This window comes from Diadema antillarum, unplaced genomic scaffold, assembly GCF_040938485.1.
Source record: "Diadema antillarum isolate AM-2024a unplaced genomic scaffold, OU_Dant_1.0 seq00000396_RagTag, whole genome shotgun sequence".
Classification (NCBI taxonomy): domain Eukaryota; kingdom Metazoa; phylum Echinodermata; class Echinoidea; order Diadematoida; family Diadematidae; genus Diadema; species Diadema antillarum.
In genome coordinates, this window is record NW_027271388.1 from 10,047 (window position 1) to 82,135 (window position 72,089).

The 72,089-nt window shown below is 38.7% G+C and overlaps 2 protein-coding genes across 2 annotated transcripts; one reads left to right on the forward strand and one right to left on the reverse strand.

The window, feature by feature from the left end:
* Positions 1 to 1,825: 1,825 nt before the first annotated feature.
* LOC139732004 (uncharacterized) lies at positions 1,826 to 6,969 on the reverse strand. The gene is made up of 3 exons (XM_071642877.1): positions 6,858 to 6,969; positions 3,802 to 4,503; positions 1,826 to 2,445 (listed from the first exon to the last, which is right to left on the reverse strand). The coding sequence occupies exons 2-3, from the start codon at positions 4,463 to 4,465 to the stop codon at positions 2,387 to 2,389; spliced, it is 723 nt and encodes a 240-aa protein (XP_071498978.1). The 5' UTR covers positions 4,466 to 4,503; positions 6,858 to 6,969; the 3' UTR covers positions 1,826 to 2,386.
* Positions 6,970 to 20,655: 13,686 nt separating this feature from the next.
* Positions 20,656 to 58,792, forward strand: LOC139732005 (ADP-ribosylation factor-like protein 5B). The gene is made up of 7 exons (XM_071642878.1): positions 20,656 to 20,704; positions 45,730 to 45,790; positions 47,127 to 47,274; positions 51,137 to 51,220; positions 52,979 to 53,130; positions 56,454 to 56,560; positions 58,041 to 58,792. The coding sequence occupies exons 1-6, from the start codon at positions 20,659 to 20,661 to the stop codon at positions 56,497 to 56,499; spliced, it is 537 nt and encodes a 178-aa protein (XP_071498979.1). The 5' UTR covers positions 20,656 to 20,658; the 3' UTR covers positions 56,500 to 56,560; positions 58,041 to 58,792.
* The last annotated feature ends 13,297 nt before the right edge of the window (positions 58,793 to 72,089 follow it).

The following is a 72,089-nucleotide window of genomic DNA, read 5'->3' on the forward strand; positions in this document are numbered from 1 at the left end:
GCCATAATGCATGGTTCTCCTAATAGGTCTATAGTACAATGTCTTGACAATGTGTGATGACAGTTTCACACAACTGGCAAAATATTAAAAGGACAGGTTTGACACAAATGTGCTGAATGTTCACTTTCCTAGAACTAGGTTCAATTGGATGAATGATTAAAATGTCAGAGTGCAGGTATTTGGGGAACTGATGATTTTTACTTGACTTTTGACCCTTTTATAAGTTTATGCATTGAGTAATTTTCAAGGTATTGAGGAAAAGTATAATTTCAGTATCAAATGGGAAAATAGCATTATCTAAACCTGGCCTTTGACCTTTGACCTCACAGTTCCAAAGAGAATCACTGTTAGGTTGAACATGCATAAATATGTAAGTTTCATGATGATACCTGGAGTTACTTTCGAGATATGGAGGAAAAAGTGCAATTTAGCACTTTCACTTGACCTTTGACCTTTGACCTTTTGGCAAGAAACTTCCCCAAAAATATATATTGGGTAATACATGCCATACATCAAGTTTAAAAAAAAAACAAACCTTCAGGCATATTGCATTCTAAGGAAAGTAGTGATATTTTGAGGAGTTGACCTTGACCTTTGACCCCCTGACCTTTGACCCACGACCCCAACTTCCCTAGATAATCACTGCCCATCAGTACAAGCATATATACTAAGTTCCATGAAGATACCTTGAACCATTTGCGAGATATGGAGAAAAACATGAAATTTCAATTTTTTTTTCACAAAATAACCTGTGAGCTTTGACCTTTGACCCTGTGACCCTAAAATCCACACAAAGTATTATCCCCCAAGGATATACCCTCATACCAAGTTCGATGTAAAACCACCACACGGTTCTTGAGATATCGACAAAAACAAAACGGGACGGACGGACGTACGGACGGACGTACGGACGTACGGACGTACGGACGGACGGACGGACGGACGGACGACCCGAAAACATAATGCCTCCGGCCACTTCGTTGCGGAGGCATAAAAAAAAAAATCCTTCCAGGAGAAAAGCCATGTTAAAGACCCTGTCTATAGCAGTCGCCTTCTTTGTCTCCTTTGGGTGTCCACTATAGACAGGTTTGACTGTACTCCCTTACCAGTTGGGCTGCACTTGAGACAAACAGGTCTCTAAAGAAAATATTACTTGTCTGAAAGAGCACGGCAAAGACATTGCAAGTAATTGTTTCAAATCTACTCATCTGTGGTTGAACTATGCCTTACCTAAATATTAGACAAACAAAGCCCAAGATCACTTCGAAGTTCACATACCTTACTGTCTCCCCTGGCACCTACTAATATTTATTTTTTCATACATACACAGATTTGAGATCATTTGTATTTTTTTTTTATAATGCAAGTTTTAAAGACATTGCATTCTGTGAGTCATTTGTGTGGCTAAGGAAAGGTTTTGTATGCTCATAGAATGGGCATCAAGCTTAGCAGTACTGAAAAAAAAAAATCTTACAGAGACCAAACCTGCAGTATCTAAATATCTGACATATGATTCTGGATGGTACAAGCCCAAGTCTCAATGAACCTCACACAATCATTGTTGGCCCTTTCGACAGCTCCTCTTTCATGTTGCATCAAAACAAAATGGCCCTAAAAAAAGTGGCCTTGCCCTGAAAAATTTGTGACGTAACCCTCAAAAACTACTGTAAAAGCTGTTATTTTTCGAATAAGAAGATCACAGACATTTTCACGAGATGTCATTTTCGTGATTACATGCCAAGGCTTTTGTAAGTGTAATAATACCCTAGTGTGTGGCAATATTTTTGCATGTTCTTATATTCACAACCCAAAAGGGATTCTCGAAATTCGCAGAAGTAACAGCTTATACAGTATAAAGGGAAATGATGGTGTGTGCCTCTCTCTGCTCTTTGTTGCCATGGAGACATCATCCACACACGGTCAGTGCCTCGTCTCCACTGAGAGCAGTCGATGCCAGCTGCTGATCCTACATATACACCAAGGCTTCTCGGCTCTGTGGACAGTCAGTGGCAGTGTGCAGATTGCCAACTATAGGTCTTTCATTGGTCTTTCATGTCGGCCTCACCGTGGTTACAGACCTGGTATAGCGTGAGGATACCATGGAGTGGTAAGGCTGGCTATGCTGGGACACATTTGAGAAATTGCGTAGCTACAGCTCTATCTCTGGTCGCTATGGAAGTACACATTCAACCGAAGAATCTCAAGTTCTCAACTGGAGTCCACTATTATCAATAAGCATATGCTTCTATGCACAAATTCACTGATGCTTTACTGACAGGTACTATTTGTGGTTTTCGAATATTACCCAGTGAGCAGCGAATGATGATCGATTCAATCGGACAACCCATGTCTCCCCACGCTACCTGGTGGTCTTTAAAAGCACATTCTATTCCAGTGGACCATCTGAAAGATCAGGCTTGCAGTCGTCCTCGCTGGGCATTGGATCTGGTGTAAAGAATCGATGATACACAAAACACAGACAGACATCTATTAAAACAGAATCTTGAGGGGCAAGTCTAATAATGCATTGCTAAAGTGTCAACATGGTTTCAAGTGCTAACCAATGATACTCTGCAATTCTGCAATATTTGATGCCAATGGCCTCACACATTCTGTTCTCCAAAGAGTGTGCCACACACTTTAAGAGATGGTATATTCTTATTTAAGCGCTCATATAACAAGACAATTTTTAAAAAATGTTTGCCTACAATTTTATTCATTTCATTAGCATAACAGTAAAGCCTATCAGTATAGCAGACAAAATTTAAATTGAATGGCACATGACATGCATGGCAGAATATTTTGCTGTGACTTTTTTTTTCTAGAATTTTGCAAGTTGACTGATATTAGCAAAATCAACAATTCATAAAAATATTGCCTCCTGTAACAAAAATATTGTGTACTTCATCTAAATGGTGGGAAATCAATAACTTTTGCCCTGAAAAAGGATAATCATTATTTTTTTCATTCCATCTTTGAAGTGCTTGATTGTGGACTGTGCACACAACTTCTAGCAAAATTCTTGGTATAAGTCTCAATCTGCTATAAATGTGACATCCACAGAATATACATGGCATATCAGATTCCATATATCACTTGCTAGAATAGGGGCTCTCTTGTTCAGACGTTTAACCTGTTCAGTATGGGAACCTGGTGACCTGCATATTACGGTAAGTCTATGGGCATTTCAGAATTCAATATGGAACAGGTTAATTGACAGAGTGAAGATGCCAAGGTTAAGAAGTAGGCCAATGACAGTGGTAGTTTAAATATCATTAAGTCTCCTGCCCATTGCCAATAGATAGTGCCAGGTATATATCAGAGATCAAAAGTCATAGGAAATTGAATATATCCATTGGTCTTGAAGTACTGAACTTACCTCAGGCTGTTTTACCGATGGATGTCATTTTACTTCTGAGACTAGCCAGACTCACTCACCGTTTTAACCTTAAAACCTTTAAATCTTTTTGCCTTTGGTATCTTTACCTTACCCAAGACACATTAACCTCTTTGATAGAAATTTTACATAAGATATTTTTACCTCTGACATTTTACCAGTGGTGTTTTTAAGCTTTGATATTAGTGTCTCTGATCATTACCTCTGATATCTCTATTAATAAAACTGTCATGTCTGACTTTAATACCTCTGATGTTTTACCTCTGCCTTTTTTACTTCAGACACTGTTACCTCAGACATTTATATCCCTCATATTGTTACCCGACATATTTTCACCTCTGACGTATTCACGACTGGTATTTTCACACCAAATCTATTTGAAGACTGTCCTTCTATGCACCTACCATCATGAGGCACTGTAATGCCCACTTCTTGGAGCCTCTCTTCTAGCATCTCACACCGCTGCTTCAAGTAATTCATCTTTCTGACCGTGTGCTGCAGGTGAGCTTTGAACTGGGACGTAATGTGGTCGTTTCGCCCGCTCTCGCCCAAACGCAGCCTACGATTCACCTCCTCTGACTGCTGGACCTTCCGCCGCAAGTCTTTGTTCTCGAGGAGCAGCTGCTCCCGTTCCTGCTCCAGGAAGGCGATTTCGTCGAGCGTAGCCTGATGGAAGTTGGCCGCCTCGTGGAGGAAGCGTTCGTAGCCATCCATAGCCACATCGGTGGCAGACCTCTGCCCCTTGGGTGGAAACAGACTCCCCGTGGCTCCGCTACTGGTGAGTTCCGGTGAGGAGCTGCACCTCTCGTCATCCATCGCATCCTCTTTGCTCCCCAACACCACTGTTGATGCCATCCCCGGATGGAACATCAATGAATCGAGTTCAAGGGTCGTGGCTGGATGCTCTTTGACCGCCGCTTCTGTCCTAACATCGTTTCCATGGAAACCTTCTAGTCTACTGTGAGATTCTCTGTCAACCTCGATGTCAACCTCTACACCAGAATCTTTCTTTCCAGATTCTTCTTCTCCAGTGTGAACACAGAACTTGTTATCATTCACATCAGCCATGACGACTTGTTATCATCCTCTGTCGACTGAACGGCCGCCTGTGGAGTATTGAATTTTGACAAGAATTACAGTTTAGTCATAAGGAATGAAAATTCCATCAAGGAAATTAAAACAAAATCTGCCTTCATAGATGATTATCTAGAATGCAAGCAGCAATAACAAGTATACTCCATTAGACTACTACAGGATGCTGAGAATTCAAAATCAGCAAAGAATGAAATCATTTAGAAGTGAAAGTTATGTACAACAATGATAGGGTGGATATGTTCACACAACTCTTAAATTTCACAAATGTGACACATAACACTCAATGTCTTGGTGTCCTAGCAGCTTGTAAGATTCAGTCTGGTGGAACACACCTGTCTGTTGTTGTTGTTGTTGTTTTCTTCTTCTGCTTTCTGATCTTTACAGAAGGAAAACCAGGGGCAGGGTGCTACATACTTTTTTTTTACCATTTGCTGGTCAGGCAAGCAGATTTTAAAATTGTTGCATAGTATAACACTTGACTTGCCCGAAAATTTACTTGCCTGCAAAGAAGGGTCCAAAAATATTTTTTAAGAAAATGATATATAGAAAATCACTTGTAACAAGTCACAAGCTTGATAAAACACACTTGTTTGATTGAACAGCACATGTGAGGGGCAAAAAACACACTGTCTTGAATTTTTTTTAGCTGCAACTTCCCATCCAAAATTGCCTGACAAGCAAAAAACACAGAAAAAATGGAAAAAAAAAGTCTTAACATTTTTTTTTTGCTGCCATTTCCCTCCCAAAATCGCCTAACAAGCAACAACAACAACAACAACAACAACAACAAAAGTCTCATGGTTGTGCTGGTCCTGTATGTTACTTGTGAAGATGCCCTATCAAAGGAAAAGTGTCATTTGAGGAGATTATGCAAAACACATTTCCAAGATCATGAAAAACACAATTTATCAAAATTGGTGTAAAAAGATTGTTTATTGATATTTGAAATTATGAATCTGTAGGTCCTATGCACAAAGATGTCACTGACAGATTTGAAAATATATTTAAATGAATGCAAAAAGCTAAGTAGTTGTAGTAGTAGCAGTAATACTTTTTGGCACATACTTTTCAGTGTGTGTTTATACGCTCATAAAACTATGAATAGTTCCCTTTACCCGACTAATGGTTAATATTTGTTTTAGTCCACACAAATATTTCAGTATCCTTAATCAAACTACCCACTCTGTTTCTTTATATCCTTTCCAGTGGCGGATCCAGAGAGGACTGCACCAGGCAAACGCCCCCCCCCCCCCATTTTTTGTTGAAACAAAAGAAATAAAAAGAAAACATGGGGAGGGGTGTGTGCGCCCCCTTTTCATTTTGTAAACGCGCCCCCTCTTTACGGAATTCCTAGTTCCGCCCCTATTTTTCCCTGGTATAATCACATATTCTGATGAGTTATTTAATACAAAGGCAGAAAAAGAATAATGCACCTACAAAGTATATAGACCCTATTAAAAATCAATTACCCTTATTAACCATGTCTGGTGATAAGGATGGTGATGGTAATAGAAATGATTGTGATATACAGCTATAATAAATGACATTCATAACAATATTGGAAATAAGAAAGAGAATTAAGTAAACAATGACAAATGCATATCATGACAATAATGTTTTTAAGGAAAGTACAATATATATATATAAAATTCAGATTCATCGCAGGATAAAAACCTTTTTTTTTTCTGTTTGTCAGCTGATGAAACTCAGAAGTGGCACCAGAATCTGAAGTGCCCCCCACACACACACACACACACACACTTTGGAAAACGTGGCGCCTGCCATGTGGGAAGCAGGGAGGGAGGCCTCTTTCCACATCCCTGGTGGGAAGTCGGTCTGACCAGCGAGGCGAAAAGCTACAGTACGGTTTTCTCTTCTCGGATTTAACTTGTCATTTCGCCTCGCTACCTAGACAGAAAGATCCGTCTGTCCGGAGGACTCTTTAAATATTTTGCCATTAACGCTGTCCTCCGTAGACATGTATACGGAGGGGATCCGTGAAGCCAGACGCAGTCTCCGCGGAACATTCCCCGACGGACAGATACAGACCGATCTTTCGGTCAACTCGCTACCGCACCTGTAACAGCCCACCTGTAGCTCACACCCCGTACGAGAACAACCTGCCGACTGACTCACCTATTTGGCCAAGTCAACAAGCAATACACAAATGGTAATTGCTTAATTAAAGCGACATCGATATGGGGTACAAGGACGACGATGAATACAATGATAACTGGACGATTAGAAGGCAAATGCAGATCGGGACAGCAGAGTAAAGAGATCGTGGTGGGGAAGACTGGGTCTGGGAGACTGATAAATGTAGCCAAACTAAAATGTATACACAAGAAATGGGTAGGCCACATACCTTTTTTTAGAGGAATGTTACCTCGTCCCGTCTCACTCTTTGTCGAATATGGTCCACTTACGAGCTTTTAAATACAATGAAACATGGACATGTAGCCGTTGCTGAAAACATCACTCACTGACTGTCTGTGACCTGTCTCGATCGATTCAGCTCTTCTCAAGTAGGCATGCAGCCAGTGACTTCTTCAAGTGCGAGTGAACGGTGCGAGGGTCCTAAAGAGTTTCGCTTCTCACGCGGCTCCGAGCTGCCGACCCGGAGCTGCAAGAACATGAATGTTTCGTGATCTTGGTAGCATGTTAAAGCTTTTTCATACAGAGTGGCGTGTATTGCGGTACCTCACACGAACTGGTGTTTTCCCCCAATGAATTTGACAGTGCGTGGTTGCCGCGCCACAGCTACACACGAAGTGAAACTATACGCGACTGTAGTCGTCACACTCATCAGAGTGTTGGGGTGGGTGAACTTGTTGCTTTGTTTCCAACGAGGGGATTTCCCCTTACACGATTCGGCAAGGCGCGCCGCCTCAATCGCATGTTATTCGAGCTTGTTACGTCATGGTGTGTACTGTATCTTGAATGACGCACCAACATGCTACGGATAAAAATACCTCAGTGGATCTTTCCATCATTCGTTGCACTGTTGCTGAGCTCTTTCAGATGGCCCGAGGAACTATAAATATAGGGCCTACTAGTAATTTGTGATAGAGTACTAGTACATGTTTAAACATCAAAATTCTCGGATCAAACGTTCAGGACACGACACACTCGTATAAAGTTGGTGAAGATTTTGCTTTATAACCTACACCTAAACTTTGTTCATGAGGATACAACAGAAGACACCATAACTTAAATCAAGTGATGCAGTTATTGCGTCATATCTATAATGACCTACAAACTTTTTCGTACTTGTACTTTAAGCATGGAGCTGCTAAGCACGAATTGTGATCCTGTCCTTCCTGTAACGATTACGCAACATGTACACTAAATCAAATACATTGTATAGGGCCTACCCGCAAAGCCAGAGAAATGTTATTAAAGGCCGTGTCACACCAGCCTTGCGTGCGACTTGCAAAGAACAATTTTGACTACCCGGAGGTCCCCGTAGATATCCGCACATGACAGTACCTAGCATGTATCTCAAAAGTAGTCGCCCGGAGGTGCGCACGCATATTTTTTTACCTGCAACCGTGTTTAGGCCCTGTCACACCTTTCCGGGCAAGCTACTCGGGCTTGTTACGTGTAGGGATTTTCTAGCATACCGGACATTCCTGAGGGCGGAAAAGGATTTGTGCGAGTCAGCGCATGTGTCTTACTTGCTGGACGCGTTATACTTGCGAGTATACTGTGTGACCTTTGTACCAGTCGCGTGGGGGCTGACAACTTAGTGAAGGAATTCCTCTAATGGAATGGCTGAAATCTCACAGAATTTCATTATCTTGGCTGCATACGGGACAGCGAAGTACCTGCGTGTGAATTGCCTGGGAAGTACTGCCGCTAAGGGTCTCCTACTGGCGTTCTGCGTGGACCTCTACGGGCATTCCCGCGACTCACCCGGAAAAAGTTTTGGTCATGCTCAAAACTTGGCTGCGTTTAAATCGGACGTGCGTGAGCACCTCCGGGCAACTACGGCGCTAAATACTGTCAGGTGCGGACCAACTGCGGAGAGCTCCTTGGAGTAAATTTGTTTCCCCGCAAGTCAAGCCGCAGATGTTCCCCCGTACGGTATGACAAGGCATGAATGAAAATCGTAAACATTCTTGTTCGCCCGCTGAAAATCTTCTACGTGCTGGAAACTATCTCCTCGCCACAAGCCCGCGTTATGGTGTGACACGGCCTTAAACGGAAGTCATGTTGTGAACCAGTGCATGGTCAGCCAGGCGAAGTGAAACCACGGCATGGAGCCACATACAGTATAGCCCCATGGTGAAACACTGAAACTTCATATACAATGATAAAACACTAACAGGGTCCACCTGTACGACGTGGATATGCATGCACATTATATGACAATTCAAGAAGCTTTCAGTTTGATACATGCATGGTCATTATAAACCTCGAGTTAAAACCAGTTTTGGTTATGACCTAACTTCAAGTTTCTAACATTTTGTTTGTGTGTGTGTGTGTGAGATAATGGAAAACCTACTATGAAAGATAAAGGAGCATGTAATTTTAAGAGGAATTCAGCATTTATTTGATGAAAATTGGTTTTGAAATGGCTGAGATATCCCAAACAGTGATCATAATAAAAGGTGGGACCCACCTTTTATTACGATCGCTTTGTTTTACTTTGTTTTTTGGATGTCTCAGCAATTCCAAAACAGATTTTCATCAAATAAACTTCTAAGTTTCTCTTAGAATGGTATCCCCTGTACTTTTTCATAGGTGGTTTCTTGGTATTTCGCTAAAAGTTAAAAGCCCAATCCCCATGTCCAATTATGTACCATCCTTTTAAGCTATAAACCAGTGGCGGATCCAGAGGGGGGCGCAACAAGCGCACACCCTCCCCCCCCCCCTTTATTTTTTTAAACAAAAGAAATAAAAAGAAAAAAATGAAATGAGACCCGGAAGTGGCACCAGAAATATTAGTTGCGCCCTCCCCGCTCCCCCCCCCCTTAACAGAATTCCTAGATCCGCCCCTGATAGACTGCAGATAAACAGAAATTGGATTCGCACCCATGAAGTGAGTCTTTTATATATAACTTGCATCATGATGGGACTGATATTCTAGTCGGGCCTCAGAGGAAACCAAAACCCAAAGAGAAATGTGGATTGAGTGAAAGCAGCGACATTTATAGTACAGCACATTCATCAGTGAAAGTTTGAGGAAAATCGGACAATCGATGCTAAAGCTATGAATTGTAAAAGTTTTGGTGTTGGAACCACTGGATATAAGGAGACTACTTGAGTTTATGACATATGACGTAAAAGAGAATGGAAAATGCCATTAAACACAAAACAACAGCAACAACAACATCATGTGTGGACAACAATAAATATAAAGAAAATTCATCATGCATGCTTTCACTTTTGTAGCGTAATGAAAGAGTACTGCACTAACCGCTTTCAGAAAGCAGGGGGAATGATTATAATTATACTATACCCTTAACATACATATCTCAGCATCAAGTTGATGGAATGTGTAATTTTCATGAAAATGATTTTTTGTAGACTTCGCTCAATATCTTTTTTTATATTGTTGTCCGCGCATGGTATCATGAACTCTAGTAGTCTCCTTATCCAGTCATTACAAGACCAAAACTTTAAAAATTTCTAATAATAAGTTTTGCATGATTGTCCTATTTTCCTCAAACTTTCACTGATGTGTTCTACTAATGTTACTGCTTTCACTCAATCCACATTGCTCGTTGGGTTTTGGTTTCCTTTAATTGCATTAAAGGGAAATGATATGATAAGAAAGTGATGATTGGGAGAATCAATAAATCAATATTCAACGAATGAAAAAGATCATGCATATTCCATGGCTCGACACTAACTTTTTTGTTTGGTGGCCCAATGGGGCCACCAAACTCCTAAATTTCATATTTTTGGTGGCCCGAGAGAAAAATTTGGTGTTCCGAAAAAAAAAACCCAATAAAAAACATTAAAAGTCCTTTTTTTTTAATGTGTCAAATATTTCAGATCTATGATAGTAAGAATTAGAAGTTGGACATATCTACTCATAAATAAACTTCAACACTCACTCTCAGGCATTCAATCAGTCCTTTTCATCTATCCTTTGAACAAATTTAATTGCTAATCTTCGGCTCAAAAAGTTACGAATTTATTCACACATGCTTTTCAAAAAATTTTGGTGGCCCGAGGCGGGCCACCAAATTTACCCTTTTTTGAAATTTGGTGGCCCGACTTTCATTTTTGGTGACCCCGGGCCACCGGGCCACCGTTAGTGTCGAGCCCTGCATATTCAAACGGTGAAACCTCGTGCCAATTATCAAGTTGCTATAGAGAATGACGTACAATGAGACAGAAGAACATCCTAACTGAAATCCCAAGTCATTGTTCAAGTTGACATAACTAAGGTCAAAGTTCACAGTGACTTTTTATAAACAAAGCCAAATGAGTCAAACTAAAAGAATTGTCGGTTATTTCTTAAAAGTATATAGAACTTCAAAATCAATGTTTTCACTAATCGGTGATTAGTGGCAATTACAAACAGATTGCAACATGTGGAAATTCAATACGGATTAAGGTACACGAGTTCAAAGTAGACTTTCAGATCGAATGATTTTTGCATTTGAACACCTCTCTGCATGAAATTGGTTATACTGCGTACAGAATTTCAGAATTTTAGAGTACTAGTACTCTCTGAAAAATGGAGTGAAAATATTCACTCTTAAAGGAGTGAAAATATTCACTCTTAAAGGAGTGAATACAAAAAGAGTGAATTTTGAGTGAAAATGTTCATTTTCACTCATTTTGGAGTGACATCAGGGATCTCTCGAAGATTTTGGAGTGATCCCTGATGAGGTCACTCTAAAATGAGTGAAAATGAACATTTTCACTCAAAATTCACTCCAATTTCACTCTAAATTCACTTTTTTGTATTCACTCCTTTAAGAGTGAATATTTTCACTCGGATTTTTTTTTAGAGAGTAGAGTAGCTGTTATAAGAGACAAGAATGTTCTCAAAATGCATAAATTACAATGAACAAAGGACTATGACATAGTTCCACATAATAATGCATGCCTCGGTGCTCAAGGAAGCAGAACAAAATAAGAAAGTATAGTGGTGTTGAATAATATTACACTGGTACGTTATTGGAATATGTTAGCCTGCTACACATAGCATGTTACTATCGATTTATGCACCACGATGTGAAATATATATATCGTCTGGAATGTCCCTTTAAAATGCTTTCAGGAAACGGTAATATCACAACTGAAAATTTGATGAGAAGATTAGTGTTCTCTTACGTCTCTGAAGTGGTCCCACGACATTTGCTCCTGTGCAGTTTATTGCTCCTCCAATAGAATATTTTCACGCTATAAGCCGAACATATTAACCCTCAAACACACCCCTAACCCTAATCTGTGTAATCCTCACATAAAGCCATAACTAAAACCCCATCACATCCCTAACTTTATAATCCTATAAGTCCTTGGAGAAAATACGACCGGAGCAATAATTGTCGCAAGAGCAAATGTCTTGTCACCCCCTGATGAACTATACCCCCTTGTGAGTATATAGGCCTACTACATAATCATGAATATATATAGACACAATACAAACCTGTATTTTAGTTAGAATTATGCAACTTATACACAATGTTCCCTTCAATCGATATTTAATTTGCAGATTTAACAGGGGCGGATCCAGGAATTCCGAAAAGAGGGGGCGTGTTTGCAAAATTAAAGGGGGCGCACGCACCCCTACCCCATTTTTTCTTTTTATTTCTTTTGTTTCAACAAAAAATAGAGGGGGGGGGGGGCGTGCGCCGGTTGCGGTCCTCCCTGGATCCGCCCCTGGATTAGGCCTATCAATTATATATGGTGGACATCATGAACTAAAAATTGTAAACTATCTGCATGTCAGCTTTACTGTGTAACTTCATTGTTATATAATTGGCCTGCTATTAATCAATAATATTCATTAAAAAGGGTCCGGTCTCACTGAGCTGCGAATGTTTGCATCAAGCGTAGCGAATTATAGGGAATCGTCAGGGTTCGTCAAAAGTTGTAATCGAATTCAACAACAATTCCAATCAAATTCACAAACAGTTTGGGTTATCGTAAACAGTTTTTCTTGTCGCAAAGAAAAACTGTTTACGACAATGAAAACTGTTTGCGAATTTGATTGCAATTATTGTTTACGAATTTGACTACAACTGTTATGTTAACGAACATTGAAATTCCCCAGAATTCGCTACTCTCGCAAACATTTGCAGCTCAGTGAGATACCCCCACAATGACGTCCACCACGGAGGAGACTTCCGCTGTCCAATTGCCAAGAGAAATACAAGATGAGAAGAGGGATCACTTGCAAACAAGGATGTATATGGTTGATATGGGACATGCATATAGTGTATTTGTACTAATTTGATGAAAAAGAAATACTGCGAAGCACGATTTGTTTCACTTTGATAATCTCCTGAAGTCAACTGGATTGAGACGCAAAGAAAACAAAAGACACCGTAAACAGCTTGAATTTAATTTCCCCCCTCTTTTGCAAGATGCTGTCTAACCTTTATAACTTCACACACTATCTAATCACGATGAAAATGATTTTTTTTTTTACATAGCGAATTTCCAATAGACACGGCATGATCGATGTGTTTTACATAATGAAAATGACATGATTGAAAAAAAAAACCCTCAAAACATAAGATAAGACCTTCCATCAGATTCTTTTTAGCAATAAAATTGATATTGAAGTTGCTGAGAGGAGTTCATTGGCAATGCAGCTAAAACCAATAAATTGTTCTGTGTTATTGTATTATAGGACAATGACATGATCACTTTTATACTTAACTCATAATATTCATTGTATGTGTGTGTGGTTTTTTTTCCCATCGTGACGCATACAAGAGCGTTAGTCACACACACACACACACACACACACACACACACACACACACACACACATGAAATAAAACAAAAACATTAACTGGGAAGGATGCCGCCGCAACGTTGCATGGGGAAAACCCTCCTCGTTGCGTGTGTTTCTCCGGGTTGGGGGAGGGGGGAGGTTACGAAACTAAATCAGACATAATGACAAGAAACAAAAAGGAAAAATACGACTTCATGAGAACGCGGATTTAGAGACGGAAAAGTGCACTGCACATCATTTCTCACATGGCCCCCAAACAAGGAAAGGTTATATGGCACCTATTATTTATGAAAACACTTTCGTGTGGGGGTTAGTTTTTGTTTGTTGTTTGGTTGTTGTTGTTTTGTTTATTTTTTGCTCTTCTAATCAATGAACGAGTCTTTCCGTGTGTTGAATTCAAGTGGGGTTTTTTTTTTTTGCTATCTATTTTTGTAGTTTTCTTTCATAACACATTTTTTTTTCACATACATGCATAAACCAGACATAACTATTTTAGGATGTATACTGGATAAAGATTTTCTCTGCCACAGGTCATATTACACACACAGACAGAAACACAGACACAGACACCGACAAACAGACACACAGACACGCACACACGTGTATTTAAGTTATATTCATATTACAATATGCACTCTTGATCCAGCTTAAAGGGGAACTTCAGTCCAAATATGAGTTGGTCTTAATAAGAAAGAGTAAAATCTTACGAGTTCAACGATAAATAATGGATTGGAACAATCATCTCCCAGCATTTCCACCGATTCCCACTGATCAGTTACTAGCCTTTCCCTTTAAGATTTTTAACTGTTTGCAGAAATTAACAAAGCTTCAAAATTTCATAACCTCTTTATTTTTCATTCGATTTCAGCCAATTTTTACCGTTGCACTCGTAAGATTTTACTCTTTTTATGGCCGACTAACTTATATTTGGACTGGATTTCCCTTTGAGGGAGAGAGTGTGTGGAAATGTGTATGAAGCGTCGTCGACAGTAAAGAATGAAAATACATGAAAGGAACATACTACGTAAGGAGACACAAATTAGTCTCCTTTACAGTAATAATAACCATATACGTACATCCCAAAGATGCCATCCAAAATAATAATAATTTATGTTGTCTGTCTTGCATTCAAGTAGGCCTACTCTCTAAAAAAAAATCGAGTGAAAATATTCACTCTTAAAAGAGTGAATATAAAAAGGAGTGGATTTCGAGTGAAATTGGAGTGAATTTTGAGTGAAAATGTTCATTTTCACTCGTTTTAGAGTGACGTCAGGGATCACTCCAAAATCTTCGAGTGATCCCTGAGGTCACTCCAAAATGAGTGAAAATGAACATTTTCACTCAAAATTCACTCCAATTTCACTCTCAATTCACTCTTTTTTGTATTCACTCCTTCAAGAGTGAAAATTTTCACTCGATTTTTTTTTTAGAGAGTAAGGAGACACAAATAACTTTTATTAGTCTCCTTTACAGTAATAATAACCATACGTACATCCCAAAGGTGCCATCCAAAGATATAGTTGTCTGTCTTGCATTCAAGTAGGCCTATACAGGAGAAGGGCAACAATATTGTTGAATAGTATATTAGACAAAGCCCTTTCAATGATTGTGAATAGTATAAGAAACCAGAAAAGCGATATATAAATCTACACTAAGACTGTTAGGACTACAACTTACATCAAGAAACGATCTTTGAATCAATAATATTATACAATACAATTTTTTCATGTATGTAATATTGTAAGTATATAATCAGTGCTATAATGAATACAATATGAACACGAATACCTTTCGGCGAAATCGAATACTCTAATTTTAGTCATCAGGACTGGCAGGTGTCCTCCCGTGCTAAACTTGAATGCACTATGATGGCGAAATGACGTTTTTTTTTTTCACTTTTGGTTGCTATGTAAATTCCAATGCCCATTATTGTGTCTTAATGGCTGCTCTATGGCGATGTTGGATAAGTATTTTATATTTTTGGTCGAACTATGGCGAAATTGAATGATCTATTGATGTTCTTGCATGACTGAACTATATAACTGCAAAATGGGACGGGAAAAGCTAATATTATTTTATTTTGTAAGTTGTGAGGATGATATGAAACTGATGACGACTCAATCTTAAAGACTCAACGTGGAACGAGGTGGAAGTCACTCGAATAGAACAGTGAAGATTATAAAATTCAAATAAAGAAGTTTATTTGGGAATTTTACCTGTCTTTCCCTAAAATGTTCTGTATATCCGAATCATACAGAAAAAATATGAAGAGTTTGTTCGCGAAAACCGATAAGTCCATATCTGCCAAATGGAGATATTTGCGATTAAAGGTCAGAAAAATAAAGAGAATAATAAGAAAATTGTTGCTTCTTTTGACCATAACTTCAAAATGTACCTTTATATGTAGTGACCAATATATCATTTAAAAGGTATTATTTGTACTTATGACAGAGACCGTAGTTCAAATCTTCAAAATGGACTTATCGGTTTTTGCAAACAAACTCTTCATATGTCTTTTCAGTGCTAGATTGTATGGCACGGCAGGTTTATACGATCAGCATTCAAGCCAGTACAGTAGAGTAAAAAGTTTACAGATCAAAGTATTAAATTCTGTATCAAATAAAGTGGTTGATCGATTTGGTCATCATGTGACGGTAGTTTAAAGTTGAATATAATTTACAGTTCAAAGTAGCATTGTGAGTTAACCCTTGAAACAGCTCTTTCCGAAATGCCTAACTGCATATCATGGAAATCGTTTTTGTATGTTTGTCATTATTAGGCCTAGGCCTACGACGTATTGTACAAGTCGTTTACAATTTAGCGTCGAGTATGAACCAAAGAGATTTTCCCCAGTGGTGGGGAGGTCCTTCTCTTTGCATTGAACAGATTAACGATAATTAATTTGTCGCCCTCTACGATGTTGTGTACAAAAGGGCATACGAGTATCGTTATGTCTACAACGGGATACGTAGGTCCATGTACCACGCACTATTTGACACATATGCAACGTTCTATAATGGTAAGCCAGGCCGCTGTGCATAGTGGCACACTGGGAGTACAATAACACAGTAGACCCACAGAAACGTGTGTAAAGAAGCAAGCCAGCGGTGCATAGTCGACAAGAAGAGGCACTAAATCAGCAATACTTTTGCCTACTTTTTAAATCCAATACATCTCACGTCACTTTGGTGAATTATGTTGGTGAAAGTATCGTACGATAGTCAGTGACGAGCCAGACTTCTGTGGCTACAGGCCAGTAAATCGCTGCTAATCTCTGGTGAAACTGAGTGCCTATCTCGCGGTTCTAAATTCGGCCACATCTCGAGTGGCAACGGCAAGTGAGTCATTCAGCCAGTATTTTCGGTACTGTGGCCGTATTGTAATGTGGGGATCGAGTCTTTGTGTTGTTACTGTAATGTTGGGATATACACAATTAACAACGTAACATCCAGCGTTAGGTATCAATAACATTAAGCATTACTGCAAATGCTGCATTACTGAAAAAAAGGGCAGCAGGTAGAGTGTAGACAGTTACTATTAACTTTGATAAAAATTGGTAGACACCTTACAATGAATGCGACCAGCCCCAACAGTAACACTTCCACTATCCTGCTATCCCAAAATACACTTGCTGGTAGTGGTATCACATGATAAACTGTGTACAAGGAGCGCCCCAGCCCAGGGTTAGTAGACACCCTAGATCTATCTAAATTTAGACTTTAATACGTTACTGGTATTTATAATTAAACAGAAAAATCTGTCTGTCCGGCCTATACCGGAGGAGTTTTTTTAATTTTATCATTCTTGACATTTAACGGCTCTCCTACTATCGTACTAGTGAAATAGGACTCGTAAAGCCAGACGTAGTCTGCACGGAACATGTCGGTCCATGATGACCAGATACACACCGATCTTTCGGTCAACTGGTAAATTTTGTCAGATATTGAAGATCATTTATACTCGTATCCTCTGCTCTGGTCTGAAGTCTTTGCTTGGTCGGGCCTTTAGCTTTGTTTGGTCTTGTGATGAAAAAACTGAGTTGATGATTCATCGTGTCCTTTCAAATGTCAGAGAAAGTGTGTTGTAATGTTATTGTTTTATCGGTAGAGTAGAACTGTACTACAGTACTAATCACAGGTTGTAAAAAAAACAACACACACACACACATACATTTCTTGGCAAACAAAAAAGTACCAAATCCAATTTTTGATGCGGGCAATTGGAACTATATAGAATGATTGTTATTGATCTGGTAGTGTAGATCCTACTGCAAAAACTGTAGCGCACTAGTGTGATACTGGGGAAGCATGTATTATTAAACTCACACTTTAGGTTATTAGATCTAACTTGTTTTTATTCAAGTAAATTTAAGTGGATCCTCTGAAAAGCTAGTCGTACATTTGTACTCTGGTCTGTGATAGAAAAATAGAACCCTACATTGTAGGTAGGTGATCTGCAGATCTATGTAGAATTGTAGCTGTATTAAAAATCATGGTATAATTTGAGCTTTGACCCTTTGTAAAATTATGTTTGCTAAGCGTGATATTGGCCAAATTAAAAACATTCAAAATTCTATTCATATGCTTTATGGCATAATATTTCTCTGATGCAAGGCTGTTTCACAGTATAAATATTTCATCATAATCTTTCATCAACCATCAAATACAATGTACAATTGTATAATCAGCACCAGTTTACTATCAACAGATTGATTTTCATTGCAGCAGCAAAATTATGATACAGCGTGCTGTAGCTAGAGTAGCTGGCCCCTCCGTAGATTTAGGATTTTAGCCAGGAATAAACTTTTTCTCATCCTGAACTCCTTGCTGTGTGTTTGAACATTGATGGTCGTTAGACTTTGGCTATTGAGTACGATAGCAACACTGCTAAGTACAATTGTATGCTGATGCTATTTCATTCACAACGAGAAACAGTCAAGTACCAACTGCGAACAGTTTTGTTTTTAAGGAGACATTTGATCTTTGAACTGAAGTTCAAATTCTCTTACAGTTAAATGCATTGCAAGCTTCATTCATGATTGTGAAGAATGGCAGCCATAAGGACAGACTTTGCAGTGCACCAAAATCAAGGTGCTTGAAATGTCCAAGTATGAAATTTATTTACATGTAGTATTTTTTAGATACAAAGCATTAAGTACTTTGCCTTCCTTTATCTCTACCTGTATCTGTTCTTTCTCTCTATTGTTTTACCAGGTATTTCTTTTTTCTTTCTTGGAAAGACTTCCTTATATCACCCCCCCCCCAGTAATTTTTTCCATACAATACTGCACTACCCTACACTCTTGTTACTAGCCCAACCAGACACTGTGTGATTGTCGTGACACCTTTGTACAAGTACAGTGACAGGGCTGTGTATACAAATTGTAGTAATATTTACCAAAGGTATCCATCTTTGCATGAGTAGGAGATGGCACAACAAACACAAAAAGTAGTGTGTACATGTGAGACCATTTCATAACATGTTCTCATCAGCTTTACTGAGGGTCCCAATTTCAGTTAGTTGGAATTGTCAACTCTTGTTTACTGCAACATTAAATACAATGCTTGTAAGAAAAGAGTGTACAACTTCTGGTATATCCAGAATATCCATCATATCCCACTTTGTGCTGTGAATCAGCAAAGTGATATTCTTTCCTACTCGAGCTATTTAATTCCCCTTCCCAATCAGGGACAACTATAAACCAAAATTATTGGTCTATCATGAAGCAAGTTACGTGTAGTCAGAAAATGAACACCAGCAATGAGATAAATGTGGTATTAGAAATGTATTGATTTTCAGATTTTTACACTTGAACAACTATAAATTAGTTAAACTGAGGACAGAGTTTCAGAATTTATAGTGATTGGGATGAGGAATGAGAATGTTTTCAAAATCTATAACGAATTGCAATGAACAAGGATGATGACATCGCAGCCTCACCATAAGAATGTGTGAGTTGGGGCTCAAGGAAGCAGAACAAAAGAAGAAGGCATGCATAGATTTTTCACAGGTGAACTTGTTGAGCAAGCGGTATTGTAATGGAATTACAATTCTACATTTCTGAAGAGGCTCTGATGTCATCAACACTGTTCAGTGTAATTTGTTTAAGATTTTCAATTTATTGGTTTCTCTGCTCAAGGACCACAATAAATTCCACGAATCTATACATGGAGCTGTCGATTTATGTACTACAAAATGTGAAATTATGAAAATCGTCCGGAATGCCCCTTCAAGTGCGACCCCTGAATACAGGCATGTTATGCTTCTGTTTTAAGTTCTCGATGTTCTCGATCATTCATTAATGTTATTAAAATACTACTTGGGGCTCAACACCAATTTTTTTTCCTTTTTTTTTTTTCAATCTGATTGCCCCTTTGGGCCACTTCAATCTTCAGATTTGAAATTTGGAGGCCCATGTGACAAAAAGAAATGTATTGGCCCAAATTTAGGAAGTATGAAATGCCACTTTGAATTTAGCTGCCCAATCAGGCCACCAAAAGATCATCTTTTGGGAAACTTGGTGTCCTTATACAGATTTTGAGGGCCCCCGAGTCACTGGGCTGCCACCTATATGTCAAGCCCTGATACCTACCTGGCTCATTTCTTGTTTGTTTGTTTGTAATTTACGTTTAGTACAGACAGAGGTTATGAAATACAATGTACATTACGTACACCATAGCTGAATACGGGGTTTACTGTCACTCGTTCAGTAATCAGTTTAAAATGTCATAGAGCTTTGGTTACTCTGGTGTCCAGAACATTCATTCTTCACACATGTGATGAACAATACCGAGGAGGTATCACACACCTCTTTGACAATACCAGTTCTGTCAATAGTGCAATGCCATGCCATCCCAAACATGTTCTCTTATTTGCTCATCCAACTATCTAAGCTCTAGCCGAGGGATGACCTTTTGCATTTTATCAGTCAGTTGATCATGATAGATATTGACATAAAGTGTTGTATTACGGATTGGCCCGCCAAAGATAGATGCAAGAGAGTGTACGTATACAACACGCAGTTGAATACAGCATTATGAGGTAAATCCCTAGATAGTAAACTGTAAAGACATGTACTGTATGTACAAAAATATGGATATATATCATCAGTGCCTTTCAGTTATCAGTGATCTAATTTACCTATACTGTAAATGTAATATTTATAGTGTAACAACACAAGTCATGCATATCATTATTCTCACCTTGTTCTTGTTCTTTGTGTTTCTTCGCAGATGCAATGGGTTATGTCTTCTCCAAAATCTGGAGCCTTTTCAACAATGAAGGTAAAGCGATACTGTGAAAGCGGCTATATTCGCAAGAGTAATTTTTCACGCTGGGCTGGGTAGGATGAATTTTGCTTGTTTTCAATCTACAGAATGAGGACATTTTATGATAATGATACATATTACAAGCAAAAATATTTGCATGCTTTTATTTTTATGAGTAGCTTCTTGTTGCGCGAAATGTGAGAAAAAAAAATTGCTAGCCACCAGGATACATACCGTAAGAAAGCCCTTAGTAGCGGCTATTAGCAAATATGTGCATCCAAGTGTTCGCTTGTTGGTAATGGTCGACTCCAGTCAAGATTTCTTGGCTGTACGACCCCGTTTACAGTGCGGGGCTGGGCTGAGCCGCGGCCGAGCCCAGCCTCAATTGCGAGGCCGGGCCCCGCAATCTTGTCTGTTTACACTGCCGGGCTCGGCCGCGCTTTTGATTCAAACCTTTCAATATTTTGTCGTAGTGGCGCTCTGCTTGTAAACAAACATAATTTGGTATTGTCTGATTTTCAGACCCTTTGCCAAATGAATTCCGTGGTGATGAAGTCGTTGTTCGGACAAAGGCCTTTGCTGAAGGAAAAAAATCCTTTGTAGGACAAAACCACCTTAAACTACACTAGTTTTCGACATTGAGGGGGTTAATATCCTGAACAGCGAAATAGTACAGGCAGAGGGTTTGGAAGCCAGACTAAAATTGGCCGCGCATTTGGCCCAGTTTACGATTACACTGAGAAAAGGCCGGGCTCGGCCGTGGCTCGGCCGCGGCCGAGACCACCTCCAGAGCGAGGTCAAATGCGAGGCAAATTTTGGCCTCGCATTTGGCCTTTTGCGCGTTTACACTGAAGCGGGGCTGGACAGAGCCGCAGCCGAGCCGCAGCCGAGCCTCGCACTGTAAACGGGGTCCAAGTGTGCCTACATAAATATCAGTGGTAAAGCTGTACATAATTCATTATATTAAAAGAAGGGATTCTTGAATATTATATATTACAATATCCGAGCCGGGCCAGCCTTCCCACTATCCCCACACTACCAATTTTGGATACTACATCTGGTAAAAAGTAAAGGCTACTAGTACTTCTGCCTCCAGGTTTTGCCATTTCACTTTCTTAATTACATTAATCTTACCACTACAATTTATTCAGCCTACAGTCACATAATCTGCCTTCAGTACGATTAGACAATTAAGAAGGGATTAGTTTGGGAATTGATGTGGAATTTTTTTTCTCTCTCTCTCTTGAGGCAATATGCTGTGGCATTGTCAAGTTGATGACTATTATACATCGTGAATCCCATTTTCTTTGCTCAATTTCATTCATTTTATATACTTTCTGTTCAGTTCCTCTATGTTTGGATTTATTCAAGGATAATATTTTGCGAATTGGTACATGTAAGACACATTGGCAGGTGCTTGAATTCACAATCGAGAAACACACTATTGAATAACCCATTGAGGATGAGTCCCGAGTATACTCGGGCAAGTGTCTATGGGAAGTGCGTGTTGTAGCAAAATCAGACCGTCCTCAATGGATTAAAAGGAACAAGCGGTGTAAAGCATTATCGCTCTTCAGGAGATTGGTCCAGGATTTCCCACCTTTTGAATGACAGAGACTCCAACTCTCCCGCTTTCGACGGGAGATCTCCCGCCTAAAGCCCATTTTTGCAAAATCTCCCGTTCTCCCGCTTGAGATTAAATTTCTCCCGGCCTGGCTCTGTGTCTCCCACTTGAAATGATTTCTTACTTTTTGTCATCGTATTTCGAAAAATAAGCCTGAGATAGCACGAGAGAGCATCTAGAACCCTAGAGCTTTCAGGGCCCGTATGCGGGCCCTGGACCCTGGCCGCATGCAAGTTGGAGTCTCCCGTTTGCTAGGGGTTTCAGGCGGTAGAATCTTCAGATCAAAAGGTGCTTGGGGTTGGAGTCTCTGGAATGATATAAAGCACATTTGTGTTTACAGGATTCAGTATTTTTGCAAGTTGTAGATTTTGTAAACATGAATTCATATCAGTCAAACCTTCAAAATTCAGTAAAATAAAAGCACTGCAAATTGTAGGACATCAACATTGTATTCTACTTTGATTAGAATGTTGAAAGTCTGGAAGTGAGTCTATAGCCTTTACTGTCTTCCTGTCAGGCATAACATTTAAAATCTCAGTGCCTGACAATCACAACACTGATAACATTCCAGACTCTGCTTGACCTTAGTGGCCCTACATTTGTAAGTGACCCTTTGGAGGGTGGCCAAAATGAGTTTTCCTTGATATGATGATAGGAAATCGTGAATGTCAAAGTGCTCAAGTGCCTTGCTTGCATACGTATAGTTTGGTTTTCCTTTGGGCAGGAACTCCGGTATTGCTCCGAAAAGGTGAAATCCCAAATTTTACACTTTTGATTCTTCCTTGTTCTCTTTCCTTATGGATGGATACATCTCCAGCTAGCCTGCTGTAGGAGGAGCAGTCATTTTAAAGTATTAATCAAGTTCAAAAGCGTTCAACTCCAGTTTGCGACTGATTGACAAATTGCCCTACATCGACTTAATCAGTCAATCAGTTGCAATGAAAACATCTCGACGGAAGAATTTCATGAAATGGAACAACTCCAGTTTGTTGTGGAAATCAGTGAGCAAGAAATGTACTGTCAATAGATAAACTTTACATACAGTGTAGTGTGATGTCTACATTTGGATACAGTACTTAGTGTATTAAAGTTATACCTGTCTGCCATGGGTACCTTTATATCACATTCAAGTGTACCACATTGTAGATTGGAATCTGAATACTATTCATAGTCATTTCTTTATGTATTTGGCTAATAGATTATAGATTGTTGGGGATGTGTCCTGGAACATTACCAAGATTTTCCGAACGCTAGTTATATGCAAATTACATGTACACCATGTACAGACTTATTACACATAATTGTACTCTACATTTAGTGTTTGAAACGCTGATTTCAAAGTACTGTTATATATGGTACTGTTTAAAATATATATATATATAGGGGAGGGGCTGTTGAAGATGAATGGACAGTAATTGGTATTTTTTCTTTCTTTCCAAGCAAGATTTTTGTTTTCTTTTTTAGCAGATGATTTCAGGGGGCTCGTAGTACACGTAAGTCATCATTCTCTACAGGTGTTCTTTGTCTGTTTTGTCATCTCTTGATTGGAATAAATGGCTGATTTTTTTTTCCATTTCATATCAAATGATTTTAGCAATTTAGGAACCTGTCATAATGTGATCTAGCAATTCTGTGGAGCCCCAGTTACTTCTAAGGTGTATCTCAACTTCTTCTTTTTTTGGGGGGGGGGGGATGGGGAGGAACAGGAATTGACGTCATTAATTTAAAAAAAAACAAAAACAAAATCAGTGGAAATCTATTTGAGTCTAACTGTAGATAAAAGAAATACATGCATGCAGAATATGTGATCATTCAATGAGGAGATGGTGATGACAATAAAATAGGGGGAGGAGGATGTGTTGGCTTGCATTTGATTTTGAGGTATCCTTGAATCAGAAACGAGGGAGAAAAAAAAGAAAGACACCTGCTTCTTGCATGTCATCTCTCCCTTTAAGATCCTCCCTGACCCTCTACCATTTGCATCAATTGACCCCTGACCGCCTGTCAGATCAGGATGTCATGATTTGGGCTTACAAGATGTGGTGAGAGACTTCTGGGCAATTCTGTGAAAAATGTTACCCGAGGATGGAAAAATGAAAATCATGAAACAACTTTGTTTTACCCTGGAAAGTATTCAGGAAGGGTCATATCAATCTGATATGATGAAAAAATTTGGTACAATTTGGAAAAAATGTAATTTTTTAGGTATTGAAATTGTATGTTTTTTCTAAGACATTGCAGAGAAATTCAGTAAATTTGCATGTAATTCTTCTGAAGTAGAAATTTTCCCTATAAAATGACTTTCAGGCAACCATTTTTATGCTATGATAAAGCTGATGACTAATTTTTACATCATCCTTCTTGGTATCGAAAGAAAGTAATTCTTTCTTTAAAGATGAGCATTTCAATTTTTTGAATTTCCACCTCTTTCAAAGTGTAATGTCCGTAACGTTTTAGATGTAAAAGTTCTTGTAACACACTGTGTTTTGGTCTAATTTTGTTCTTAATTCAAACGCAAAGCTAAAATGTGATATCACACAACATATCCACACAGTTTTTTCGGAACCTGCATAATTCCTTTTAAAAAGCGTTACGGACATTACATAACCAATGCGTTACGGACATTACACATTTGTGGCAAAAGTGTTAGCTACATATGATTGTTAGGAATAGTTTGGATTCTACCCTAAAATATTGATATCTGTCACAATGAATGCCCTAGCCCTTGCATGAAAATTGATTTGGGACTTTACTCAGCAACGAGTGCAGTGTTTCAACAAGGTTTTGACTAATCTTCTGCATTCCTCGTCAATCTTATTTCTTGTGTCTACTTAATTCTACCATGAAATACGTGTACATGGATGCAAGCTATCTTACAGCAACAGCACATCAAGTAGAGTAATTACACTATGGTGGCAAGAATGTATGTTAAAACATTGTTAAAGAAGAGAAACAGTCAAAAAACATCTCTAGACAAGGCCTTTAACACAATGTATGGTCAGTTGCAGTCTGACTTGTCTGTAAAGGAAATACAGTCCAACCTCAATATCTAACCATGTCGTGAATGGTAGCCATCTAGATAAAATGATATTGCTGGATAAGGGAGATATGCTCATGCATGACACTTGTAAGCAAATTGTGTTGGATATTATTAATTGACTATTCAATATCATAATTTACATGAAATTTTAACGTTTTTATTATTCAATAATGTGGAAATCAAATGGAATGTGAATGAAATACACTTCCTCATTATTCCTTCTAGTAACAGTATTTTGGTTGGTAGAAATATAATGTTGCACCATAGCAATTAACATTTATGTCCTGAATCACAATTACTTTGTAAAGAATAAAAAAGTGTTATGTACTTTTAGTCATGTTTTGCCCCAAATTATGCAAAGAAAATCATGTGCCTGGATAAAAGAGCAATCCACAAAAGTGATTGCTGGATAACTGAGGTTGGACTTTACAGTGTATGTAATGAGGATAGTCCATCGATTATGAAATTTCTGAAAAGACAAGGATCCATGAATATTTCTTTGAGTGTAGTGAAGGAGAGCCATTTTTAGAAACAGGATGGAATCATAGTATTAGACCGTCTCCAACAATTGGTCAAGAACACCTTTCTTGCTTCCAAGGTGATTTGGAAGCAGAATAAACACCACTCTCCAAAACAGACTTTTCTGACCCTGGAAAAGACTGTTGTACTTCAACAAACTGTAGGGGGAAAAAGAAAGTAAAACTAAACATTCATCGTGTACAAATACATACTGAGCATTTGTTGAACCATCATTTTATTTGATTTTGATTATGCATCAGTTTTGATTAAAATAAAAGTTGTTTATTCGTGCAGAGTTATGCTCAGTGATGGCTAAGTAGATGTGAATCAAAAGTGTAATCATGTCCGTAACATTTCTATAAAATTACATTTTGAGTAATTAAAAGTTTGAACATCACAATAGAAAGTCAAAAGGCTGATCTATATGTTATTTATAGATCACAACTGTATTTCAGGCATTAAATAAGTTGATTAAATTCCAAGATGATAGAAAAGTCCACAAATTGTTAAAGTAGGGGTCCATACTGAGCAAATAGTCCTCAAATTGGCAACTCCGGAAATAAAAGATCTCATGAAAGGGCTATAGTAGCATTGTCCAATGCGTATTGATTACTATCCAGTGAAAAGGATAAAAAATATAAATACTTGCATGTGACTCCTGCCACTTAATGAAAGTGGACAAATCTGTAATGTCCGTAACGCTTAGAATGTAATGTCCGTAACGCCACAATTATGGCTCAAAGAGGTACATGTGCCATCTACATGTATTTCACTAAATTTGATTTTATTTTCTTTAAACATTTCTCTACCTTCCAATTTATTCCTACATTGGTTTAATTATGTGCTTAAACTCACAGACTTTTCAATGATTGTATAGGCATGCAAAAAGTCATGTCCAAAAAATGTAATGTCCGTAACGGCCAACATTTTATACAATAAGTACCATATGATGTGGTGAAATGGATTGAAATTTTCACTGTTTATGATTTAGCCTCATATGTGAGTGATTCCATTGTATGAGTTCAGAATGAAAATATTTTGTTATCTTAAAGACCTTTCGAAGTTGCAAATTTTGTCTGAAATGTAATGTCCGTAACGGTGGAACTGCCCTTCTGTTGAATATTTCACTTCATTTGCTTTGATTTGACAATATACTTGTAGAACACAGTGTATTTGGACTGTATGCTGTATTAAAGCTTTAGGATAGAATTAAAGCTTCAGCACACTTTCATTCTGAAGTTGGAAAAGGAAATGTTCAGTACGAACGAAACCAGTTTCCATACTGGGACTACAAATAATTGACTTTTGTAATTACCTCATGAAAAATTTGAAGGCTTCCAGATTAGACTTCAATCCAATGCCTTGAAATAGACCAAACACTAATATTCTCTCAAGGGGCAGATCCAGAAATTCTGTAAAAGGGGGGGGGGGGGGGGCAAACAATATTTCTGGTGCTACTTCCGGGTTCCCTTTCATTTTTTTTCTTTATTTCTTTTGTTTTAACGACAAATAAAGAGGGGGCGCGCACTCCGTGCGCCCCCCTTCTGGATCCACCACTGCTCTAGCTGAATGGATCCACCACTGCTCTAGCTGAATGGATATAGGCCTAATGACAGGTGTTGGACAAAGGGAGAAACAAAGCAATCTATCATACATAATTCAAATTCTATCAATAGCCGCATTTACACTTACTAACATCGCGATTTTTAAAATCGCGATATTTTGGTGAACTGTTTACACTTGCGCAAAAGCATGCGAAGTTTGAGCTTCACGAAACATCGCGATTTTTGGGTCGGTAGTGCGCATGTGTAATTGACCTTTTTACAACACGGTAGCTGAGTGGAAGCGCGCGCTATTCTGTTTGTTTTCACTGTTTTGTTCACAGCTTGCTGGTTGGAACGTTGAGCCAGGGCTTTTTATCATTACCATGCACACATAAATTTGTGTTTCTCTCGAGTGTTTTACTTACGGTAAAACACATACGTATCACATACGTAGTAGGTGTGTAAAACTTCATCTAAGTATGGAAAAGTTGATAAAAGCAGCATTCAGGAGGATCATGAAATTTCGCCGATATGACGAAAGTGACAAGTAGGACTAGGAAGTTAGGGCCGGTATTTTATCAGGCGACAGCAAGAACTCGCACTTGTTACGTACTCCTGTATTCACAAATAACGTATACCGAGAGCAGTATGAGCACTCCCACAATCAAGTCTTCAACGCATTTCAGGGAGAACATTATTTTGCTAAGTCGTCATGGGGTGATGATACGTGGTTGGAAAACATCAGGTTTGCTACTAGTTTTCACATACTAGTTTCATCAGGGAGAGGGAGACCACGAGCCGATCGAGGATCGGCCGTTTAGAGTATTAGACCTGTACACTGTACCGTGTACTAGTACTCTGGCCAGTGACCGACGTTACGTACTCTCTAAACGTTTCAAAGAGGGATCGGGAGCGCGCGTAAACTCCCGGTGTAATCCGATACCGAAAGTCACGTGATGAAAAATCGCGATATTTCTGCAGCTTGGGTTTACACTCGCTAACTTCGCCTCAAACATCGCGATGTTTCAAAAAATCGCACTCCTGCTGGCGATTTTTCTGGCGATGTTTCGAGGGCGTTTGGGTGTAGTTGCTTAGCAACTTGCACCCAAATGTCGCGATTTTAGAAAAATCGCGATTTTTCCAAGCAAGTGTAAATGGGCCTAATCTCTTGTATTTTGCCCAGACTCTTAAAGATAATAGCTCAACATACCAGGCTTTTCCGCAGCATCTAGTGTATAAATCCATCCAACCTTTACCCTTTGTATTAAAAGTAAGTATTAAAAAAACACTCGATGTAATAATGTGCCTTAGTTCTACAGGAAGACTTTGGTGACACAATAAGGATTTAATCTTAATCTCCATTTATTGACAAACAATTGGTTTCTAGACATTTGTGCCAATCAGCAGGGAAAGCACTCCAGCATGCACGGCAGTCGTCGAACAAATCACATCGAGGATTTAAAGTGACTGCCAACTTTGCTGAAATAGCAGGGGGGGGGGGTGTGTTTCACAAAGAATTTAGTCAGTCTATACAATGTACATGTTAATGTGTGCAAGTTGTAAGATCAACTTAAAATGATGGTATGTCAAGTGCTGTTTCCCTGTTCATTTGTATTCAATGTTTAGAAAGCCCACTTCAAATTATCAGAATTCATGGAAAAATTCCTTTGTCACTTACATGTATCTAATTTTGCATATGATGGTGGCTCCATGTAAAAGTCTCCAAAATGTTCATTTTCAGTTAGAATACCATTGAAGACACAGTGTACACACATACTGTAGCATACCATAATTTTAAGTTGATCTTTGCTTGCTTTGTGAAATACCCTCTAACATGCCTGCACCAGAAAATGGGTGCACGATGCCAACCCCATGTAGTTTAATTTGCCCTAGGTGAATAGAAAGAGTCAGCGACAGCAATTGCGGTGTAGCAACCATGCACACTGTGCCTTGAAGAAGAAGAAGAAGAAGAAGAGGAAGAGAAAGAAGAGGTCCACTTTCACCAGATCATATTCTAAACATTGAATAGTATCTAAATACATACAAGTATTCATTTTTTTTTCCCCCACTGTTACTTCCTGCTGATATTCATTTCCACTCAACTCTCACTTTCCAAACAAGGAACACACTGCCTTGGTTAAGTTCCACTTCTATTGTGTGGAAGTCATCTTTCCAGAAAAAAAGTGAACTTGTTGGAAGTGTATGGTACAATGTACAGTGTACAGAATCAATTCACATGAATGCATTGCCCAAAGAAAAGTTTGTGGACAGTGATGGGTAGAAGTTACTATAATCATCGCGATATAAAATGGTATTAGATGAATAGAATTTACATAAATGTGTCATTCACACAATGTACATGGTGTATCCATAATAGAACCAAGAGTCATTCGGTGGTTAAATTCTCCATACAGCCTCGTTGTGTCATCTACAAAGATGAACCCCAGAAGGTCATGTACAATGTTGCTTTTGTGCATTTGTCCCTGATAATGTTACATGTGTTTATTTACCGCTGAACATGACACTTTACAGTGGTGGATCAAGAGGGGGCGCATCGCCCCTTTTATTTTTGGTTATAACAAAAGAAATACAAAGAAAAAAATAGGGGGGAAATACAAAGAAAAAAATTGGGGGCGGGGCTGCGTGCGCCCCCCCCCCCTTTAATTTTGCAAAGGCGCCTCCCCTTTATGGAATTCCAGGATCCGCCTCCGCATTACAGTGACATCTCTGAAGCAATCTATGATAGCAATCCTGCAAGTGTTGCTGCCGATTCAATGATGTCAGTTTACTGTTAATAGGCAAGCAAAGTTTTGATGCAGTGACAGTGTAGCTGGACATTTCTAAACCCAGCAGCCACTTAAGAGGGATTTTATCTTCAGCATGCCAGAGACATTTCAGAGTGATAAATGGCTCGTATCGTCCTGTAGAGTGGTTTCATTGTCAATCTCGGCTTACATAGTGTACCAAACCGGTGATAATTACTGTCTATGAAAGCCCCTGGAAGACACTGCATACAGCTGTAGGTACACATTGTACCTTGTATGTAGACTGTGTAGCACAGATATGAATACAATAATTTATAATTTCCAAAGTAGGTGAAAGTTTCTTATGTGCTCACTACTTTGACCATGAAAATTTGATGCTTTTTAATATATGTATAGTGTAATCTATCTAGTTTTTATGAGGATGAATATTGAGAGAGAGCATGCCAGTGGGGCATTTCAAAAGACATTTCGCCCACTTTGCCGATATGGGTACCTACATACAATAGGTCCGATACGGGTAATGGCCCCATGCTGTGAACAGGCAAGTGTGCTTTCAGATTTACTTGCCTGCCAAGGTGTTGCAGTCGGGCCAAGCACGTGGGCAAGTGCAGTTTATAGCCCCTTATTGTGTTCTGTAGGTTCAGTACCTACAGAATTCCCATGTCATAGCATATTACTTTTATATAGCAGCTGCAAGTTGAATAGGTAAAGAATGAAATTTGCCTACGGATGCAGACCACTTCCTGATGTGCTTCGAAAGCACACCTTCTGGTACAGTATTCTTTAAACAACTTTGAGTTCAAGTACTCTCTGGCATGACGCAAAGTTGTCTAACAACGTACCGTACCAGAAGTTGACATGAGAAGAATGTGCGTAAACACACACTTGTCATGATGCAAAGAGTTGATCCTCTTTTTTTCAAAGGGACACCTGTAGCATACAGTAAACAGTCGAGGTAGAATGTCCCTGTTGCTACAAAACCTGTGACCCTTTAAAAATAACACAATTACCGTAAAGTTCCGTGTATAAGACGCACCCGTGTATAAGACGCACCCCTAATTTCGGACCTAGAATTAAAAAAAAAAAAAAAAACACGAAAATGTCCACGCAAATATTGCGTGTGTCATACATATTATTTCAGCTCAAAATTTCCCTAGAATGCAGCATGTATTTGCTCTATTTTTTGTTTCCTTTTATATTTTCTTTAACGGTATTCATCGGACATCAACAAAATATGGAAGACGCAAAATGCGAGACTTGTCTCGGTACTCACTTGCTATTGTTTCGCCTTTCAATCGTGGTACATGTGTCATGCATATCGTACTCATGAGTGTACGGTACGATGTTTGCTGTCATACATAGCAGAGGGTGTCTCGCATATTGACACATGTCAGACTGGAAGGTTCATTACGAAAAATAAGAAAAACATCAACAAGTGTAGCAGAGGGATCATACGGCAAGACGTACGGTGCGTACGGTAATTACACTCATGCACTGTTACCAGTAACATGTGTGTCTCTTGTACCATGCTTGTATGCACAGTGCTAGCCTTTTGCAAAAGGCAGCTCGCTATAATTTCAGCACACGCACACAGAGAGCAATGGACTTGCACACACAGCGCGCAACGGGCAAGCGCGCTTCGATCCGATCGCTGTGTGCACGCGAGTCCATTGCAAAAGCCTCTCTGCAGCTGCTGCCTTTGCCAAAGGCTTGCTAGCTAGCTACTAGCTACAGTGTAGCTATGCTATCCTAGCTGGCCTCGCACTCGTGAAATGAAGAGCAAACGAACGACATGGATATGCATGCATGCTTCACACATCGTTCATATATTTAGGGTGACATAGTGTCGATCCTACTCCGTATTTTACAGCTTTTGTCTATGGCCATATTGATACTAGTACATTGATAAGTTTTACGGTATCGGTAATTTAGTAATGATACCTGTACATCGCGTATTCCAGCTACTAGGTTGGCTGTTGGTGGCTTGGTAGACTGACATCGGTAGCATACAGCAGTGCTGTTACAGCTGTTGTCTATGGCCAGATTGATACATCGTTACTGCACAAGGACGATGTAAGTTTATCTCGTATTTGCAGCTTTTGTGTGCGTCCAGATTGAAAGATCGCTCTTTTATCCATAAGTTTTAGTGACTGCTGACCTTCCAAACGTCGATGGGCATACATGGCCCCAAGTTGGCCTTATAAAATTGGGTGTACATGATGGATTTTTTTCCGTGATTCGACTGTACCCGTGTATACGACGCACCCCCGATTTTCAACGTTTTCCGACGAAAAAATAGTGCGTCTTATACACGGAACTTTACGGTACCTCTGTAGGTACGCTATCTCCACAGAGCTCTCAAATGCTCACAATCTGGTATGGTACGATACAGTTCGGTTCGGTTAAATTTGGTTCGGTTCCATTTTGAGAATTTGAACAGAGCAAGAAACTGCAGTACTGGACTGTACAGTTAAAGTAGGCCTACATTGTGTATTCAAACAATTTCCAAACTCTTGGTACACAAGTCAATGTACGTGTGCACAGGTAGGATAGGCCTTCAGTATGTACTGTGGATATCGTGTACAATGTACATCAAGGTAATGCAGTTGGAGGTTTAATACGGTAGTCTCTTTCTGTGAAACTTGTTTTATCTGTACCTGAGTTTCTCAAATTTCAGTTGAATACATTCTTGAATACTTTTCAGTTTGATGGCAGAGATTTTGGGGAACAAATGCTAAAAACCAGAAATTTATGTGAACATGAAACTTTAATTAGTTTCGCCAGTAGCCAAAATTCTGGAAGGCAAAATGCAAGTGAAAGTTTTTGTTTACTTAAATAACAATGAATTTCAGGGCACTTTCACTCAGGTTCATGCTGCGAAAAAGGCTTTTGGCTCAAATTTGTAAAAGTTTTGTGCCGTAAATGTTTCTGGTATTGGAAAAATGAGCCAAGAAAATGGGATTCCATCGGGATCCACAGTTGGTACCATACAAACTTTGTACAATTTCATGCATAATGACCTCTACTGCCTGAAGGAAATTTACTTTAATAATGTGCACTGTGTATAACCTCGGGCACATTGTACAGTTGTCCACGAGTACCCTTATGTGACTGTGTGTGTGTACAGCGCCACACAACTACATTGTATGAACGAGAGAGATGTTTGAAAAAATTTGCTTACGCTGTAATAGACTTATCTACCCCTTTGAGGGAATCCTGGTTTGGATAACAAGAGAACTCTATCTGAATTTTGAAAAGGGTATTAAGAATGCCTGGATTAAAATTGTCCGCATTACTGCCGTGCTGCTGTTACATGTCTGGATAATGGCAACAGGAGAATAAAGTCGACTTCTCTTGAGGTATAAATTCACGAGTGTGTTTCATGACTTCTGCAGATTAGTCTGGTCAATACGTCGCTTGATTTCCGATGCATTTAATCTGTATTACAGTTGCATTGAAGAACTCACAGTTCATTCTCCTGTGCCATGCATGGCTTACAGTGGCCTGTGTTTGTCACAGTGTGAATGGAGAGGTGTAATGTTGGAATTTTGTCTACATGATGCATTATCATTCATGAGAAAAAGCCTTTTTACATCACTGTGTATGCAAAATTTGCCTACAACAGGTACAAAACAAATCATCAATGGTAATTCTAACCCAGTAGAGATAAAGTGTAATACTACACAGTTGTGCCATGGAGCTGCATAGCTCCTAGGTTGTACGCTGCCCAAGGTAAATGCTCTGAATTTCTGTTGAATTCATTGTGAAAATCACACAAATTATAGTTGATGCAACTAACCAGTGTATCATAAGTAGTACATCGTACATGTACAATTGTACTATTAAAAAGTAGTAACAAAACAGCTGCACATACAAAATTTGTATGTTGCATACATGTACATGTATGTACATGTACATGTACGTACATGCACATTTCAGATTACTGCAGTTCCTTGTTTGATAGCAGGTGATGTCAGTGTAGACTGACCCAAATCATTATCATGATTCTAGCATGATTCAAATTATGCTCACTCAAGAGTGCAGAGTATATACAGGTATGTACAATGTAGCACTGCCTGTCGTTCAGTCAAGGGGGCGGGGGGGGGGGGGATTAAAACCCCACTGCCATTTAATTTGCAATTATGGATATACGAATACAAGTCACAAGTGAGGGAGTTATTTCATGATATTGGGTATGCTTGCTAGCTGGACAGTGAGTCACCGTTTTATAAGGAATCGTGTGTACATTTTGATATGCATTACAGTACATGTGTACACATACAAGCATGTACTGTACTGTACCACTGTACACTGTATGTACACAGCTCATTAAAAGGGATGATTTTGTAGTATAAAGCAATGAGACTGTATTTGGCCTCGCAAAAATAGTCAGGAGTGATTTTGATAGCAATCAGGTGTTTACTAGTTTTTGTTGGCCCCCCCCCCCCCCCCCCCCTTTGTAGCTGTGCACTGCATCCCAGATATCCATGGGTGAATGACCTTTGTGAAATAAATTATGTGTGTCATGGGTCACTGCACTTTGATCATTGATTGACAGTGGAAGGGCTATCCTTGTTCTAAAAGAGAAAAGAAAAAAACAAACAAGCAAACAAATGAGCAATGCATCACACTCCATGAAAGCAAAGATTTTATGTGTATTATCAAATTTGTGAGCGCTGTATCATTTTATACGCCAAAGATTTCATGAGGTTTTTATTTTTGCAAATTTTGCAAGTCGGGTGCTATTCGCAAATTCAAAGATGCGAAAATATTGACTCTGATCCCGACATGACTGAGACGCACACGACCGATGCATACACGCTGCACACGTACATTTCTCCATTCAGTACTGTACTTCAAGATCACAAATTTAACCCCTCACGCAATCGTCGAGTAGTCACGATTCGCAAAAATTTAGACTCGCTATTGTATATGGCGTATACATAGTACAGTAAACCACCACCCACTGAAATGCAAGTTGTAGATAATATACCATGGATATTGATGTCTTCATCATTTTTATACAAAATTGTTTATTGGTAGTCAATTCAGCCCTCAATGTGTACAGCTGTAAATCGTTTCATTTGTTGGACCCTTAAAGTTTGTCTTGCCCTTTTGCCACCCTGAAAGCTGACTCCTTTCATATCAAAGCTGGTATATTGTAGAGGTACAGATTGTAGGTAATTTTAGAATAAACCTTTCCTCAATATTGTCTTTCCTTTTTTAGATAAACTCTAAGGTGTACAATTGTACATGATACAGTTGTATGTATTCATGTAAGATTTCATACATGATAATGACAGAAATTATTCTTCAACCATGCAAAATTTGGGGAGTTTGCGAAAGAGATATAGCGTCCCACCCTTTAATAATAAATGACTGGACACATTGTTGTTCGAACCTCTGGAGTTTGGCTGATAAAAGGAACTTTGGATGTTTGCATGTCATCGTTATAACTGAGCCTGCTCCAAGCAAGGGGGTTCGGCTGGATGTTTGTACATGTAGGTGTGCCTGGTCCAGGTTTCAAATGGGTGTGCCACCTCTGATGTTGGTTTCTTTTTTTAATTCTTTTTCTTTTAAATTCCTTTGTCCAGTAGGTTTATGTACATTACAGAGAGGTACAACGCTTGCAATCTATTAAACTGTTTGTCCAGGGGAATGGCCAGCATTTATTTGCACCGATAGAATAGCACCTGTTCTATTTACATTCGTACAGCTATTTTGTCATGGGGAGTTTGAAGGTGGACCAAGGTATCAGTGAAGCTACTGCAGTCTGGTTTGACCAACACTACACTTTGGTCATTCATATGGTAGTGTACAACTACACTTGTATACTGCTCTATTCATTTAACCCGTTGAGGACGAGCCCCAAGTATGTACTCGGGCAGGTGTCTATGGGAAATGCGTGTTGTAGCAAAATCAGTCCGTCCTCAACTGGTTAAAACAAAGCACACAAACTTTTATGAACTGTATTTGCTGACAATAAGGCTTCACCACCAAGCAAACCACATCCCAACTTTGGCAACAAAGGAAAGAGAAAAACATGGAGGGATTGGACACTTTTCTGAGGTTTTATATCAAACTTCATTTTAAAGGTGCTTTTGCATTTTTCCAGTTGACATTTTTATGGCTATGCAAATTTACACTGCTCTTTGTGTTTAAGACTTTCTTAATCTCCCCAGATGGGGATGGAAATAGCAGCAATTTAGTATCTGCTATTAAAACAATTAAAAACAAAAACAAAAAAGCAAATTGTTACTTGATTGCAGAATGTACAAATAGTGTTGTTTGTAACATTGAGTAGTCATTGGATCATGTTGAGCTGCTCATTAGCAAATTGCATAGTCCCATATATGATTATGTGTGTTGGCTAGGCTGGTGCCTCCACGGGGTGAAAAGACAATGATTTGGTAATATACTGGTGCATGGGCTGCACCCAAAGTTCACTTCTTTTAATAGTTCTATGGCCTTATTGCAAACAGAAACGCTTGAAGATTGCTTGGAATGAAAAGAATTGGGCATGATTAAGACCTTTAGGAAGAAGTACAATGTACAATCGTGTATGAGTGAAATCTTTTGCTATTTCAAGATTGTATTCAAGATAGCATGAATTTGCTGTGAATGTCCTCCATTAAAAAAAAAAAGAAAAACAGCATGCCCCATATACATGTAGTGTCTGTATTATTTGTATTGTATGATCATCCTATCACAAGCACAGTTTATAAAAAATCAAAACACCTTGTTTGTTTTTTAACAGGAAAAAATGAAAGAATGACTTCTACAATTTATGTAATGAAATCTACTTCCTCCATCTGGGATGGATATGCGATATGTACAATGTACAATGATATCCAAGATCAACAGGTTTATAGTTACAAAGAAAATGCATAATATCTACATGTGTGCAATGTACAGTTGTTGTATTATAAAGACTTTGTGAAGAAAATATGCTGAGAAACATGATTCTCCAATTTCATGGTCATTATGTCCACACTGCTTTTGCTGGATGTAAAATTAATGTGTACAGTGTACATGACCCATTCACATTTGTTGTTAATGTCTCTTGTGTGGTATACAATGTACACAGTGTACATGTACATGCACATTTCATTCCACTTTTCAGTTACCTCGGTAATACTGCAAGATCATTGATGAATTCCAAAACTAGATTGCATCTTTCTTTTTTAAGGAGTATTCGTTGATGCCAGTCATCAATTCCAAAATAAAAGCAAAACACAGAGTATTGTGAATACCCAAGTGATACCAAAAAAAAGAAGATGTATACAAAAACATGACATTTCACAAATGGAAGTGATTTTTACTAAGGCCATGCACACACACAGATTCAAAGTTATGTTTGCTCTATTGAGCCATTGCTCTGTAAACATAATCCTCTTGTGCTCAGTTTTTGTTTTCTTTTGCTTATTTTACATAAGTCTGTAAATAAATCTACATGTACTCTCTCCGACATATACATGTACATGTAAGTGTATAGCTGTTAGAAGTGGTACTGTATGCTATTGCATTCACATTTAAATGGTGTAGGCCTACTGTGTGAAGCACATAAAAGTGGTATAAAACGACAAATTGTGTGTGTAGAAAGGCCTACGGACTGCCTCCTGAAAGGTTGCTTGAATTTTTTCCTGCATTTCCCCATTTCTTGTACACAATAACCACCACATCAGTATGACTTGCATTCCAGATCACTTTATAACTGCTCACATCGGCTACTCGTTGATAGTCTGGGTACAGCATGGATGAATATAAACATGTCCATGGTTAGAAATGCACTGTGACATGTACAGTACCAGTGTATTCAATGAAAGCAATTTGCAGCATTCTATTGTACATGATAGTGTATGTACAAAGTGTACAATGTACATGTACAACTGAATAGTGTAACAAGTTGTAGACATGAATTACTTCTGTTCCAGGAATGATGTGTTAACTATCTATGTAAGTACATCGTATATATGTTAAAATGTACAATATATACAGGTGTGTCCATTGTAGTCTTAGCTCTTTGTATCATTACAATATATACATTGTATTACATTGTAGGGCTACTCAAAGTCTAATGGCTGACATGATTGTGTGCAGATACAATGTACTGTATTAAGTCCACACTCTATAAAGGCCATTGTTGTGGCTTCCTTTATGAGCCATGTAATTGTGCCTGCTATGACTGTATCCATTCCAATCACATGACTTGGAATACCGGTAGTACAAACTATCTCGTACAGTATGTGAGTTCACAACATGAAAGCGAACAAACGTAATTCCAATAGCTGTATGATCTACATGTTAGGCCAAGTAAAAAAAGAAAGTAGTTTCTCGTCCGGGTTTTTTGAGCAAGGCGATGAGGGAGGTCCTTACTATTTGATATCTTACTATTTTTTCAAGGATCGTCAAAATGAAAGTAATATGTGTTTCTCGTCCGGTAATTCTGAGAAAGGTAACGAGACAGGGCTTTAGAATTTTCTATATTCAATTTATGAAATGAAATATCACTCTGGTAGCTGTCTTACACTTTGAGTCATCAGTCTGTTTCCCTCAAGCAAACATGGAAGTCGTGCTGAACATGGAGGTAGGGGGCGTTTCATCAACGAGCTCGTCATAGGTTTTCACCGACAAATTTGAAAAGCTACTGAAATCCTTGCATCTGATTGGCTGATTGCAAATTTGTCGGTGAAAACCTCCGACTAACTCGTTGATGAAACGCCCCCAGGTCCCAAGAGTACGTTTTGCCTGCACTCTGTGCATTTTCAAACAAATAGATTATTATGTGCCATACTTGAAATGAAACTACATGCATGCAGAAATACATTTGCTTTTTCTTTCCACTACAGATGTCAAGGGAAAATGACCATCTCAATACTGGTATTTAGTGTTGTAATGGCTTTTCTGATACCAGTGTACTTGCGATTCTGATGTATTGTGCTATTAATTGAAACAGGTATAAAACATGTCTTTCAACAAATGTACGACTGAAATAAATTCCATGATATTTAAAACACTGCTTTACAGAGCTACCAAGTCTCATGCATTCTGCGTGAGACTCAAGCATTTAGGGGTCATCTCACGATCTCACGCATGGCACCCATTTTTCTCACGCATCGGGCGAAGTCTGCAACTTAGGCCTATAATAAGGAGCATAACTCAAAAGATTAAAGTGATAGTTGCAATTGAAGGTATATTTCCCTTTTGTCTTTCAAAATAAGTAAAAAAATAGTCACTTAAGTATGCACCTGATCGCACTATTAATAAGAGCTAAAAATTTAAAAAGCTTCCTACCTTGGGAGGCCACAGGAGGGAAAACCCCTCCCACACCCTCGCTCGCGCGTACATTCGCGCGCCGAGATGCCGAGTCATGAAAATCTCACTCATAAAAATTTTTTGAACTTGGCATCCCTGCTTTATTTATTGGTGTTTGTGACTTTTTGTGTCCACACAGCTGGTATGTATACAAATTTGTATCTGCCGTTCTTCACAGTACAATTGTAGCACATTCAACTGGAAACTGGCTTGTACAATTGCAGATGGATGTCAAAATGATACTGATATGGCATTCTAGCATTAAACGTTTAAAGATGTTTCTTCATGTTGATAATCACTCATTATTTGGATGATGAATGAGATTGTATAACAGTACACACTACAGATGATACCACTCACGGCTGTGTCCGCGAATTTACATCGTGAAGAAAAGTATCCCGCAGAAATACAAGACAAACCAGAATCCGTGGAAAAGTTATTTATTTTGTATATACACCCATTTAATAATTCTACATTTGCTGGAAAAGCGCATTCATTTTCTCTTCAAAATAGAATGTATCGCCGTGACAGACCAGGGGATGGGGACCCTGGACAGCTACAAAACACGCACACTTGCCGATATACGGTGCGGCACGGCCACTGCACTGGCACCAGGGAGGTGTGGACCTCCCTGCTGGCACCGTACCTTCCGACACTGCACACACATGCACATAGTCACAATGACATGAAAATGTATACAAACTCGATACCGTACAATCCTCACAAGCCTTTGTACAGTACAATTCATCCGCTTAAAATATCAGAAACGGGGAAAAATACGAACAACGCGCGAAATATGCGTGGAATATCAGCGATTGTTCGCAAAAATGTTGCCGCTATCGCGTTCACGACGTACCGAGTGCGCTGTACATCACAGCCCAGTAGGCCGGCCCGCCGCGCCGCCCATCCAACTACAGTGCAGTTCGACTGCTTTGTGGGTCATTCCTTCTTGCCGATCGGCCGAGCTCGCAGTGTGAAATGCATGCGTTATTACATACGCACTACACACAGAAGCTACAGCTGTACTACAGTCTACAGCTAAGTAGAGGACGCAAGGCGTAAAAATTAGAAAAGAGACGTCACGATTGGTAGGTGAATTGTCGATCTTTTTTTTTTTCGGCGGCCGAAAAAATAGTAAATATCAAAAAAGTCGATGCGGCAACTGAAAATCGATGCGGGCGGGGAGCGGGCTGGGACAAGAATTATGAATTTCTTGGTATTTTCAGCGTCATTTTGAAAATAGTAAATAGTAAAAAAATCGATGCGGCGGCCAAAATCGATGCGCGCGAGGACGAGAAACTGGTTTCTTTTTTTACTTGGCCTTACGTGAACAATAGGACAATTGCCACGTGTGCTATGTGCATACAGTACAACAAGTTTGTGTAGTGTATTGAATGTGTAGTGTATTGAATGTGCAGTTCATCACCAGCATGGACTGCCATGGCATGATTTACAGGACACAAATACAAAAACATATCTCCCCCTTTTGACTTTTCCTGAATGGGCAACAATCCCATCTTCAATGCTGCACACGGGCACTGGTCCGACGGTCCCTGACCAGTAAAAATCACTGTCTGACCAGGGAGGGTGACCATAGTAACTTTTTGTACAGGAATGGACCTGTAAAGGGTGAAAAACTTGGTACCTACTGGTCTGACAGACAGGTCGGACCAGAAGAGAAAATGGGTTAGTGTGCAGCCTGCAATCTACACACTTCTTATAAAATGCCTATAGATTAATTTTATTTTTCATGCAGAGGGTACTGTATGCTCTTTCTAAAGCTGAATATATTAAAGTGCCTGTATGCTGAAGGAATGCACTGCTAATGAGAGATATACACGTAGATGCGTACTGACTATGCCACAGAAAAAGAGGAAAACCAATTGTTGATACCTCTTGTATGCGATTTCCGGTGGAGACCGATTTTTCAACTCATGCACTTTTTCTGAAAAAAAAAAGGAACAGTGAGAGGAATAATAATTTTAAAACTAAACTACGTACAACTCTTGTACCATTTTCTCTTTCCTTGATAAACCCTACTGTATACTACTGAAATAAACAGGATGCATGCAGAATTTGCACACAAAAATTAGTGTGCAAGTTCCGTGTGTTGGATTTCATTGACTGTCTTTGGTGTGATGTTACAAAAGTACAGATCACATTTAAAGGGGACCCCCAGCTGATTTTTTGACTTTTGAATCGTAACAACTACGGATTGGTCATGCTGGGAACAGAGTTTGAGAATTTATAGTGATTGGAATGAGGATCTTTTCAAAATTCATAACAAAAATCGCAATGAATGTTAAAGGATGATGACATCATAGCACCTTCACGTACATGTAAGAATGCATGATTGAGGATTCAAGGCAGTAGAACAAAAGAAGAAAACATAGATTGTACACAGGTGACCTTGTCAAGTGAGTGGTATTGTAATGGAATTACATTGCAAAATTATGGAATGTGTGAGCTTTCTGCATCATCATCCTTGTTCAGTGTATTACAGTGTATACAACCCTTTTATTTTATATTTTTTTAAAGAGTATTGGTTTATCTGCTTAAGGATCACAATGAATTCCACAAATCTAGATACATGATGCTGCAGGATGTCAAATTGTGTAAAGTTGCCTGGAATGCCCCTTTCGATCATGACAGCTTTTATAGACACCACCGCGATAGTATGATGCCAGAGTGAGCGCATGTTTGCCAGTGGGTGTACTTGAAAAAACTCACTTTGGCTGCATTTATCATCTTTCCTCAGTTTGAAACGGCTTTCCATACCTACTATCAAAAGTCGTTTCCAAAGCCTGTTACAAATGCCTTCCAAAATAAGTTGTGTTCATCAACTCATCGCCAACACGAAAACTGGCCTTGTCACTTTGCAGCCGCATTGCACTGTTTGACCCAAGGAGAAGGGGTCATATACGGTGCATGCAGTACAACATCGTTTCAAAACAGCTTTGCGTTTATCTCACTTTTAGAAACACGTTTCTGGCTGAATCCTGTTTCGGAAAGCACAAATTTGCTGTTTTCAAAAAAGCTTTCCAAACCCCATTATCAAAACAGCTTTGCAATCATCATCTCTAAAAAAACATCCCTGAAAGCCGTTTGGAAAACCTGTTTCTGCCGGGGAAAAAAAGAGCTGATAAACGCACCCTTTGTCATTGATGCACCAAAAACATTTTGTACAGTCTGCAAATTGCTAGAGTCGCAGCGGACACACATGGGCAGGTGCTTGCCCGCGTCGCACACCATTAGTATGACAGTTGCTCATGCATGGCAAGGCATCAATGAAAGGAGTCGGTCTATCGCTGCGAGTGAAAATGTATATACCGGTGTATGTACTCTTTTTGATGCATCATTGTACAAGTCAGAATCTGGTGATGTCATTTTTGCCAGACCGTGGCATGTCCATTGTGCGAATTTTTCATTGTCGTGACGCTGACTCTCATGCGGATGTCGCGCCCGGCCTACTTTGCACACGTGCGCCCACCTTGTCCAGTGGAGGAAGCCCCACCATTGTGCAAGCGCTGAAAAGTCTGCCACTGTATTAATACCCGATTACAACTTGGAGGAACAAATCTGCAGGGATTTGAATTGCGTCTCAGGAATTCGCTCTCCCACATGCAAATGAATGGTTTCATAGAAACGTTGGACTGCAATTGCAGGCTTTGCTGCAGTGAAAGGCCTCTCTGTGTACATACATTGTAATCACACATACTGCAGAATGACTTTCAAAGGGTCATCAGAATTCACATTCACAATTGTAGTGCAAGAACTTTCAAGTTCCATATGTATGTTTTTATGAAAACATGATGTTGGTCACAACCATGATGTGAGAATTAAGATTGAGCAGTGGTATCATAGCTTTGGTAACCCTCTGGTACTGTGTACGCCACATATTTAGAGAGCCTAAATTTTCGCGAATCAGGGCTTCCAGACGACTAAATAGTGAGTTGTTAAATTTGTGAGTACTGAACAGAGGAATATGTAGTATGCACGTCACATTTATATCGGTATCAGAGTCAATATACGGTGTATTTGTGGGCCTGTAAATTTGCCTATAGCACCTTACTCGCAAAATTCGTGGAAATAAAAACCTTGTTAAATATTCAGCAGCTACAGTATATTGTTACACAAAATCACATTTTTTATATTCATCAAAATTATGAAACTACAGCCCTCTCTCTGCTAAGAGTCATTGTTGTTCCTATGACATCTCTGAAATGATTTAATGTGCAAGATGCATGATTTATATTCTTCTGCCTGTTGATACAATGTATTCACAGCAGATGTTACCATAGAATTCAGGAAATCTCCAACTGTGTAATACTATTACAGTAAAAGCAAAGGTTTCCTTTTGAATTAATTTCCTTGTTCTCAAATGCCCTGTGGACAAACATTCTAATTGTGCATAACAGAGTCAGAGCCAGTACTGTATGTACATGTGCACACTGTTCAGCATGATTGAGAAACCCTAGAACTGTTTTTGGGAAACCTTATTTTAAAAAAAAAGAAGAAGAGAGATTCTGTAAAAGAGAAACCATAAAAATGGAATCTTGGCCTACAGCTGGTGACCTCTGTTGATTCCAATGTCAATGAAGTCAAAGGTCATGACCTCTCTGACTCCTCTGTCACTTCTGACCATCCATTGCATTAGAACTATAAATTAGATTCATGCATGTAGGGTATCATACTATCCTACAGTGTTGGCCTATGTGACACCATATTATGCCACACACCTCGTTAGATTATCCCTTTATTTACAATCTAAGAATGCACCATTGCAAAGTACTTGCATAAAAATGTAATCCACCAATGTTATTAGGTGGCAGACCAGCAAATGAAGAGAACATGGGGGGGGGGGGGTATACAATACATAGACATGTGTAAAGTGTTCAAATTCATGAAATTCTTCCGTCGAGATGAAGGGCAATTTGTCAATCATGTGTAAAGTGGTTGTACAAAGTGCGCGTTTGTACATATTGCATGTATAGTACACTGTACACACAGTGTGGCCACTGACAGATGGTCTAGATATCATACACTTGTATGATATATTCTAGATGCTTTCCTTATGAAAATAATTGGAAACAAACAATTCACAAGTTTTGAGAATAGTTTGTGCTTTTGTACAGTTATTACACATACATTTTGTACACTGATGTGAGAAACTTGAAGCACACGGTATAGTGTGGTTTCCTACAATTACATTGGTTCTGTTTGCCTAACCCGACCCCTAAACCTGCAATTCTAATTCTAACCTTTAGCCTCGTCACCAAGCCCTCTCACATTCCAGCCCCTCCCCCTTTTGAATGTGGGAAAAATTCTGTCAAGAGAGACCCAAATTGCAAACTTTGTGTTGGGATCAGCACCCTTTGACTGCTGTACCATAACTCAAACACAATCCAGCAGGCTCTCTGAGCCCTGGAGTCTTCTACGGTGTACATTGGAACTGAATGATGCGATATATCAGCTTGTTTTCTTCTGCTGTCTGAAAATATGACATTTATCAAGCTGTTTTGAATTTATTTGGCGTTTATCATTCCTATAGGAATATTTACGCCAAATATATATTCATACAAATTACTTTAAATTTTCAATTTTACCCTATATTATTTTCATTGTATCAAAAATAATTCAAAATAAGATATTATATCAAATAAATCTCCCTCACTGGCCTCGTTTCGAGCTGCCCACACAGTGCTAGACTCATTCCAAGACCTTCGTGATTAGAATTGTCATTATTTGCATCTACATTACAATGTAGGTAATCCACTCGTAGAATATTTTATATCACAGCAATGATGAACCAAATAAATTTCATCTGAAGCCTAGCAGTCTTCACCATATGAATTTTTGTATGATTATTGATATAGCATATTTTTGTAGTTTATAGTAGAGGAGTTTGGAAGCTTTGACTTGGATTCAAGCCAAATAAACACTATGAGAAGACCTTATTAAAGTAGTCTTATTTTACATGTAACGTTATCTGTCATTGCATTTTTTAATTGTGTTCCGAACCTTCACTGTTATTCATATGTCAACAGTCTTATTCAAAATATTTCAACTGTATATCTCAAACCGGCTAGTGTTCCCATTCACCATTTGTCTAAATGGTGTGAAAAGTTATCAATGCATTAACTGAAGGTTGATGTTTGATTTAGGTTTTTTTTAAGAAGTTCCAAAAGAAAAATGTTTAATTTTCTTTTGTCTTCTTTCAAATTCTGTTTCAGAACACAAGGTGATCATCGTTGGCCTCGACAATGCAGGCAAAACGACAATTCTATATCAAATGTAAGTATGAGAACATTGAATATGGCTTTAACTCCTCCATTCCAGTTACAGAACCAAAGCCCAAACTGATCATAAGGGTACATGTACAATTGTACAGACATTCTATTTAATGCTTTGCAATGTACATATAATGCTATTTGTTAATAGTTGATTCATATGTGGCAGAAAGCTGTTTCATTATTTTACACTTGACTTAAAATTAATGGAGTTCTTAAGGAACTTTTGCACAAGTCTCCAAATTTGTGTGACAAATACAGCCATGGTTCTTTGCAGACTTGTTAACACATGTGGTGTTAGTGATTTCTGTAGCGCTTGGTTATGTGGGTGCTTCAAAACCTTTGCCAAGCTAAAGGGTGTTATCAGTTGACAGGTAGCAAGATTTACACACATTAATTTTATCTCTCTCAATTGAGGGCAGAAAGCTGATGGTGTAGAAAATGTTTACTTTTACACAAAATGACAATATACAGATATAAACGTGGAATCAATACAATTGTAAAAATGTACTACTCGTATGCATACTCTGGTGACTGATACAGGGAGGAAGTTCCGAACAAAAAGTCACTTTGCTTGTTGAGTATATTCCTCTGGAATTACAAAAGTCATGGTTTGGAATGCAGGTATTACAGAATGTGTTCTTGTTGCAAAGAATATAAACTGACATTTCAGTTCATGTGAAAAGCTTTGTGGATAAAAGTAATATGGAAAGACACATTCATTCAATTTATATTCTAAATTTGTGGGGAGAGGGAGAGGAGTTCTGCATGGCTAGGGTGAATAATGAGGACAGTTAATGTCTTTTAGTGATTGTGGTACTGAAACTTTGAATACTATAGTATCTTTTGAATGAATTGTCTGATTTTTGTCACGTTTCTCTGATATGTTTTACTAATGCTGCTTTCACCAAGTTCACATTTCTCCAATTATGATTTCTTTGGGATTTTACCACATGCTTGCAATATTTGACATTTGTAGTAGTAGGGCTCACTTGACAGGGAATAATTTTCCTGGTATCGCATCGCAATTTGCTGAAATGCATTTTAGATATGACTGCTATACAAAATTTCTTGAGAAGCAGGGTTATGTTGTGTTTTGTTTGTTTGTTTGTTTGTTTTTACACAGGACTGTACAGAACATAGTATTTTACCGTTGAACAAACTGCTCATCAAATTTGAGATGTAAAATTATTCCCTGCTTGAAAAGCAGGCCCCCTAGGCTCGGAATGTGACTACCATGTTTACGTTTTTTTTTTCCAAGTAAAACTGAGGATAAATAAATTGATAATAACTTCATTGTGATTTAGGCACATTTGTATGTCTACATTGTGACATTTCAGACTAATGAATGAGGTGGTCCACACCTCGCCAACCATCGGCAGCAATGTGGAGGAGGTAACATGGAAGAACATCCACTTCCTGATGTGGGACATCGGAGGGCAGGAGTCGCTGCGCACCGCCTGGAATACCTACTACGCAGGCACACAGGTAGTGTATACCACCTGTCAACTTCTGGGGGTGATGATTGCACCCATAGTTGGGTTGGAGGGGCAAAGGGTTGCATTGGTATTAAATTCGGTCCTAAAGTCACCGAGAAGAGACTGATCTCAGAGACCATAATTCTGGGAGAAGTGCTACACAAGCAGACAGCTACAAGTTATGGGCTAATGGATGCTGTTTTGCTTTTAACTTTGTTGGAGGAGGGGGAGGGAGGGGTGACGTGTGAGGTGAGGGGGGGGGGGGGTGGGGGTGGGAGGGATCTGGGAGAGGCAAGGGGTTGACTTTTATCTGGAAAACAAAAATAGCCAATATACAAATAGTGTAAATAACTAGAAACATCATCCAAATAGGCACACAAGTAAAACCTTGTAGACTACAGGGTTGGGTTTGTACAATTACTGGTAGGAGGTGGTTTCAGTGCTGAACTGATACCAGATAGCAACCACTATGTGTGTACCCCCTCCCAGGACGGATGGATGAAGCTTGTAGAGGGCAACAAGCGGATAGAGTCTCTACCAAAGACACATTTTTCTTTCATGTTTTTATAGTGTATGATATCAAACTGTGGTTATAAATGTGAAAAAGTGTGTGACTTCGTAGAATTATCACTCATGAAGGATATTCTTTCATCAAAAGTTTAAATACGAGTATTTGTAAATTATAAAGTGAACATGGTGTGCTGTTCTTACCAGCAACTGCATCTCTTGCAAACTCATGATCTTCCCCTCCATTGGGCTTCTCTTCACAAAGAGACTGTAAAACATCACCACACAGGCGTGTGTCTGGTTGTTGTTTTGGCTTCATTATTTTTTTTATTGCCTTTTTACCCTATGATACGGGTTTGGGGATGTGTGTCACACTCGCTTTTGTGCAATATCCACATGAATGTGCCAGATCTTGCTGCCAGCGCAAGATGGTGAGCTCTTTGTCAAAAAATAATAATAATAAATAAATAAATAAAGATAAGATAAACTAAAATGATAATATTGATAATGATAATGATAATGATAATAATGATAATAATAATAACAATATTAATGATAGTGATAACAATAATAATGATAATAATAATAATAATAATAATAATAATAATAATAATAATAATAATAATAATGATAAATTAGATAAAAAATGAGAAATAATGATAATAGTAATAATAAAGCTCCAATTGATGCTGGACCAATGTGGGACAGAGCCTCGCTTCAGTCTTGCATTAAATTCATGGACCATTGTGAGTACAGTATTGAGTAAATAGTGCAAATCTCCCCAATTAAAGAAAAAAGTCAAAGTATGAGGAAGAACATGGAAGACGAAAGGAGAATTATGTGATGATACCAATTATAGTAGTAATGGTGCTGAGGATGATAACAGTGGGAGAGTAGAAGCAGTAGTGATGATGATTACTGTAAAACGAGGAATGTTCGCGTGCATTTTAATTTCGCGAATTTCGCGAGCGCCAAGATTCACGAAATTAAAATGCACGCGAAATTTCTTGTCTACACTATATGCATTGAACGCCAGTGGCAAATCGCGAAAATTTCATGCCACGAAAAAGGAAGTCGGCTCCAATTCACGAAAATTTCGTGCCGTGAATATATCATGTTTTACAGTATGACAGTAATGAAAATAATAAAGGGGTAAATTTAAAGATGATATAAAGTTTTGGTACCTCTAAAGTTTCCCTGAGTTTCCTTGTCTTAGTTTGTGTTTCAGGTTAAAGTACCTTTCGTATAACTAACACTGTGAAACTTACTCGCCCCAAAGTGCTATCATGTCTTAGTAATCATGCAATAATGGTTTCGTACCAGAGCAGAGCGGGCTCTGAAAAATTCGAACGAGCCGTTAGTTTGACTCGATGCGGTACCGCGACAATCAATATACACGTATTGTACGAAACCATTATTGCATGATTACTATAAAAGACATGAGAGCACTTTGGGGTGAGTAAGTCTCACAGTGTTAGTTATATGAAAGGTACTTTAACCTGAAACACAAACTAAGACAAGGAAACTCGGGGAAACTTTTGAGGTACCAAAACTCTATATTATCGTTAAATGAATAGTAACAATGCTCATGACAGAGGTTGTAAATAGCAATATGTAAAGATGATATTTGCCAAAATGCCATTTTGTGATACCCAGAAGCAGTACGTTGTATGATAAAAATGAAACTTAACTGCCTTCTTGTAGTCGAGTGCTCTGTACGATTGAAATACTGCTGTTGGCATTCTGGAGGTATCCTGATTATTCCATGCACCCCTAAATCCTGCCAAGCCTTTGAAAAAAAAAAGGGGGGAATTTTTCTTTTCCCTGTCAGCAATCACATTCACATTGCCCTGCTGGTCTGACGATTATTTCCCACAGAAAAATATGAATTGTTTAGGGCTGGTGTATGCCCAGTGAGCACTGACAATAGGACTACGAAAATTGGTAAAAGCCAGGGAATATTTGGATACCAACTGGAAAATAATAACATGGCCCCTTATACCAATATTTAGACTGGGATAGTAGAGGATCTCTCCTTTCGTTTGGCTTTGTTATCTTTTTTCTTTTCAGTATGCAGTACATTTCCATAATTTCCCCCTCTCAGAAGAAATGATGAAATTTGTGTGCTCATAGCACAAAATAATTTTGTGTAAAGATCATGAACGTTGGGGGGAAATGTTTGGCAGGCCCTTATACCACCATTGACTGGATTGGATTTTGAATAGACAAGATGAAATCAAGGGAGGTTTTCTACAGTAGATGATTTTGTTGGTCTTCCATAACTTGGAGATGATATAGACAGTGCTTGATGTTTTTCATGTATGACCAAGTAGAGCTCGCGCTGTACACTGGCACAGCATTGCCAGCACATTATGACAAAAATTCAGTCGCGTTGCCACCTTTAAATCTAAATTATTATTATTATTATCTCTTTTTTTTTCATTTACATGCAATTATGAGAATTAGGGGAGAGTGCGGGTAGTACACAGGGAACTAGGTGAAAAGTTCAGGGCCCTTTGATTGAAAAGGATTGCGAAAATGTTGGTTTTCTTTTCATGCGGACACAGTGAATGGATTTGGATTGTATTCATATTACAATTGTAATTGCGTACTGTAATGGGACATCCCCTATCCCCTTCCTCTCCGTGTGTATTTTCATGACATAAGCACACGATCCTGGGAGCAAGGTCCTTGGAGCTATGTTTCTTTTAATAGCAGTACACTGTATATATCAAAACTAATTGGGAGTCTCAAATCACCAGTGTTTACATTGTTGTGTGTGTTGTTTGTGATAATAAGCCAAATGTTAATACTTAAATAGTTATTAGGTATTGTTCTGCCATGGAAGTTATTTTTGACTTGGAAAATAGCATGATTGTTTTCATGTTATTCTGTTCAAATCCGTGATGATGGAGAACACATCCTATTAGATTTGGAGAGGTCTAATAACAATTATCTAAGATTTCTATCTCTTTTATTCTTTGATTGCCATCTCTATAATATGTTTTTTGTTTTGTTTTTTTGGCTCAGCTATTAGTGCTCCATTTCCTTGTATGGCGTAATTTTAATTCGTTGATTCAATGAATCAGATTCAGTCTTGCGTTATGACTTTATCCTACACTAACACTTTTGTTTTTATTGATCATGGCTGTTTTTTTGTGGGGTTTTGTTGTTGTTGTGTAATGTTGGCATTAGGGCATTGATACCAACATCATTCTAATGCAAAATGTAATTGATGTATGAGTTGATATCAGAAGAGGATATATCAGCAGAAAATAGTGAGCAATCACTTTTCAAGATTTTCCCCAAAGCTCATTGCCAATCATGTTATTTTCCTTCTTTTTTTTTTTCTTCTGTGTATCCAGTTCATCATCCTCGTCATAGATAGCACAGACCGGGAGAGGTTGCACATAAGTAAAGCAGAGCTGTACCAGATGCTTGCCAATGAGGTGAGTGCACTTCAAAGGAGAATGAAACCGAAATAATATGTATTGCTGTTGGACGACAAAACCTCTCATCTAAAAAAAATGTTTAAATGTTTGGGAGAGCGATAGAGCATGGCAGCCAAAGCACTATAAAAAATGGGATAATCTTTCCTTTGATATGCTGTGGTGGCTTCATTAGGGGCATAAAGACAGCTAGTATTGCACAGGACATCACTTTATAGCTGCTTATCTGACAATAGTCCCCCCCCCCCCAAAAAAAAAAAATAATAAATAATAATAATAATAATAATAATAATTTTCACCAAAATTTGAGATACATGGTCTTGTCTCCCCAGCATTGTCATGTGGATTGTTATAAGGGAATGCGAGAAAATTAGCTGAACACATCAGTGAATTTTGAAGGAGATTAGACAATCCCTAGAAGAGTAATGAAATTTTATAGTTTTGGTGTGGCCATCACTGGATGGGAAGACTAGGACAGTTTGTGGTGTCACGCATAGACGATAGAAAGAAAATTCAACATATTCATTCATACTCATTTGGAGACACATTCCTAAACATGATATAGAGTCATTCTCATAGAGTTTGTACAGTGACTAATGCATTCATGCCTTCCACAAGCTGTGGGCACCAGTCCATGCCACAAACTCCGTGGCTTGTCAGTTACACAGGCATCCCTGTGTATGATAATCATAATAGTGGCCTCTTATAAAGCGCTGAAGTCCATCAAAAATGAGGCTCGTGGCGCTTTATATGAAACAACAACAGTGACAACAAAGTGTGATTGGTTCCTGAATGACTGTAGCGTTCATTTTGGACAGATGGCTTGCTGTGGACACCTCCCTCCTACACGTGGCCAAACACAAAATACCAGCACTCCCACCATATGTTTTCTTGACCCACCCCTCCCCTTTTTGATAGTTGATATGTAGTCTTCTGAAACAGGATTTTGCTTCAATCTGGCAGTGCCTATCAGCTGTGCCACTGCCTGTTGTCCTGCATGATTCTAGCCTATCCTGAGACACCGTATTCTTCTTGACACACTATCTTTGATCCCTTGACTGTTCCACTGTTGTCCATATATTGATTGCCTTCCCAGGTTTAGTGTGGTATCTGGTTTGTTTTTTTTTGTAAAGAGCCTGGCACCCAGAGGCTAACCACTGGCATGCCCATGAAACCTGCTGTGTGGCCACTGATTCACACAGTGACGATTGCTTGTTTCAGCCATAATATGCAGCAAATCGTATTCGCAGTGTAGGCTCTTTGATTGGTTAATATACACTATATACAATGTTATAATGACAATGATAATAATACAATGTTACAATGATAATGATAATGATGATGATGATGGTAATAATAATAATAATAATAATAATAATAATGATAATAATAATGATAATAATAATGATATAAATGTGTTTATTATACAAAGAGACTAGAGTGAATAAAACTATGAGAGATTGAAATGTAACAAAGTTTTGCCTGTTTTGTTACCATATTTAGATATAATTATGTGCACGTGCATGTGTATCTATGTATATATGCATGTGAACATGACAAAAGTAAGTGCGTGCAGAACCATGTCTGCAAAGCTCACCACTGTGTTTAGTACATGCTCTTTTTCTAACAGTATTTTTTTAAGGCTGTGCAATCGTTGATATGATGTCTGCAAATACTGAATTCAGGAAGACTTCTGAGACGATTCACATCTGAAAGTTGATATCCCTCTGAACTTCACCTGGTTTCCTTGCCCCCCAGGATCTGAGGCATGCTGCTGTTCTCCTGTTCGCCAACAAGCAAGATCTGAAAGGGTCCATGTCCTCCGCTGAAATCTCCCAGCAACTTAACCTGACATCCGTCAAGGACCACGAGTGGCATATACAGGCCTGTTGTGCTCTTACAGGGGAGGGGTACGTATTTCTTTTCCTACACACTTTACAATGCACTCCCGTTGCAATGAACACAGTTATAACAAAATTCTCGTTACAAAGAAGTAAAAATTCTGGTCCCCAAATTATCATCTTTGCATCTTTACATACTGTACTTTTACCTTTCAGCTATCACAAAATTTCTATGTAACAACAGAAAACTGCCAATTCTGAGGACTTTGCTATAGTGGGATCGCACTAAGAAATAGTGAATCTTGACATAACAGTCAATTTTCTGAGTGGTTGAATTCATGATCCAGAACTGCAGAGAAGGAATGAGAAATAAATGTTCTCACTTGTAAGTTCATAATTTCCTTATCTTTGAAAAGTTATACCCCATGTTTGTGTTACTTGAGGCAATATTTTGGTGAGTTGTTCATTTCATGCATGTTGGTGAAATTGCAGGAGTAGCTAAGATAAAAAACACTGCAAAATAACTTGTGTGTGCAGTGCGTACATCATGGTATAGCTGTCATATGGGATAACTGAAAACGAAACGGCTATATCACTAGAGAATAGTACTAAACCTTGTGCAATTATGACGTGACTCGCTATCAATCGAATACACACCGTGTGGCACTGATCGCTTGAATATGTTCACTGTATTGATTACACTAATAACCATTGATCCTTCAATTGTGAGAGGAATCACTGTAAGGAATACACTCTGGTTACTGCAGTAAGTAATGTACACCGTTGAGTTAAGTACTGAATCAGTTTTATATTTCATGATGTTTTCATTTCACAAGTCCACTGTCATTTGAGAAACTAGAAGAAGTGACAGTATGATGCCTGTCATTGTTGTACAGTATGTCCCCAAAAAAGTACAATTGGATATCTGCATTGATATCTTTCGATATGATTAAACTGTCTGGATGCTAATTCAGGGTCTAAAAACAGAACATCTTAACCTATATTTTGCAGTAAACCCCCTTCGATTTGGTTTAGTGGTCACCGAGAAATGTGGATCGTTGTACAGCATGCCATGGATCTGTTTCTTCCAAGTTTAGCACTTGGATGCTCTTGGAACTGCATATTGATGCGTGAACAGAATGGACAGAACTTGGAGGGAAGGGATTCCTGACATGCTCTACAAAGATCCTCATTTCTCTTTGACCACTGAAGCAAATCGGATTGAGTTGAACTGTAAGATGTGGGTAATGAGTTATATTTCCTTACCCTGAAATTGTGTTTGGATTTATTCCCTATTTTTGAAGTTATCGTTGCGGAGGGTCCCGTTGTAATTGATTTGGGGGGACGTACAGTATACTGTAAAACGAGAAATGTTCATGTGCATTTTAATTTCGTGAATTTCGTGAGAGCCAAGGTTCGTGAAATTAGAATGCACATGAAAGTTCTTGTCTACACTAAGCGCATTGAATGTTAGAGGCAACTCGCGAAAATTTCATGCCACGAATATATTGTGTTTTACAGTATCATCTCCATCGCTGGCAATCTGTGAGCTGCCAACGTTACGTCTTGAGAAGCGATGATAGTTGATTAGTTCTCATGCTGTCATTGTGGTTCTGAATTACAAGTTTAACCACTCGTGGAATTGTCTTGAAAAGACTTGACTCATCACAAAACATTGTGTGAGCAAAATGTTTTGCGTATACTCTCTGCCACGGTATACACACTGGTAGATTGAGAAGATAATAGAACAGGTTATAGGAATTATAGAAGGAGTCGAGAATATTCTGCAATCTCATTGGTCGAGAGCTGTGTGTTGATTTTTACAGGCCACAGGTTGCCTCACTGACGATAGCCACTGCAAACATGTTACTGCACAGTCGTAGCAAGAGTTTGCGCACTCAGTAAGAGACGCCTATTGGCATACTAACCATGCATCGAGTGAATTTACTGTGCCTCCAGTAATAACTTGATGCATGGTTGGAAGTACTGATCGATGCATGGTTTGCATCTATGGCGAGCCAAAAGAAAATTCATCCAGTAAATTTGCCATCAGGTTTCATGAGCAAAAAATGGATTTCTTGCAAAAAACAACAACTTTGTCCCCAGTTCTATAAAACAGATAATGCACATGTCTGTTTGTGCGTCAGTGGGAGAAAGTGTGCATGCAGTATGTCTAACCATGGAATGTAGTTTAAAACCATTCGGCTTCGCCTCATGAGTTAAACATTCCATAGTTACCTTATGCACACATTATTGTTACTGAGGCATTCAGACCTTTGCATTATTTGTATAGTGACACATCCAGTGTGTTGACACAGGCAATTTGTCAATCATGCAGCAAGGAAAAACAAGAAAAAGGAGACGACATTGAATGAAGGGACGGCTTGATGTTAGTGTGGGCAGCAGTGGGCCAGGTTGATTGCCTTACATGGGGATTCCCCTGTGAGGGATGCCCAATATTATGCAATGCATCCATTCCTTAATCACACCATAGAGTGGCTGATATAGCCCACTGCAGTGGCAATGCAAAAGGAAAGGTGTATTTGATACTGCCTTGCCCGTGAAATTTTAAAGTTTAGCATAAAAGTGCAAACATTTTGTGTGAGTGTTGCTTTTTGTTCACCACTTCTTGATGGGACTTGATGGCACTTAAGCAAGTTTCTATGTTTCTGTTTTGATTAACAAAAGACATTTCAAGGAAACATGCAGGTTATGCTCAGTCTAGGGGAAGGTGATTACCAATGTCTTTTGTTAACTCTTTATGTGACACGTTCGCACGCCTGACTCGTTCAACGGCTTGCCCATTCAATGGCATGCTTTACTGACGTGATGCTTAGTGCACATTTACCACACACTATCTCCCTAAAGCTGGATCCAGACTTACATATATGTATATATATAATAGACCATACACAAGATATACTTACACAAAATATATATGGGCCGTGACGCGAGAAGAGGGCCCTCAGGGCATTAAATACCGAAAATGAGGTTTTACCTCCACAGTGTAGAAGAAACTCTGACGCATTTAGATATGCAAACCTTTTTCTGAAATTCCAATCCTAAATGACCCCATTACGACATTAAAAAAAGAATGTTTTGCCTAAATCCTGTCACTTTTTGATACGTCTATGCGTGTGCGCGTAGTTATAGCCAGTTGATCTTTTTTGCGCGTATTGCTTTGTCAAACTTTCGCGCGGTTTTCTGGCGTTTGCGCGCAGCGTTGCTAAGGGCCCTTTTCTCGCGTCATGGCCCATATATATATGGATATGTTTGTACAGTATGTGTACCATCGGCTATCAGAACTACCATTTTGATAGTGTCCAGTATAAATTTGTTTGTACAGTGTGTATGTGCTAACAGTGAAGTGTCTTTTCTTCCTTCATCCTCAGACTGTACCAGGGTTTAGAGTGGATAGCCAATCAGATCAGGAGGTGACAGAGGGTCATGACCTCTGACCCTTCTCTTCACGACCTGTCTGCCCGTCATTTTATTCCTGGTGAGTGGACTTCAGTGCACATAATATTATACAACTCTTGAGCCCTGCACCTGTGTTGGTGTTCCAGAAAGAAGGAAAGGAAATGAAGGGGATGATGTGCACAATAAAAGCTAGGATGGGTTGTGAAATGTCACGGGGGCAATGAGGGTTTAGGGTAGGCCCTGCCACCCCCCCCCCCCCCCCCCTCCTCCACCGACTTTGCGTAAGTGCACATTTGATACAGCTGGCTGCTATCAACTATGACCCAAGGTCACTTTCCCAACCAAATTTTATCCCCGGACCCGACTTGCTTCGCGGGGACGGGGGTATAAGTCCAGGTGAGCATCCACACTACGTTTTTTGTTTTATTGGTTGGAAGCCCTGTGGTGCGGGACTTTCCTGGCAATGTGGGACCTTGTGTGAAGGGGAGGGGGGATAGTCTTGACAGCCTGCACCAAGATTAAAATGAAATACACGGTGCTAGTTCAAGTTGACTTCAAAAGACACTGCAAAATGAGTGCCTTAATAATAATAATAACTCAGTATTTATATAGCGCTTATCAATAAAATTCTCTAAGCGCTTTACATAATATATACCAAAACATAAACTACTGCATAATCCAAAATACTATAATTTACACAAATAATTGATCACTTAAATGATAATAATAATTACATAAGTACACAGTAATTTACACTACAATGAAAAGCACAATACCCTCAACAGGCTGGTAACATTTACCTGAGCAACTGAGCCTTACGATTGAGATGTAAATGTAGAAAGTTAGTGTTCTTTGAATTTGCATATGTAAGTTTTCATGAGACAGTATATGTCATAGGGTATGATGTCGTCTCCAGTTGACCTGCACACAGTTTTTTCTTATCTTTACCTTATTGAATGGAATCGGCAAGAAGACCTTTGTCTAATCATTGATTGTTGGGGTTGATTTATAGATTTCTCAATTTTTTATATTTCTGGGATACAGATGGAGCTGTTGATCTTAACTCATAAGAGCTTGCAGACTTAAACCAACCCAAACATATATGCGATTTTACACTGAAGGGAGTTTGTTTGTTTGTTTGTTTGTTTATTTGTTTGTTTGTTTGTTTGTTTGTTTGTTTTATGAGGAATGCACTTTGGTAGATTTTCCTGTGAGATGATGACATCATTAGCCCCTCTACTTTGCATACATGGTTGCTCTTAAATGTCACTCTGTGGTGACAACCTGTGAAACTTTGAGACTGTGTAATTTTTAGATCCAATTTTGATGAAAATCTTATTATTCTGTCCATCTGATTTGATCCTTCATTATTTTGGAGCCGTGTTGAGCAATGTGGGAAATTGCACTTAAAATTGCATATTCTATTCTCTCACAATGTGGGTAAACTCAATCCACATTACTTACAAGTCGTAGAATTACTTTTTCTTACCTACAGTTAATGTAAGCTACTGATTCTAATCCACTTGCACTTTCGTCTGTTTCATGTTCTGGTTTCGCAGACTCTCTTCGTCCTCGAGAGGCAAGCATCTGAGGCGACGGTCTTTTTTATAGCAACTTGTTAGCAGTAACGTATTAGTCCCAACGGCAGTCTGACAACTGTGATCTACGGAAACCACAGCCGCAGGGACGTGTACAAGAAGCCAACGACTGTGTCGGGGGATTTCGGGGGGTCAACGGCAGGCATAAGAGATGATGTTTGGTACACGAACCGGGACACTTGCAGGGAGCATGTGATATTTTGATGTAGTAATGTTATCATTAAGTCATTGATTATGAATCTTTAGTTATCGTTATTTAAGAAAATCGTTCACCCTTGTAGACTTCCTGTTCTGCCACTGTAGTGCAGCTCCGCCAGCTGTCCGTGATTATGCAGGGGACTTCCTGAAACTCCAGCATCTCTCTGTGTCTTAAGCCCCAGTCACATATAAACACGAATCCTCAAGGATTCCCTACACGATGATCCGAGGAATTCCGGGATAGTTTTGCCCTGGATGGAGCGTTGACGAGCATTGATGACTGTACATACATTATCAACATGGCAGCTGCACGGATAAGGCTGGAACAGCACGGCATCTACAAAGCATCTACACAGCGCTTACACAGACCAACACAGCAGCTACACAACGGCCACAAGGATCATCTTGGATTGCTCTGCCAACACGGCAGTCCCCGGATGACACTGGATGTTTTTGACCTCCAAAAGTTGCTGTGTTGGCCTCCTGATGTCTAAGGATGCCCAAGGCGTCAACACGGATCACCCCGGATCAGATCCGGGGTGATCCGGCATGTCTTTGTGACTGGAGCTTTAACCAGAGAATGTGAAAAATCCTCCTGATGAGAGAATCATTTATGCCTACTGAGATGCACGTACCACGCCAGTGTCTCCCTGATGTCATTTTGACACGAGAATGTCGGCAGATCTGGTGATGGCGGCCCAGCAAAGCTCTCCTGGACAAAGTTCGGATCTCATAGGAATTGAGATCTACTCTTTTTCCTGCGGTATGGAAGTTGGACTCAAGATTCCTCGACATGTATTTCAAATTATATTTCTGTATATTTGCTCATGGATATATTTCAGAGGGCATTTACCGTTTCTGCAATGGGAGCGTGCTAGGCCAACTTGTTAGAATACAGGCAACTCTTGTTACAACGAAGTTCTCGGGACAGGCAGTTTAATTTTGTTATATCAAAATTTTGTCAAAACCCCAAAGGAACTTTGCACTATAAACTTTAATGGCAATGATTTTGGACCTGAATTTTTACATCGTTATAAGGAAATTTTATGTGTGTCTGTTATAACGGGAGTAAATAAGTGATGTTCAGTGACAAAGAGTTCTGCCTGCTTCAGAGCTGAGAAATGTGTGAGATTTTCCAATTTAGGTCTTTAAAAAAAAAAAATGATACTTGTATTTTTGTTTGTTTTTCTTTTTTTGCTCCAGAGCATCCTATCACAATAAATGCGCTCTCTTTGCAAGATGGGCGTGTTCAAATTCAGAGGAACTCATCATTATGTAAACGAACCAAAGATTTTTTTTAATTTTTTTTATTTTTCTGAAGGATATTTGTCTGCCACTTTTAGTTGTGAGGGAAGATTATTCTTTTTTTTTACTTTTGTTTTGCTTGTTTATCTATTGAGGAACTTGCACTCTCTGATACTTCAAAGTTATACTTAAGTTTTGGTGGGTTTTTTTTTCTCTCACTTTCTGTGTTTTTAAATTGACGGCAACAGATCTCATGATTCCCCCTCAGCAGGGCTTTTTGTAGCGTGCAGTTTTACTTCACAGTATCCAAACAGGTTGCTTTTTTTTTTTTTTTTTTTACAATTGCTGATCTGTACGAATAGTAGCTTATCACTCTCTGACTATTCACTTTTATATATATGTATTTGTATCGTACAGATAATGCCCTATTAAAGATGCAATATAACACTTGATGTCTTTGCAGGAGTTATATTTTCCCCCAAAAGATCACATTTTCCCTGAAGCATGCAGCATTTAGGGAAAATATTGCCTCGAGGCAAAAATATGACTCCAAGGGCCTATCAAGTGTCATAATATTTGTTATATTTGACTCTGCTTCGCAAAACCAGCAAAAAGTTGTGAGACATGAATTTTTAGTTATGGAGAGATTCTGAAAGAGTAGACTCTGAGATGTAAAATGTATAACTCAATAAAAATGGATTCTCCTAACCCATCTAAATACTGGAAAGAAAGTACACCCTCTAGAAAAGTGTTGAGTGCTTAATTTCGCCGAGTTGTGGAGTGTGCAATGAGTGGGACACAACAGGATATAAAACTGTGTGGCAACCATTATGAAGGGATTGTCAGCTTAAGCTGATAATTTTGAACTCTTTGATTACATTCTTTACCAAATAGCAATTTAGAATGCAATAACGCTGTCCTTTTTTTAAGTTATTAGAGTTCAAAGAGAAGAGTGTGTAAAGGGTTTTGTAAGAAATGAGACAGGACCTTTATGACGTACTTATTCACACAGACTGGGAAAAAAGTTTTAAACAAAACTGCAAAATAGACAATCTCTCATCCAATTTAATATCCCAAACTTTGACATATCGTAGAAGAAACTTTGCTCATTCTGAAAATGTAAAATCTGAAAGATGACGAGATTGACCATTTCACCTATTTTTAATTCTCGTATAGGGTCAGGTTGTGTCAATTTCTGTTGGTTTTGTGGTGCACACTCGTTTTATGGTCTACATGAATACACATCATTTTCATTCTAGCCCTGTTGGCAGCCAGTCACATTCTGGAATTGTATTACCTGACTTGACGTAACTGTGGGCAATATAATATAACGATTCCGAAACTTGCTGCAGTAGTCATGTGGTTGCATTCTGACCAATCACCGACCAGTATTTATGTAGACCATTTAGGACTAGGAATGTATATGTACACGAGAACTACAAGCAGTATCATGAACATAAGAATGCTTCAGCACACTACTCGGCAAGTTGTACGTGTGGTGTGAGGTGTTATGTCTTGTATTTTATGAACTCAATTTTTAATACAATGCAATTTGCTGTCTGTGTATGTGTATATCATCAGTGCATTGGTAAAACACATTAATGTTGTTCCATGTGAATGTAATTTTTAACAAGATATTCAAATATTTTGATGAGTTATGGGTGCCTTCAGTTATGCATAAAGCGTCAGCAGGGGAGCTCCCAAGCACCCCGTTCACTCCTAACACTGTACAGACTTCTGTGTTATAGAATCACCAAATGTTACAATTTTGTCTAATGTTATGAGTTTTCACGATCAGCATGAATGGCCCTAAGCTCTGATCCAAATGGAGGGGGCAGGTTTGATGTCCAGGTCAAGTGAAAATACATGTAGTTTGTGGGCAGCACAATTGTCTTCAGAATCAAAACAGCCTGTAAAACTGAAAGGATTTTTAAGGCTTATTATAAGGTTAGCTCCTGGTAGTATTTTAGCTGATGTATGTTGCTGCTTAGTAATGGTCCTCGAGATGTTTGTCATCCTCACTTGTGTCTCTTGTGTGGCTGATGTGTATAGATGTTTCAAGAGAATAATTGTTACAGGTTCCTGTTATGCTCTCACCCAATAGGGAGTTGGGGGGGGGGGGGGGGGGGGCGGGGACTTGTGAGGATTGGCAAAACCCAAGAAGAAAAACAGATACAAGCTCTCCAATATTTCCAGGGTTTAGAAATCACTTCCCAGTCCCATGCAGACAAAATATTGTCAGTAGTCAATGAGACCACCAAACGCCAGGCTACATGGTTTGCCAAGTCCCTGGAGTTGCGACCCTCTGCTGCTAAACCTGATGTTGGATGCAAGTGTGGCACCATGGGTGCGGATTTAGGGCTGCCATGTCTCGTGTGTTTATCCCCGTCCAAAGTCTTCTGAATAGATGTACAGGAAATGTGTACCTGAGGCCCCTGGGCTGTGTTCTGCCAGAACGGGACATTCTTCAGGGAATGATGCTGCCAAATATTGATGACCACATGAAATATTCTGTGGCGTGAAGGCATTTCTAGTTTTTCTCTGCTGCGTCCCTTCTATTCCTAGTATCAGACATTTAGCTTGTAATAAATGATTCAGTGCAGTCTGCCCTCTGAAGCAGTTTTTTTTTTGTTGGTACAAGCGACTCCCGTTATGCCAAAGTCCTCCGGACCGGCAGTTTTTCCTTCATTATATCAAAATCTTGTTATAGCTAAACAGTATCATATGTAAAGAGATTGTAGATGATAACATTGGGACATGAATTGTTACTTGGTTGCAACAAGAATTTTGTTATTAACTATGTTAGTTATAGCGGGAGTGCACTGTAATCAAATAATGTCGTGGCAGCTCCCATTGGCACATTACTGTAAAAGTGGAAATTTTCACGGTGTTGAAATTTTCGCGCATTTCACGCAATCAGAAACTAGCGCGAAAATAAAAGCACGCGAATATTTTTGCTTGCCATATGCTCCTGTGCATGATGTCTTGATTCCGTGGAATTAAAAACACGCGAAACTCTTCTTACCCGGCGAAGCGTGAAAAATTAGTCACGCGAAAATATCCACTTTTACAGGAGCTCACTGTCATGTTTATCTCCGTCTCTGTAAGCCACCGTTTCTGTTATTTATTTTCATTTGTGTCTTGGTTGAGTACTTATTAATTTGCATCCACATATGATAGATGTAAGGAAAAAAGAACAAATTTATTAGTAAGAAGTTAGATGGCATGTATTGTATATTCCTATGATTATTCATGTGATTGTTGGTATGAAAACTCATAAATTGACCAGAATGGCCTTGTCTTTAATGCCGTGTGTATACTGAGATTTTAAGAGAGAAAAAATGGACCTCAGAGTCATACAGCAGCGGGAATATTGATAAAAGAACCTCATATCCAAATAATGTTGTAAAGATTATGTTAAATATTGCATTAATGTGCACAATGTATTTATTGAAACTTGCACAGTATGGTTGCAGCATAATAACAGTTGCCAAAACAAGCTACTCTCAAGTAAATAGCAGACCCTCCAATGCTGTGTGTTGAGTCAATGTGATACATATTTATTTCCATTAATTTTCAATCATTGCTGATGAGAAAAAAAGAATATTATATATACAGAGGTGTATGTATAAAAGGAGAAAAATTACTGAACATTGGACATTAGTAGTGATCCCAAACATCGTGTTTGTAATTCTTCTATCCAAGTACTGTCAAAGTGGAAATGTTTGTGCATATCGCATGACCAGAAATTAACACGAAAGCAAAAGAACATGAATGTTTTTACTTGCTATGTGTACCACTGTGTAATTAGAAACATGCGAAATTCGTCTTGTGTGGCTGAGCACGAAAAATTACTTGCACGAAAGTGTCCACTTTTACATTACAGTGGACTCCTATTATAATGGAAGTCCTCAGGGCCTGCAGTTTTTTTTTCATTATATCGAAATTCCGTTAATAATCAAACAAATAATAAAAAGCAAAGAGCAGATAATGTTGCGGCCTGAATTTTTACTTTGTTGTAACCGGAATTTCATTATAACCGTGTTCCTTTATAATGTGAGTGCACTGTAGCCCAAACCACACCCTCGCCTGGTAATTGTCCAGATGTGGGTGCCTTGAATACCTTTCTGCATGGCTGTCACTGCAGCACTGTAATGACATTTTACATGACCATAACTTAAAGCTCTTGCCCCCCTCCCCACCATTGCTGCATGCATCCGTTTCTTGGTAAAAGATTACCTCTATCACCAAAACTTCAAAATAGCCTGCAGTTGGAGTGATAGATGACAGATTCTCACAGACTAGGAAAAAAAAAAGAAAAGGAGAGAAAGATGGACCTTTTTGCAGACTTATTTATACTATGTTGATATTGATACATGTGTAGTGTCAAGTAGGTATCGTTGATGCAGAATTATATGTCGAGTGGCAGAAATAGCCTCATATGAAATTCAGTACAGCAATCAGCCAATCATCGATGATTATTCTGTACGCACTAGTAAAATCCACTTGATAGCGATCTCCCAAGTTATGTCTGCATTGCAGCGCACTGCATGTAAAGAAAGTGATGATTTTTGTATGCGAACCAACGCAAGTGTCCATCCATTAAATATGCGTGAGCATTAATGAACAATTTTACCCACAGTTTCCCATTATGTGTTATTTTTGGATGAAACTTTTCTAAATCTGCTCCCCCCCCGGCCATTACAGTAACCAGTCATTCTGGGGAAATTTTACCAGAGAAATATTCATCCTGTTCTTCTTGAATTAGCAATCTGGAATTTTAAACTGCATATTGCTGCTAGAGTGGCAAAACCTCATATCTCCAAAAAAAAAGAAAAAAAGAAAAGAAAAAAAGTGTTCAGGAAAGCAAAAAAGAAATCATGTGAGCCAAAGCACTATATAAGATGGCTTAGCCTTTCCTATGACATGACGTGGTGGCTTCATTTTGGGGGGTAAGAAAGCCAGGATTTGTAACAGGACATTATTAATTACTGGTACTGTAAAAGTGGATATTTTCGCGCGACTAATTTTTCGCGCTTTGCCGGGTGAAAAGAGTTTCACGTGTTCTTAATTCCGCGGAATCAAGACACCCCACACAGGAACATTTGGCAAGCAAAAATATTTGCGTGCTTTAATTTTCGCGCTAGTTTCTGGTTGCGCGAAATGCGCAAAAATTTCAACACTGCGAAAATTTCCACTTTTACAGTACCTTAAATGATTAGCAGACGATTATTCAAAAAAAAAAGTGATTTTCACCACAATTTGAGATACGAGGTATTGTTACCCCAGTGATGATATGCTTTTTGTGAGTTTAGATGAAAGATGTTAATTTTTCTAAACCTGCATTAACATTAATAATGATGAAGTTTATAATGATATCATATACATGTATATAACTTAATATTGCGCCAAATCCACTCTGGACGTGCTCAAGGTGCATACATATATGCAGAGCAAGATTTAGACAAAAAACAAGAGTTTTTAAATGTTTCTTGAAGTAGTCACATGCTGTAAATGCTTTGATGTGGTCAGGAAGGCTGTTCCAGGTTGTTGGGCAGGCACAAAAATAAATGACATGCCACTACTACTAAATCAGTGTGAAATTTTATAAGTTTGCCAAATGTGGGGAGACACACAAAACCTTTTAATCTTCTAAAATGTGTTGCCAATTGAGAATCAGTTCTAAGATGTTTTTTTAAAAATCCATCCAGAGAAACATATGTATGTTTTAATATTTGAACAACAAAGGTTTCTTATGAAAACTTATTGTTTGCTCTACTTTGAATTGAATTGAATTGAATGCTTCATGATAACACTAGCAATAAGTTTTAAGAAGTATGCTAAAAGTTTATAGAATGGCATCAAACAGAAATGTGGTAACGTGGACTTGACAGGACTTAAAGTAAGTTTTGAACTCAGACTTCTGTTTGCCATGAGGGCCTACCCTATTGTGCTTAGAATGAGAAACGGTCTGTAATTGATTGATTGGTTGATTGATTGATAATGAGTGAAGGGATTTTTGAAGATGGAATTAATAGCAGTCTTAGTCATTCATCTGGTACTACATACTTTACCAGCCAGTATGGTATACAAAATGTACAAGTGTCTATTCCCTGCACGTGTAAGTTGGGGTTGGGAGCAGAGGATGTACGATGAAAGAAAAGCTCTGTGGCACGAAATGACGGTCATCACCATTGTTACGATGCAGGTGTACTCTCACCCTTCGCTGATCTGTCATTCATTTAGTGTATTTCTGTCATCACAAAAAGCACTTAACAGTACAATGTGTACATTAATGCATTTACTAATACAAGGTCACACTGTTTTGTTTAACAGACAGAAGGTGGCAGTGTATATGAGCACTGCTTTTTATGAACACACACTTTTGTCCATCTCCCACCCCCCCCTCTCTCTACACACACACACACACACACACACACCCAAAGACCCACATTTGAGGTTCTGCACACTACTTCCTACAGGCAGCTAGTAAGCATCTGCCTTTTGGCGTAACAGAATATCAGTTGATAATTGTCTGATAGTTGTTTGCCCCATGTTAAACCTGCCCCCTCCCCTCCTTTTATTTATTTGTGTTTTTTCTCGGGGGGGGGGGGGGGGGGGGTGGTAGGTGCAGGAAATATTTCTCTCACATTGCTTTAACCTTGAAAACCCACTTTCCCTTTGACATTAGATTATATGGAACTGACATGAATTTTCTCTTTTTAGCTACCTGATAAAATGTGTTTACATTTGCAAATTTTTGTTAGAGATGTTTTTAAAAATGTTTTTATTCTTTTATTGCTGTGACTGTGGATAGACCTGCTAATTCTCTCATGCATATCAGAAAGATAAATAGCTGTTCAATTCAAACGTATTTTGACCGATGAGGTGCAAATATCCTGAAGTTTGTTTGTTTTTTGTTTTTTATTTACTGAAAAATATTGCAACCTTAAGTACATGTGCAAAGTAGTTATACTGTGATGTGTCAGTCTTTTTTTTTTTTTAGCTATACTACTTTGTAATCTGTCTGTCATTGCCAATGTGTTACACACCATGTATGCTGTACAGTACATTTTCCCTTTAAAGAATAAAAAAGAAAAAATGTTCGGTTTGCAAAATATATTTCAATTAAGATTATTAAACATGGCGACTGTTGTTTCATGTGCTTCTCTTATTGCTGTCTTATATAGCAGTTATGCGATACACAGTGTGAGTTCATAGTCAGAGACTATAGTAATGCACACTTTCTCGAAATTGAGCAAAGATGGACAGTATTAAGGAAAAGTTTGAATTTGGCTCCGATCATATGAAAATGTAGTCATTCGTGACGGCATCTTAATCCAAACGTATGAGCAGCAGTGAAGTTTCCAGGGCTCCTTGAGCTAGCAGCATCGTCGTGAGCGGTGCCAAAATCTTCGTGTAGCCATCACGTTTTTTTTTTTTTTTTCGTGTGTCCTTAGGGTAAACTTTTTAATACAGATTCACATCTTCGTATTGCCTTCGATTGTGGTTCGGGTACCATCGTGCGACCTTTTGTACTTGCTTCGGCTGTTGATTGGCTTTTTGACCACGTTTGGCCAGTTCGGGGCCATTTCCTGAAAATGAAAATTCCACATAATTTGTATTGCCATCTCGTGTCAACTTCGGGACAGTGTGTGTGACCCCACCCTAAGAACGCAGTGATGCCACAGACATGTTTTCAGGTTGTCCAGCTGTCTGTCCCAGTGTCCCAAATCTGATTATCGTTTGCTACATGCTGAATTAAGTGTAGACATGCTAACCTACATCGATAAAGGATAGTATGTTACTTGAGGTTTTGGGCAAAATCCCTCGAGGTAAATGATGACTAAACTGGAGACTAAAAATCATGTTATTCAGCCGTATCTTCAGCTGTACAGAATCTTTGGTCGAAATATCACCTTACCACAGCGCCTTAGGGAGAAGAACCACAAGGCAATTTATACACACATCTGTATATGCATGATATGTGTGTGTGTGTGTGTGTGTATTGTGTATTTAAGAGTTCGCAAAAAACGATAAGTCCATCTTTGAAGATTTTGAAGTATGGTCTCTGTCATAAAGTACAAAATAATACCTTTTAAATGATATATTGGTCACTACATACATGTATAAAAGGTACATTTATGAAGTTATGGTCAAAAGAAGCACAAATTTTCTTATTATTCTCTTTATTTTTCTTGACCTTTAATAGCTAATATCTCCATTAGGCAAATATGGACTTCTCGGTTTTCGCGAACAAACACTTCGATTATACACTATATATAATTATATATATATATATATATATATACATATATGTATATATATACATATACATGTAAGGGGGGTGTTAGTGTATGTGTGTTATAGAATAAAGTCACTTGTCAGGATGGCTTATTCTCACCCCGAATACATAATTTCATCCAAATGGATATATCACACAGAAACATTAAACAAACCAAATATGTGGGCGTCAAAGCAGTGACAAAGACAATGTGGTACACATTGGATTACATTAATCACCTTGTTGGTGTTGAGATTTATTCAAAGTCACGCATCAGAGCAATCAGTTTGATCTCTTTGAACCATGAAAAATAAAAAGAGTTATTATACATATACAAATGACAGAGATAAGAATGTACTCACATCTAAGTCCACTCTGATATTCAATGAAGGGGATTGTGTCGTGCACTACCATTCAATTTTCGCGCAAAATGCTCACAAATACAGTCCTCGCGGTCGAATTAACATGCTAACTGATGGCGAATCTCGTTGGAGCGCTCAGTCCATGAAGTGAAGAGGGTCCGCGAACGATGACCAGAAGACATCTCTGCGTTGAGTTGACTCACAGTTGGGGGGGGGGGGTTCCCTGTCCAAATGAAGGTAACTTCGGGCTTGCTGCAAATTCTTGAAACTGTATGTCTGGTCCACAAAGCACTAAGTAGTCGTTTGACTTCTCCTTAGACCGACCAACATAACTGATCGTTTCGAATGTACAGCAAAGCGTCCATAAAATATCATTCAAAACATCTTATCAACTTTGAACTGTCGAACACTGGAAATGACTTGGTGATGTCAGGACGGAACTTCGTGTATAATTGCAAAAGGTTGAGTTTCTCCACTAAAACATTTAAGTATAACAGCTTGGTCTCGGAGAAACTGGAACACGTCCTTCCACTTCACAGGGCTTGGGGAGAGAGACCCCGAACAGAAGTATCAACTCCAATATATACTATGTACACTCTCCTGCTCCTACTATCCCATAATACTCATCTCTTGTATCATACCCAAGCTTTCCTGACTAACCCTTCTCAAAGAAACTTTATACAAAAACTTTATACAAAAACTGACCATGAATGGTAAGGGAGAGAGAGAGAGAGAGAGAGAGAGAGAGAGAGAGAGACAAAGAGGCAGAGGGAGAGATAGGGAGAGAGAGAGAGGGAGATTGAAAAGAGACTTAATACAAAGCATTCTACATGTATGCTGTACTCTGGTTCTTTGTACAGCATCACAAGTTGGCAAACTTCAAAGTAACATAGAACAATACCAGCCACTTTTATGTGGTTTTCTATCTCTAAGCCACTGTCCAGTCATTGCCACTAAATCCACTATTCAAGTAGGGTGGCAGTACCTCTTTTGTTTCATAAACTCAGTCAACTTTTAGGTTGCGTGGTGGCACTATATAATACACTGTGTACCAAGCAGCTATTGTATCTTGGTAATGAATAGATTCCAGCTTTCTGGTTCTACAAACTCTATGTACACTAAAATAGGCAAGTTGCTCCATAAACTTATATTACATGTCTAGGTATGAAAGCTACTATATTCCAGCTTTCTGCCAGTACTATCTATACAGTAAAGTGGGCATGTTACTCCACCACTTTACATACATATACATGTATACATATATGGCCCACATACACATACACACAAGTGTACATACATACTGTGTAATATTATATGTACCTACACATACTTTTACAGTAATAAGTAATCTAACCAAAATTTTCCTACTTTCGAAAATGGATGGTTTCGTTTTGCACTGAGCCAGAGACATTGCTGTTTTTCAGTTTTTTTAATCAGAGCATGAGCACACGCAACATTTAAATTATCATTTATTCAGCCAAACAAAACATCACAACTGCAGTAATGACAGTATTATACATTCACATGATAGCAATTTCACAGTTGATAAGTGCAGTATGATATTGAATAGGGAAGCAACACATGGACCACAGCTCACAAAAGTAATTATTTTACTGTCACACTGTTATTTTATTGTTTTGCTGTTTTGTTTGCTGTCATTCTTAGGCGTGTGAGCCCTCATGCGATGCATGTCCGTACATACATTTATTTAGTCTACATGCATGAAAATAAACTTATTTATAAAAACAGACCAATAATAGAAATATATTACATCAAAAAAACATGAAGCAAAAAGAAAATCAGATTTTTACTCAATACTGTGATCCTTACTTGTATTACACATCTATCCATCTTATACTAGAACCAAATAGACTAAGAACAAAAACTAAAGATGAAGATTGAATAAAGGAGTATTTCAGATCAGTGAAATATATTTGAAATGTAACATATTCAAAAGTTACTTGACAAAAACTAAAACAAGGAAATTTACTAAGGTGCAACAATAGCGTCATAGCGATGTACTATAGTGGTACATACTGTAAAACGAAGAATGCATTTTTATTTCGCGAGAGCTAAGATTCGCGAAATCAAAATGCACGCGAAAATTCTTGTCTACACTATATGCATTGAATGTTAGAGGCAACTCGCAAAAAATGTAATGACGCGAAAAAGGCCGTCGGCTCCAATTCGCGAAAATTTCATGCCGCGAAAATATCGTGTTTTATAGTAAAAGACACATCAAATCAAGCTAAAACATAAAGGAGTGATTGCTTCAGTGATCTAATGCAGGAAGACAAGGAAACACAGAACGGCGACATCTCTATGAACTTCATAGATATTTGGAAGATTATTCCATTTCCTCAGAAACCACCCGAAAGGGGAGATCAGAAGCACAAGAGCCTGGGTTCGTGAGGAGAGATGTTAGAAAATGATACTGTAACTCATTGCCGCCTGGTGTTAATTTGAATACTGTCACTGAATGCGTCACATCCGCAGAGTGATGCCACTCTAAACACTTAAAAATAAAACAAACAAACACGGTAAGAGCGCCCTCTTCAAAGTCAGAGTTGATCAATAAGTGCGGCGAGCCTTTCTTCATCGAACGTATCACCTCTACGTGGCTTGAGCGGGTGCACGTCGCGACCTTGACATCCACAAACATATTAATCTGAGAGTATCTTGGGGAGTACATGTATGTGCCCTAGCACCATATTTTGCACACATAGATTAATTATAGACCATGTTCCATGGATCACACATTTCACGGTATAACGCCATTTTGATCAGACGCCATCTTGGCTGTGCAAATTAAGTAAAAACAAGCAAGCAAACAAACAAACAAACAACCCCCCCCCCCCCCCCAGAGCACATGTCAACAATATTTCATTCTGAATACTGGATAGTATCTATAAACCCAATATTTGGCACACAGGGATATAGACCATGACTGTTACATGGATCATTTTTAAGGAAGAAAAACCTTCTTTTTTTCTTTTTTTTTTCTTTTTGCTCAGACGCAGCAAATTAGGTTGCAAGGACCAAAATAATATGTACTTCATTCTGTATCTTTTTTAGCACATGCCCTGTCACCTCAATATCTGCACACATTTAGCCCGTGTCACGTACATCATGTCATAATTTTAACTGCTTCATCAGGCACCATCTTGGCATTGTGAATTAAGGTTAAAGGTAAAAAAAATACATCATCCTGAATCTTGGTTAGTACATGTATATACACGTATATGCCCAATCACCCATACATTTTGTACACAGTAAACCATGTTGCATCGCATCATTTTACAATAATGATAATGACTTTTGTACACATACAGACCATGTTACATCACATGAATCATATAAAGTAACTACGTCTTATGATCAGACGACATCTTGGCTTTGTAAATTAGGGTAAAAGATCATCATCATACTTAATTCCATATTATGTCTTTGGTATGTCTTGTGTCCTGTTGCCCCTATACTTTGCATATTAATTTATAACATTCAATTCAACTGAAATCAAATTTCATTTCATTTTCGACGAGAACATAAACAATTCGCTATAGACCTTGTTACCTGGATCATTTTCACAAAATAACGACTTCTTGATTTAATTCGATCATTTCATGGCAATGAACATCGGGGGCAGAAGAGTATATTCTCATAGTAGCTGCGTAATCTAAATGTCCATTATCATGATGATTATTATCAGATTTGACTGACATGATTTAATTCATTCATTCTCCGTATGGCATTACTTTACAACGATTCCTTATCAGATTATCACCAATCATGATAACGTATCGCCTACATAATAGTAATACACCCCATGGCTATCTCCTACAATTTTCAACAATATTGTAATTCATTATACATCTATAATTACATGTCTTATATTTTCATACAGAACAAATAGGCCTAGTT

Bases quoted from the DNA above. Each gene is read 5' to 3' on its own strand.
- LOC139732004 (XM_071642877.1), bottom strand. From the start codon at position 4,465: ATGGCTGATGTGAATGATAACAAGTTCTGTGTTCACACTGGAGAAGAA. The intron at 2,446-3,801 runs GTAGGTGCATAG...TCTTTACACCAG, and splicing joins CATTACAGTGCCTCATGATG to ATCCAATGCCCAGCGAGGAC.
- LOC139732005 (XM_071642878.1), top strand. From the start codon at position 20,659: ATGGGTTATGTCTTCTCCAAAATCTGGAGCCTTTTCAACAATGAAG. The intron at 20,705-45,729 runs GTAAAGCGATAC...ATTCTGTTTCAG, and splicing joins GAGCCTTTTCAACAATGAAG to AACACAAGGTGATCATCGTT. The intron at 45,791-47,126 runs GTAAGTATGAGA...GTGACATTTCAG, and splicing joins ACGACAATTCTATATCAAAT to ACTAATGAATGAGGTGGTCC.